We start from the raw sequence: 72,089 nt of genomic DNA, 5'->3' as shown, positions 1-72,089 counted from the left end.
ATTAGCCAACGAGAGACAGACAAACAAAAAGACTCAAACACAACTAACATGCAATACACCATTAAAAACAGAACCAGCTTATTACACCCAATCCACACACTATAAGTATGCATACAGAGTGTCGTGTTAAGAATATTTATTATTCTATTTATTATGTTTATGATTATCTTGTTAAGTTGTGGAAGTCCTATTTTTTAAGGACTTGGTTGTTTAGTTGCTAGTTAATAAGAGAGTCCAAGTTGTCATGGGTCATGATTAGTGGCTGAATGTCATGGTTTAGTCGTGCATTAGTTGTTCCTATTATTTAGCTTAGTTGCTTTGTTATTTTGCTATTTAAGTTGTATACAGTATTCAAATTAATTAAAGAAGAGAAGTTTAAATTCCACAAATACGTTCTTAATTCTTCACTTGTTTCCTTATTTTCAACATCTAGTATCAGAGCCCACACTAGGCTTGACGTTTAAATCTCCAAAGAGTAGCAGCAGCAAGTGTCAAGGATATGTCTAACAGAGCACCTGAAAATTTCGTGCAGCCAGCAATCCCTGGTTTCGATGGTCATTACGATCATTGAAGCACGCTTATGGAGAATTTTCTGAGATCCAAGATTGGGATCTTGTGGAAACAGGCATTGTTGAACCAAAAGGCAAGCTGACACAAGCACAACAAAAGAAAATAGATGATCTGAAGTTGAAGGACCTGAAGGTGAAAAATTACTTGTTTCAAGCCATTGACCGAGCAATTTTGGAGACCATTCTCCAAAAAGATACTTCAAAGCAAATTTGGGACTCATTGAAGGGGAAATGGCTTAGCTAGAGTGAAGCGTGCATAGCTTCAAGCTTTAAGGAGGGATTTTGAGACCCTTCAAATGAAAAATGGAGAGTCTGTGGTAGATTATTATGAAAGAACCATGGGGATTGCTAATAAGATGCGAATTCATGGTGAAGCCATACAAGAGTGGTCATTGTTGAGAAGATCCTACGTTCTCTGGCATCAAATTTTGACTATATTTTCTGCTCAATTGAAGAATCGCATGACATAGATACTATGTCAATTGATGAGCCCCAGAGCTCTTTACTGGTCCATGAACAGAAATTGAACATAGGCACGACAGGAGCAGGCGTGGAAAGCGTCAACTCATACTACTGGGATGACCAGTCATAAGAAAACTACAAGTTCAAGAGGATGAGGTCGTGGCAGAGGTAGAGGACGAGGATATCAAGGCAACCAAGATGGAAATAGACAAAATGGAGCATATGCTGGGATGTATGATGATCAACAATCCTCAAACTCTCATAGTAGAGGAAGAGGACGCCGACAACAAAATGACAAGGCCAACGTTGAGTGTTTCCGCGGCCATAACTTTGGTCACTACCGTTCAAAAGAGACAAAGACAAAGGGGAGCAATCCAATTTTGTTGAGAAAAAGGAAGAAGCCACACTTTTGATGGCATATCATGTCAAAGAGGAGAAGGCAACATCAAACCTTTGGTATCTGGACACAGGCTGCAGCAACCACATGTGTGGTAGTAAGTCATCTTTTTCCCAGATAAATGAAGTATTTCATACAACTGTATCTTTTTATGTTCCTGATTTGAAAACTAATCTGTTGAGTGTTGGTCAATTACAAGAGAAGGGGTATGTGATTACCATCAAGGATGGTTTGTGTTAGATTTATGATCCTGCAAGAGGTGCGATTGCACAGGTGGAGATGACAACTAACAGGTTGTTTCCATTACAAATCAAGAATATCGAAGCTGGTTTGGTGGCCAAGGTGACTGATATAACCATTATTTCGTACATTTATTCTCTTAGATTCTTGCTATGTTCTTGAGTGAGTTTAGTCCATTTTTACTTAGTTTTGTGTTTTACTAGGTTTGAAGAGTAAAGATGGAAAAGCAAGCAAAATGAGCAATTTTGGGATTTAAATATAGTGTGAAATCCTAGGAGAGAATGTGCTGTGCAGAACAGTCAACTTGACAGAATATACTGTACTTCCTCAGAGTGGACCAGATGTTAAGCCTTATATCTTTGGAAAGATACAGATGTTATCTTTCTGTAGAATTTTACGGTTCGTGATTTGGACATGTGTGGAGAGAGTTGTGGTCATTTTAGTACAGACAGTTCGGGCAGAATGTGTTCTGCGGGTTATGCAAAATAATCCATTTGAAGTCCAATCCTTGGAGTTTAATTTGTGTCAATTACATTTGGGAAGTGTCTACAAGGATGTGGAGTTATTTTCTGAAGTTTGATTCTATATTTAGTAGGATTTTGGATGCCAACTCATCAAAGACAATTAAAGCCAAACTAGGAAAGCATAGTTACCAAGTCAAAAGAGGATTTGTTCCTTATTTAAAGAAGACCAGAAAATAGGGTTCTCTTATGCTAGAATCTGAAGGAGAGTCAAAGAGCCGCTGCCATCATCAAGTTCTCAAGCATCGTCATAATCCATAAGTTTTATTTTATGTTTTCTAGTTTTTCAATTATGTTTTCTTTGAACATGAGTAACTAAATTATTCTCTAGGGCGAGGATGATGCCCGAGCATGGATAGTTATGATTTCCAATGCTATTTGATGGATTCTAAGTTTCTTTTAGATGAATGTTTAATCACTATTTTAATTGTTGCTATTTGTTTAAGTTCTTTGATTGATCACGTTAGAGCTTTGCATCTAGTAAATTGGAAGATGAATTTGAATTCAATTAGCTTCTTGTGATTAAGTGTGGTGAATTACATTATTGCTTGACGAAGAACAATGGTCTGCTTGGTTCTCTCGTTTTCTAGAACGTAATGAATTCAACTTGTTAAATTTATGCCTTAACTAGGATAGATTGCAAGATTGGATATATGATCTTTGTCTGAACTAAAAAAGAATCTTACACTTAAGGAAAACTATGGTCTGAGTGCCTGAAAAGGACTTAGATACGGGAATTATCATCTAAAGAATTAAAAGAATCTGTTGAATGCATTGAAATCTAACTTGGATTGCTTGTGGTTGATTCCGAAACCCTAGACCTTCATCATTCTTTTTCAATCTTTAAAAGTTAACGTTTTAATTCTTAATTGCCTTGATTAATTTCTTGTTCGTTTCATAAACTTTCAGAACAACAATCTCTACAAATTTACTTGCGTATCAGTTAGATTTAATTTAGGTGTTCGAATATTAGATTAATTTGGAATCCTCGTGGGAACGATACTTGGACTTGTCAAATGCTATACTACATCAATCTTGTGCACTTGCAAGGACAGACCAGTGACTGATCCAACATGGCTTTGGCACCTACGCTATGGCCATTTAAATTTCAATGGGCTCAAGACACTTTATCAGAAGAAGATGGTGAATGGTCTACCTATGATCACTCCTCCCTCTAAAATATGTGTAGAGTGTGTTGCTGGCAAACAACACTGTGATCAATTTTCTAAAGGCAAGGCATGGAGAGCTAAGAAGCTGCTGGAGTTGATACACTCTGGTTTATGTGGACCCATTAAACCAATATCTATTGGAAAAAAGAAATATTTTATTTCTTTTATTGATGATTTTAGTTGCAAAACATAAGTATAGTTTTCGCAGGAGAAATATGAGGCTTTTAAAGCATTTAAAAGTTTCAAGGCTCATGTGGAAAATGAAGTTGGGAGAGCCGTTAAGACACAACGTACAAATCGTGAAAGAGAGTTTTGTTCAAAAGAATTTGAGGTTTTTTTGTGATGAGAGAGGCATCCGAAGGCAATTGACAGCAGCCTATACACCCTAACAAAATGAGGTGTCAGAGAGAAAAAACATAACCATTCTCAATATGGTGAGAAGCATGTTGGCAAAGGGAGAGTTCCAAAAAAAAATTGGCCTGAAGCAATGAGGTGGAGTATTCATGTATTGAACAGAAGTCCCACTTTTTTTGTTCAAAACATGACACCAGAAGAAGCTTGGAGTGGACGAAGACTGTATGTAGATCACTTCAAAATATTTTGTTGCATTGCATATGCACATGTACCTAATGAGAAGAGGAAGAAATTCGATGACAAGGGCGAAAAGTATGTTTTTCTTAGCGTAAGTGACCATTCCAAAGCCTATAGGTTATTCAATCCAATCACCAAGAAGATTATCATCAGCCGAGATGTAATTTTTGATGAGGAGAACATGTGGAACTGGATTTAAAAAGCCTCAAAGCAGCAGTTATTCTTGTAATTTTTTATGAAGACGAAAGAATAAAGGTTGACTCGTCATCCGTATAGCAAGACCAGTCAAACACGTAGCTGCAACAACTAGAGCAGCAGCAACAGCAGTAAATCATTTCCAGCGAAAATCAGCAAGGGCAAGAATCTAGCTTAAGGTTGAGGAAGATCCAAATTCGAGGGCGAATTTTTGTCAACCCAGAGAGGATGATGCAGTGAGTTTAGCAAATACATACATGGACCATTGGGATCACGTTCATGCATGAGGAAAGTCTTAATAACCTATAAGTGTCTCTTCGTATATGGGAGTTATCTAGGGTCATGAATAAAGTTATAGAGAGTCTTTCATCTTTGTAGTTATAGGGAGGTTTAATGTGAAGTTATCATTAGGAGGGAAGTTGGGATAGGAAACGTTTAGGAGAGTTATGAGGAGTTATCTCATCTTGATTTAGAGGCACCTATAAATAATGCATGAAATTGTAAGAAAGGGAGTTGATGTTTGTTATTGAATGAAGATTGAGATTTTTCTCTCATCTCTTTACTCTTTTTCTGGGTATTCTCAAAATTAACAGATTAGAGTTTAGTTCCAGGTATTCTTAGAATCAACGGAGTTAAGTTCGCTTGAAATTATCTTTTGTTCTTGTTCCGCTGCATCACATATTTATAAACCCCGGATGTGTAAAAGGAATGTACAAGTGGCTTTACACCCCAAAAAATACACTCTCCCATTGTGGATGCTCTTACTTATAAAAAAGAATCATTACCACCAAGTAACTCTTATTCCTACTTCAAAGGCCAAAGTCTTTTCGTTTTTACCAATAAAAAACTCAATGACGTGCATATTAATTCTGTGAAGATACTGGTATTTTTTCATCATTGAACCACTCTTTGGATGTTGATTTAAAAAAAAAAAAAAAAAACAATCACTCTGCGGATAAGTTTCTTGGACTCTCTGATTAAGATGTGTTTCCGGTCTATTTATGACTATTGCTTCTGTTTTGATTTTTACTTTGTGTCAATTGATCTATTGCACTGTGCTCACTTTCAATTTGGGATAAAGGAAAACTACATACCTATGTTTCTTGAATATGTCTGTAATGTTGGATAAATGTGATCTATTGCACTGTGTTTATTGTTGTTGTGATTTGGAATGCTACTACCACAAGAAGGAGGTCGTTGTTTCCTAGGCGACGTTTGCCATGAAATTTTGAAGCACAAGTGTGGGGCAATTTTGTCTTAAGAAGATAGAACTAAGTTTTAGTTGTATTGGTTTTTCTTGAGAACCCAAAGAGGACAATATAGTCAAGTCTAGAACTTGGTTCTATCTTCTTAAGGCCTATCCTCATTTTGAGTTATTTTATGCATTTTGTTGATACCAAATATCAGTAAGGCCCATCCAAAAGAACCCAAAGAGGACAGGCCCAGACTGTTTGAGGAAGTGGTTGGACCCGAGCAAAAAATAGACTACGCCAGCCTTACCGCATGCCTGAGGAGGCCCAATGGAGGTAATGGTAGGCTGCCTATGCCCAACCAAAGCCCACAAGGCCACGACCCAGCACACTAACCCCAGGCAACTCTCCCCAGAGGTCCACGCATGGGAATAATAAGCGCTAGCAGGGGCCCACGTCATATCACACGCATGCCTGATGTCCCCTAAAAAGGAAAGGACACATATCAGTCTGTCACTAGTCACACAATAGACTGGTGTCACGTCATCAACATCTCTTGAGTCCCACATCTGAAAAAGACAATTGAGAGGTCTCATCTCCCTATATAAAAGGGAGTACTTTCTACCTAAAAAATGCAACATGAACTTTCCTCATACTAGAGTACAGTACTTATAGAAAGCCTCATTTGAGGAAGAAAGACTGACTTAGGCTTCAGAGGGTGGTCAGTGAATCCATCACCACCCTCTTTTGTGACTCATTCCTGTTTTTCTTTTAAGGAGATTGGAGCTACCTACGACCACCATACTTGACCACTCCAAAAGCGATAGAGACATACATAAGTGCAACTTCAAGACCACACGTCCATTCTTGGAAGGGTTGAATGAGTTTGACGCACTCTGATTGGTGGTGCGAATTCCACACATCAACAAATTTATGAATTTATTAGCATGATTTAAATTTTGATTTTTTTATAATATAGCACTTAAATTCCTTATATAGAATTCCACCCTCTATATATATATATATATATATAAATATATTTTTTAATATAAGTGATAGTCTAAACTACGAAAGGAAGGTTTCTCACATACATACTATCAAGGCAAGATAATATGGCGCATTGCATTAGTGAAACTTTTGCAATTCTGATTTTCATGATTGCAACAATGATGATTTTTCTAGGACTTGCATGACATGTTCATGTTGAATAATAGAACTAGCACTCAATTGCGATTAGCTTAGTACATGAAAACCAAAAATATAAGTTTTTGAGTAAAATGAGACTTCAGAATTCAGAAAGTAACAAAAGTTCCAAAGCTTTTCAGTCAAATATAGATGAGTAACAATTAAATATTATCTTTTATCCAATAGCTTCATATATAATTCAAACTTTATTTTTTCTTTAGTTGCACGAGGACTGACCAAGATGGTTTATTAACTTATTTGTTAAATCGAAATTAATTAATTAATAAACCGATAAAACGCATGTGCAAACCATTAAAATCTAAAATGAATGAGATTGAATTAATCTACCGTTTAGTTTGGAGTTATCCTACCAAATATGTTCTTCACTCTAAATGCGTTTCACATCATCAATAACACAATAACATTAAACTTATAAAAAGACAAACTTGTTATAGATTCTCCACCATTCTATAACTTGGTTGGCAACAAAGTATATTTTTAACAAATTTAAAAAATGGCAAGGTTCATTGGTTATCAAGCTTCTGCAATCTTGATTTTCGTGATTGCAACAATGATGATTTTGCCAGGACTTGCAACCCCAGTACCCTCCCCATCAAATTTTAAGTTCCTAGAGGAATGCAAATCAAGGCTTCATGCTGGGTGTGGAAAAGAAATATTCGTTACAATAATTAAGGAATGGTCTATTAGTGATAGTTGTTGCATTGAGCTTGTATCAATGGGTCAATCATGCCACACTGCATTAATGAACAAAGCTCTTTCGAGCCCTCTTGCCAAATTAAACAAGTCGGATGCTTTGACCAAGAGTGCAGAAATTTGGAATCAATGTGTTAAGTTCTCAAAATATCTCTCTCATGCAACTTCTCCTTCTTCGGAAGAATAAATAGTCTCTGAATTAATTATGTAATTGATCTTATATAGAAACATGCTTAAGAATAAATGAAATCAAAGTTTTGAGATAGAGGCCTTATATTTGATATACTTATTCTCTTTTTACTACATATCTTGTCTACAACGTTCATCACTCCTCCATCTCATCGCCTAAATTTATTGATTAGTGTTATACATAAGTTTTAATGGATGAAATCACTTTCATATTTATCTTTAATTTAGTTACAAAAAGCAAGGCTCTCCAACAAATAAATGCTTATAGATCATATTTAAATATTGTGATTTTTAGTTCGTAGTGGTTATAGTAAACATTATATTATATATTATGAATTATATTATTTTATGAATCACTTAAACAAGATACATTTCTACTTATAAATATAACATCCAGCAAAAGGTGGCGATGTGGGTTATAGTAGTTGATGGTTGCGAACTTTATCCGCTTTAGTTTTCCTTTTTTAGTATGTTCGTTTTAGTGCCCTTTTGGGCTTAGTTTGTATTGTTGAAGTTTATCTAATGAAAGTCTTCTTTGATAAATAAAAAAAATAAAAAACAAACAAACAAAAACATGAAAATATGAGTTTTGAGTAAAATGACGCTTTACAATTTAGAAAGTAACACAAATTCTGAAGGTTTTAAAAAAGGGAGCTAATTTTTCCACTCCTCTTTTATCCACTTACACTCCCTTTGTTAAAAATTGTATGTTCCCACTCCTCTTTTCTCCACTTACACTCCCTTTTCTGTTATAGTAAAAACTATTTAAAAAAATAAAATGGAGTGTAAGTGGACAAAAGGGGAGTGGGAAAATCACCACCCTTAATAAATAATAGAGGTTTTACAATCAAATATTTTTGTTTATTAAACATCTTGATCTATAATTAAAACTTGAGTTTTCCTTTTGTTGATATGTGATTTTCACACTACTATAATAAGAGTGTGTTAAACCCCTGATCCATCTGAAAATCAAGCATAATCCTTGTATGAGGTTCTAAAAAATGAATAGTTTAGATCACGAGTTTACATTATGGCGTTGTTCCAAATGATTGGTTAGCGCCATATTATCTTACCAATTGGTTTAGCGATTGAGTGCTACTCTATGTGTGCATGTGTGTTATACAATCCCTTTTTTTTAGGGACACCCTTTAGGGTACCTTACGAATTTTTTTCCAAAGATCTAAACCATCTAAATTTTAAGTCTACATTCATAGATCATCATTGCAAAAAATTAGACAAATTGGAAACCATTTTGACATCCAATTGTATCCTACAAAATCAATAACACGGTACTTCAAGAAAGTACTAAAATTTCAATAATATAATTGAGTGGTCGAACAATATCGGATTCAAGTGATTTTTTTATAGATGATCTTTGACTGATTATCTAAAACATAGACGGTTCGGATGAGTACAATACAATACGAAGTGGGCCCTACAAGGGTGCCCCTCAAATAAGCTAATTTGAGGGATCCTTCAACGAAAACTCTCTTTATATATATATATAATAATTACCATTACGTTTCTCAAATTCATTTTCTTTTGTTCTGAGGTTGAACAAATTTGTATGACATGTTCATGTTGAGTAATAGAACACTACTACAAAAAAGCAAAAAGACGACGGTAAATCACCGTCGTGTATTCGGTTTTTCAATGGTCGTGGAATCCACCGTCATCTTTTCCCTCATAAACCACAACGCTAAATCACCGTTGTTGTTACAATATACAACGTCATCAACAAATACAAAACGACGTCTTTGTACTGCAAAAAGATCTAAAAAAGCAGTCGAGGATGAGAATAGACGACCAACTCTCTAAAAAAACCGTCGTTAAAAAGGAAAAATATGACACATATTAACAGAACAAGGCCGCAAGATAGACATACAACGACGAAAATTAAAATAAAACGCCGTTAAATATCATTTTCACGACAATAAACAATATGATGTCTTTAAATACATTAGAAGACGACGTTATTTATACCTACTACGTCGCCTATATAAAAAGAGCCGTCGTACAATAAATTTTCCACTTCGATTTTTTTATAAAAGATGACGTGGAAATAGTTGTCAGTGTCATTATTTACGACGTATGTATTTATAGAGTAGACGTTAAACAACGAAACAACGTCGGTTACAAATATATGAGAGTCGTATTACAAAATTTATACGTCCTATTTTCAGAAACAAACAACGACGATAAATATTAGACGTTGTTAAATACAACAACGTCGAAAACAAATAAAAACAGACGTGTTTAGTCTGCTAAAGTTCTAAAAAATAGTCGAGGATGAGAATAGACGACCAACTCAAACAAATCACCGTCGTTAAAAAGGAAAAATATGACACATATTAAAAGAACAAGGCCGCAAGATGGACATACAACGACGACAACTAAAACACTACGCCGTTAAATATAATTTTCACGACAAGAAAAAATATGACGTCTTTAAATACATGAGAAGACGACGTTATTGAAATCTACTACGTCTCTTATTTACAAACAACCGTCGTGAAATAAATTTTCCACTTCGATTTTTCTAAAAAACATGACGTGAAAATAGTTGTCAGTGTCATTATTTACGACGTATGTATTTATATAGTTGACGTTGAATACGAAACAACGTCGGTGGCATTTATATTGTCGACGTTGTATTTATATGTATTCATTACTCACGACGCACTTATTAATATAGACGACGTTGAACTTCTACACAACGTCGGTTCCAAATAAATGAGAGCCGTATTACAGAACATATAGACGGCGTTGATTATGCTGAGAGCCGTATTACAAATAACGTCGTTTAATTGATATTAGACGGCGGTTATAATGAATTACCGTCGGAATTCATTTCGTTCCTCTTCGTTTATAAAAGAACTTGCGACGTGGAAAATGTATGATGACGTCGTATTTTTTAACGTTCAGATTATATATCTCGTTTTTTAGACGTCGGTATTATGGGATTGGAGTCGTGTTATTTTGAATTACATGGCGGTTCTTAATCCTTCCCCGACGTGATATCCTGAATAATTGCTTCACAATAGCGTCATGGTTCTTCATTGTTACGTTGCTTTAAGACGTCGGTAAATATGCTGAATAACTGATTCACAATAACGTCGTGTTTTATTTGAACGTAGAAAGTGAAGAAATCACATTACAATATATTACAAAATTAATGTCATACACTGCCAATTACATAAGCATCATTCAATCCATATATCTTCACACCCATCTCGAATATTTTGACCGCCTAACTCACCCACCAGTTCATCAAATGTGTCAACATTTGGCATCCCTCTAGTAAATGGCTCACACTCAATTATCACATCACCTAAGACTTCATCACCAATAACATCATTATATTCTCTATTAGGCATTGATAACACTACCGACCAACCACGATGCATCGGGTCGTCAACAAAAAATATTTGTTTGACTTGAGAAGCCAAAACAAATTGGTCATTCCTATGTCCAATTTTACTCAAATCTACAAGGGTAAATCCAAGTTCGTCGACTACAAGACCAGAACTATCTATCCAATCACACCTAAAGACTAGGATTGTAAACTTTTGGTAGTCAAGGTCCCAAATTTCTTGAATGACACCATAGAAACCCATATTTGAGAGAATTGGGTTTTTATCCTTGGCACTAGCAACTTGCATGGTATGTGCAAGTAAATAAACTCCACTATTTTGAGTTGTCCGCACATCATCTTGTGCCTTGATATTGAATTTAATACCTTTAATAAGATAGCTCCTATATAATGGCACTGCCATGTTTGGACCAGCTGCTAGCCACCTTAAATTTTCTGATACGCCATGATTGTCTTCCTCAAGTTCACTTTGAGCCTGCAAATTAATCATATATCTTAATTCAATCTAACATAGAAATAAGAAGAAAATTAAAAGAGAAATATGTTATTCAACAACATATACCTTGAAGCGTAGCCATTGAATGAAAGTGCTATTGTGCTTATCCTGCAGCCACTTTGTTCTCTTTCTAAATTTTGGATAAGCAGTCTTGATGTGGATCATATGTTGCCTACATGACACGAAAAATTCAAGCATTACGGTCCCAAATATAGAAGATAAACATAAGAAATAATTTAAAATGGAAACTTAAAGAATAAAACTCATACGTACTCGATATAAGATAGGACTTCCTCCGTATTCTCCAAGACATATAGATGTGCTTGATTCAACAGGTCCTGATCAACTACGCTCACTGTGCAACCTGATAATGGCTTTGAAAGTCCCATCTTTTGGCTTGAAGGCACTCCAACTGTACTAACATCAGATAAATGCTGAGTACAAAACTCTACCGCTTCTTCAGCTATATACCGCTCAACAATGCAACCTTCGAGACGAGTACGATTCTGAACATACCCCTTCAGCACTTTCATATATCTTTCAAACGGATACATCCACCTAAAATATACTGGCCCACATAGACGAACTTCTCTGACAAGATGTACTACTAGATGAACCAAGATATCAAAGAATGAAGGGGGAAAGTACTTCTCAAGCAAACACAGAGTAACTACTACATCTTCTTCCAACTTATCTAGCTTGGAAACATCAACAGTCTTTGCACATATAGCATTGAAGAATAAGCACAAACGAGTTATTGCATACCTTGCAGGCTTCTCCAAAACAGAACGAATTGCCACAGGGAGCAATTGTTGCATTAAGGTATGACAATCATGTGATTTAAGGCCAAGAAGTCTTGAATCTTGTAAAGATACAAGATTTTTAATATTTGAAGAATAACCTTCAGGGACCTTCATACCATAGAAAGAATTGCAAGCCTCTCTCTTCTCTGCTCTTGACAAATTCCAAGGCCCAGGATGCAAACGAGTACATCTTTCTCCATACTCGGGTTGCAAATCAGTTTTGACCCCCATGTTCAATAAATCTAATCGAGCAGCAATCCCATCTTTATTTTTTCCAGGGATCTCCAGTAATGTACCAATAATACTATCGCAAACATTCTTCTCAATGTGCATAACATCTAGGGCATGCCTCACAGGAAGGTATTTCCAATACTCGAGATCAAAGAATATTGATTTCTTCTTCCAACAAACTCTATCACCATTTTCAACCATATACAGCACTTCTTCTCCGGTTAATGGCTCAGGAGGTATGCCATATTCAGGTTTCCCATTAAAAGCTGCACGTTGCTTCCTATATGGATGATTGATTGGTAACCATTTTCTATGCCCAATGTAACAAATTTTGTTGCCATTTTTCAACCTGTGACTAGGTGTATCATCGCCGCATATTAGACAAGCTTTATATCCTTTAACAACACAACCAGATAAGTTTCCATAGGCGGGGAAATCATTAATTATCCATATTAATGCAGCTCTGAGTGTAAAGTATTCTCCATTATGTGCATCATACACTCCTCTAATCCTATCCCACAAAGATTTTAAATCATCAATCAAAGGCTCCAAGTAGACGTCTATATCATTTCCGGGTTGTTTAGGACCGGAAATCAATAAGGTTAACATCATGAACTTTCGTTTCATGCACAGCCATGGAGGGAGATTATATGTAACTAAGATAACCGGTCAACAACTATATCTGCTACTTAGAGAACTGTGGGGATTGAATCCATCAGATGAAAGAGCCAATCTCAAGTTTCTCGGCTCATTACCAAACTCAGGCCATTTATCATCAAGAAGTTTCCAAGACGGGGAATCCGCCGGATGAGACATCTGACCGTCAATTGATTTTCTAGCAGCATGCCAAGTCAAACTCTTAGCTGTCTCATGTGATTGAAACATCCTTTTAAACCTTGGAATTGGAGGAAAATACCACACCACCTTCGCTGGCACACCCTCTTTCAAGATTGAATCTTTGCCTTCCTTCCACCTTGAGATACCACAAGTAGGACAATTAGTTGAATCCTCATACTCCTTCCTATACAAGATGCAATCATTGGGGCATGCGTGCATTTTCTCATAACTCAGCCCCAATGCACACAAAGTCTTTTTAGCCTCATACATAGAGGTTGGTATTGTATTTCCTTCTAGAAGCAAATCGCCTTGAAGTATCAATAATTCTGTAAAACAGACATCACTCATCCCATGTTTTGCCTTCAAATTATACAACTTCACTAATGCCGATAACTTCGTGTACTTTCTACAACCAGGGTACACTGGTTGATCTCCATCCCCAATCACATTGGCAAACTCATACGGATCGGAACCAAAATCACCAAAATCATTATCATCCATATCAATTTCTTCAGACACAAAACTGTACATACTATGGCCATCATCTTCTTCAACATTTGTACTAGCATTAGTAGTTGCTTCCCAAGGTTCTCCGTGAAATGTCCAATTCTTATAGCTTTGGTCAATTCCATTAAAGTATAAGCGATCCCTTATAATTCCAACCCCAAACAACTTCAAATTAACACATTTAACACATGGACAACGGATATGTGTTGTAGTTAGAAGATTTTCTACAGCAAAGTTCAAAAATGCTTCCACCCCAAACTCATATGCCTTCGATCTTCTATCCGAGTGCATCCATGACTTATCCATCTCCGACACTATAACCTATTATCTATAATAAAGTGAAAATACAGGCAATGACCATCACTATAGCAGATTATACAAAGATCTAATAGCAAGTAATACACAACAGAGACGACAGGTTTTAAACAAAAACAGACGTATTTGGCATATATAGACGACGAATTTTAAACAGACGTCGTCTAATATAAGTAATACAAACGACGGTTTATGAAAAAAGCGTCGTGTATAAGTAATACAACGATGGTTTTTTCATAAACCGTCGTGTAATCGTCGTCGTATGCCTAAAAAGGCGTCGTGTCTCAGTTTATTTTCAAGAACCCAAAACCCATTAAGAACACAACATATATATGAAACCAAGCAAGAAACCAACATATACATGAAACCAAGCATGAAAACAATAAATTCATTCCCAATTCAACATAACATAGGGTGATTAAAAGATCCGACAAAATTAAATCCATTCCCAATTCAACATAACAGATAATGTAATCCATGAACCCATTAAACAGAAAATCCATGAACCCATACCTATAAGCACATTATTAACAGATCACAAAGCATATACCTAAAACCCTTTAACAAAACAACCTAATATCATTCAATAAATTTACAAGGGGAAGATAGGGTTTGTACTTATAGGTTGGACGAGCTCACAGATTCGACGGAGCCTGGAGAGTGCAACTTTTAATTAGAGCAGAAGTGAGAGAGCGAATGTTATGTTGCGCGAAATCTGAAAATTTTAGGGTTCAGAGTTAGAAGTATAAGAATAAGAGCCAAATATAAAAAAATTTAGGGCGCGCGAAAATTTTTAGAGCGCGCGCTCTTTAAAATGTCGAAAGAAAAACCATGGCGAAAGTTCTACAAGAACCGACGTAAATGTAATATTCCACGACGGAAACACTGAACGTAACGCCGTTTATTTTGACGCTTCATTTTTTGGATTAATTTTAAATTTATTTTGAATATTTTGATATAAAGACGACTGAAAAACCACGTCGGGGTTAAGAAATTGAAAACGTTGTAAATTATAATAGACGACTTACATATTAAAATGACGTCGTTTAAAGTGAAAACCATGTCGGATATTTTACTGCACGACGTAACATATGTATTCCACGACTCAACCACCGTCGTTAACAATTAATACCCTAAACCCTTAAAACTAAATTATATAATTTTAAAAATTAAGTTTATAAAAGGGTTTATGGTTTTACAGCCTAATATATACCCTAGACTACCCAAAAATTATACTTTAAAAATAAACCCCAATAAATAACAACCCTAATCTCTAAACCCTAGACTCTAAACCCTAAACCATAAAACTAGAAGTTATTTTATGACTCATCAAAACAATTTTGTTTTGGATGGTCATTTTAAATTTTTGTTATTCAAAATGAATTTTTTCAAGGTTTAGGGGGAAGAAAATATATCAATGACTTCATAGGAGTTGACTTTGCATTTTTCTGATTTATTTTAAATTTATTTTGAATATTTTGATATAAAAATAATAAAATATTCTTATCACAACAACAAACCACGTCGGTGTTAATAAATTGTAGACGTTGTAAATTGTAATAGACGACTAAGTTGTTAAAATGACGTCGTTTAAATGAGAAACCATGGCGGATATTTAACTATCCGACGTAAAATATATATTCCACGACTTAACCGCTGTCGTTACAAAGTACTACCCTGAACCCTTAAGAAATTGAAGACGTTGTAAACCATAAACGACTCAATTGTTCAAAGAACGTCGTCTAAATATCCTTTTACGTCGGATTTGTTTAAAACGAAACAACAAAAAACGACGGTTTTTGACTTTATTAGGTCGTTGGAAAAGTATTACACGTCGGTTAGGCAATTTGTATGTTTATTTTTTTTTTAATTTAAGAAAACCTCAACAAATTTTTACATTATATATTATAGACAAAATTTGTACATTATACATAAACATCAAGTGTTCAATAATTCCTCTATTCCAGGTTAAGGCAAACAAACTCTGCCCATTCATTCCGGACTTCATCAATTGCTTCTTGGGGGTATGGCACTTCCTGTTTTCCCTTGGCATACTGCATAAACAATGACTATTAGGGTTTATAAATAAAAAGAAATTCAATCACAGACGACGATATTTTTCATAACCGACGTACTATATCTATTCAACGACGGTAATTTTACATGACCGTCGTTGATAATACAAAAAACGACGTAAAATGTATGAAGGTAATTTCTTCTTACCTTCTTCTCAAACCCCAAGGAAGGATCCATGATGATGTCCCTCATGAAGCGCATCACATAATACCCGCATTCGACACTGCTGGGTTGCTTTGGTGTGCCTGACAGAGTTTTCCAAATTACTGCCTTACGGCCTGGTCTGGCTATGTGAGAATTATAAATTTTTATAGCACTGTTCACGATGTTTTTGGCCTCTTCATCGACCACACGATTTCCTGGTAGAGGATCCAGAAAATAGACGGTTTCTCTCTTTGCTCTTACAATCAGCAAGATCCAATGACGGCTGCACAAAATTAATATAAAAACGACGGTTATTTACAAAAACGACGGTTATTTACAAAAACGACGTATTATAATATTTCACACGACGAAATAAAGTAGCAATCGACGACATTATACATTTATCACGACGATAAATAACTACCGACGTGGTTAGTAGTTTCAAACGACTCAATAAAATAAAACACCGACGTGGTTAGTTTATACGCTGTCATTTATTGAAAATCATAAAAACAAAATCCTGTTAAGGAGACTAACCCTGGATTGTAAGGCATCAGGAAAATCTGTTCACCGTCAGTCCTCTGAAGTCGAGCTGCTAGTAGGCGTGATCTGTCAGCTATTGTGCCAGAGCTGGCACTAACTGTAGCAGGGTCGATAAAGCCAACCATGCTGCACATATTTGCTCGTTTCAAAACATCGTGTAAGTACCTAAATATATAAAATAATATAAACAAGTCAGCACAAAAAAACACACGACGGTTATGTATAACAAAACGACGTATTATAAAATTTCACACGACGTACTGAAATAGACAACGACGTTATAATATATTTATCACGACGGTACATACTAACGACGTGGTTAGTTAGTTAAGACGACGCAATAAATAAACCAACAACGTATTATTTTAGAATGACAAACCTCATATATACAAAAAAACACACGACGGTTATGTATAACAAAACGACGTATTATAAAATTTCACACGACGTACTGAAATAGCCAACGACGTTATAATATATTTATCATGACGGTACATACTAACGACGTGGTTAGTTAGTTAAGACGACGCAATAAATAAACCAACGACGTATTATTTTAGAATAACAAAACTCATATATACAGCAATGACAGTGGCTCCTATTTCTTCCATGCCTGCAAATTGTGTAATATCTTCAGGCAGGAGGAAGGTATCGCGCTCTAGACCAAACACCTCGACATAACGACAAAGGGATTTTAAAGAAGATGGCTGAGGCACGAGTGTCGTTTCCACATAACGACAAAGGGTTTTTAAAGAAGATGGCGCCTCCATATTTGAATAATCAACAACTTTAATAACCTGTTTAAAGAAATAAAAAAAATGACGTGGTAATTCAATAAAAACGACGGTTTAAGGAATAAAACGTCGTCTGAAAAGAATTTAAACGACGGTGAAGAAACCGTCGTGGTGAATAATTTATTACGTCTTAAAAAAAATTCCGCCGTCTAAGTTGTAAACAAACGACGGTTTAAAGAAAAATATCGACGTCTGGAATTTTGAAAAATAAATAAAAAAGGCAAAGTTATGTGAACATACCTGGTCGTCATCTTCTTTCTCCTTTTCATCTTGTTTTTCTTCTTTCTTCTCTTCATCTATTACGTCAGGAATGACTAACTCCGTCGTCTAAAAACCACAAAGTTTTAAAAATAACGACGTTTAATGGCGTGTAAAACAAGTAAACTAAATACGACGTGGTATTGAAATACAAACGACGGTTTATTTTTAAAATCGTCGTGGTATGTATTTCAAACGACGGTTTTATTAATAATAACGACGTCTAATGGTTTTAAAAAAAACAGAGAATTCAAAGTTCAGATATGTTACCTTTTCTTCCTGATGTTTCCCATTTTTGGCAGTATCATCCTCAAAATGTAGGGATCTCACATCACCTCCAGAGCAGCTTGCTTTGTCAGACATTGGATTTTTGGGACTTTGGCTAATTCTGGGTTTAAGCATGCTTGGATCAAAATTGAGAATTAATTGGGAAAGCTGACTCAGGAAATGCTCCCTCTCAGCCTCTACCAATTGTTTCGTTCTAGCCTCCATCCTTAAAGCTTCTTCCCTTGCCTTAGCTTCCATCTTTTTAGTCTCTTCTTGAAGGAGAACTCTTAAACTGTCCTTCAAACGGTCGTCAAAGCTCACTCTCTGTGGTTTGGGTAAATTGAAATATTGCCTTGGTGAGATCCCAGCACCTACTCCTCTCACTCTGCCTGGATGCTCGGGGCCCAAAGCCATGGTCAGCACATCATTGCTGCCAGATACAGTGACTTTGCCTTCCGAGACTTGTTTTTGTAATTCATCCTAAAACAAAGATATATAAAAAAGTAAGAACAAAAACACACGACGGTTATTTATATACAAACGACGTATTATATAATTTCACACGACGCAATAACATATAAATCGACGTTATTATAATTTATCACGACGGTAGTTATACCGACGTGGTTAGTTTTTAAAAAGACGAAATGAATAAATCACCGACGTCTTATGCTTTATTTACAGATAACAGAGGGATGATTCAATATTCACACCTTTAACGACCTTGTTTAAAACATTTCGACGTAGTAATTCAATACAAACGACGCGAAAATGAACCACCGACATCTTATGCTATAATTACAGAAAACAGAGTAGTGATTCCTATTTAGACCTTTAACGACGTTTTTTAAAAAATTTCGACGTGGTACGACGCAAAATATAACATAAGACGTAATAAGAATTATTCACAGTTTAATAAAAATTTAAAACAGAGTGAGTAGGCTTACAATTAATTTTGCTTTCTCTGCCACCTTTGGATCCGGGATGTTACCATGTTTGTCCTGTCTAGCTCTCTTCCATAAGGTAGATCGATCAATTTCTACCCCAGGCATGGTTTCCTCCAATTGATCCTCCAAACCAGCATATCCTTTTCGAGACAATCGATGATTGTACTCAAGTTTCTCCCTAATCTGTGCATGTTGAGAATGCACAGACTCAAAATCTTTGGATAACCTTGAAGCTACAAAGGCATCCCATTGTGCTTTCTCTATGAATTTATATGTTTCAGGGGGTTGGCTTAATCTCTCCCTGTCATTGGTGTATGGAAGGATATAATGCCTCGTTAGTGTAGACTTGAAATCCTTCCATTTCTTGGCAGCAGAAGCTAACACAGAGTTCTTGCCCCCTTGACCTACCACAAAAGCAATGTCAACTGCTTCCCAAATCTGCTCCTTTATATCCTTGGGGATTTGAGCCCATTTCATATCCACAAGTGGAACTCTGGAGCGTGCCAACACACCAATGTAGAACTGCATCTCACTATGTGCTTGGCCAATTCCTTTCCCCCTTTTATTGTACTCAACAATTGGCCTCAGTTTCTGAAGTTTTCTCTTCACAACACGAGGCATTGTGCTCATACCTCGACCAGACTTTGAATCATCAGAGATTGTTGTCGTGCTGGTTGGTTCTGTCTCAGCAGATGATGAAGCAAACTTCATCTTCTTCGAAGGCTTCACTTGAGGAGGTACCATTCCAAGCTCCTTACCTCCATTTTCTTGGAGCCAGAATCCTTACTTTGGTCTTGGTGAGAAACCATTTTTACAGACAAAACTGCAAGTGAAAATATTTCAGGAAAAGATTAAGAGCACAAACGACGGTTATTAATAAAATACGACGTATGATATGATTTTAAACGACGCAATGAAATAATCTCAGACGTAATAAATGTTTAAAACCAAGGTAATTAAACAATGACGAAATAATTAACTATAAACGACGTGATAATTAACTATAAACGACGAAATATTTATATAACGTCGTGGTATTGATGTTCACACGACGTCAGTAGTAATATACCGTCGTCTATATAAGGATCCGAAACCCTTCTTTCTTTCTCTGTGAATGTTTGATTGCAGATTTGATTTTTCTGAACCATGGTTTTTGTTTTCTAATTTGATAAAATACAAGGCCAAGAAAGAAAGTTTTGGAATCTTATATAGACGACGGTATTTTAATATGACGTCGTGGTATTAACATTCACACGACGTAAAACAATAAGATACTGTCGTCTATATTAGATACCAACCCTACTTTCTTTTTCTTTATATTTTATCAAATTAGGGAAAAACAAAAACCATTGTTCAGAGAAATCAAACCTGCAATTAAACAAGCAAATAAAAAAAAGACTATAATTTTAAAAACAACTTTGTCAATTTTCAGACGATGCTAGAACGACTGACGAACCGTCGTGGTCTACATATTTAACCACGTAAATAAGAAGCTACCGTCGTCTTATTTAGTTGAGGTAGTTGTCTTCAAAGTTGGAAACTTTCCCTCTTTGTCTGTATATTTTATCGAACTTGGAAAGAAGTAAAATGATTTTGGCCAGAAAAAAGGTAAAAAGATTTTTCAAACAAAAAACGTATGAGCATGCAAAACAGCAACCAAAATAGTGAAAATGAAAGCTTACCTTTTGCGTGCAATGAAAGCAAGAGGAAGATTATGTTTAAGTTCAGAGACGACGAAGAAGACGAGAGGAAGACGATGAGATACTCTGACAGTGCTCTGACAAGGAAAAAAGTCTAAAAGTTTTCTCTGGGAGATTGAAATTTTTAATCGGGTTTGGAAACAGCGCATGTGTATGTCAGGTAGACGAAAAGTTGCTTACATATAAAACCATTTCAAAAAAATAATACGGCGGTTACATATAACTACGACGTATGAATTACAAAATACGACGGTACATTTAACTTCGGACGTGGTAAATAAATACGACAGTAGTGTTGTAGGTACCGTCGTAGTAAACTCAAAAATTAAAGTACATAAGTAATAACTCGCGTCATGGTAGATTATTTAACACGTCGTTTTTATTAATGTACCGACGTGGATTTCTGTAATATACGTCGATCATACTGACGTTGATTTTACAATTTAAACGGCGGTTTTTTTGTAAGGACCGCCGTTGGTTTTAAAAATTTATTCTATAAATTTGTCGCTTTCATTCATTTTCGGTTTACATTTAGGGTTCCAAGTTCTTCCTCTCTCAGTCTCTCACGTCTCAAAGACAATAATTTGGATGTCTTTCTCAAAGATAAATTGAGCTTACTCGCATCAAATATATGTCCACAAGAAGAAGCTTGTCAACTAGCCTTCTCACTTCCTTGATCAAGCCTGATAGGACACTTAGTGCTTCTGAATACTCCTTGCTTTCCATCAAAAGAGATGCAAGCCTGGCCTCCACTCGCTGTCGAAGGAAAGTTCGCTTCTCAGGGAAATCTGCTTGATTTTCTTGGCTAAGAAGATCCGTCAGATTTGTGATAGCCTCTTCCTTTATCCGTAGAGCTTCAGAAGAAGAAGATGGGTTTCAAGAATGCGATAAAGAATAGAAATGGCTTCAGATGGCCTCTAAAGCATGAGCAATCGAATCAGTATTTGCTGGGAGATATGATGAAGACATTGTCAATGCTTTGAACTATACAAGTCCTGCAGAAAGATAAATGACCAAACTGTTAAAGAAACTAAAACAACGGCGGTTTTCTGTTCTACCGTCGTCTTTTCTCGTCGTCTATATTAAGGTAAGATGGCGGTAGATTTATAATTACCGACGTAGATTATTTTGTTAAACGTCGTTAAGTGTACTACAACCGACGTGGATTTTATTTTTAAATTATAAATAGAGTTTTTTTTCCCGAATTCTTTCAGTTTTAGTTTTCAATTACAAAGCGTGATAAATAGATTTTTCTTTCCCGAGGAAATTTAAAATGAGGGAAATTAATGTTCTAGAATTTGTAAACTAACACGACGCAATATTACTAACCCGAGGAAATTATAAATAGATTTTGCTTTCCCGAATAAATTTTAAATTAATTCAGTTTGAAACAACGACGGTTTTTTGTTATGCCGTCGTTTTTAACTAACACGACGCAATATTTGTTTTGCGACGTGGAATCTTTTCATTTAACGTCGTTATGTTTAATATAACCGACGTGGATTTGAATTTTTAAATTATGAATAGAATTTTTTTTCCCGTGACCTTTCAATTTATTTTTCAATTACAGTGCGTTATATATAGAGTTTTTTTTTTCGGAGGAAATTTAAAATGAAGGAAATTAATGTTCTGGAATATGTAAAGTTTCTTTTTTGGAGGACAGATTTAAATAAAATAAGAATATAAAAACAACGACTATTTTTTTATTACTGTCGTCGTTTTTCGTCGTCTTAAGTAAGACTAAGACGACGTAATATATTTGTTTAGCGACGTTCATTTGTTTTTTAAACGTCGTTAGGTATAATATAACCGTCGTTGAAATTTGTCTCTCTGATTGCAAATTTGCAACGACGTTAGGTATAATATTTGTAGATACACAAACGCACACACATCATCAACTTCCAAAAAATTGTCTCTCTGATTGCAAATCTGTGTCATCTGTTAAGATTATGATGTGGAACAGAGTTCCATCTGGTAAGATTTCGTAACCCTTGGGATCTCAGACAAATCTGATTATGTCGGCGGTTTTCTATATAAACCGTCGTGGTTATTTCAATTCTTGTCATTAAGTAGATCTACCGACGTAGGATAAGAAAATCAAAGAAAAAAATTGTTAACAAAAATTCTTATTAAGACGACGGTTAAAATTAAAGGTACGACGTATAAAATGAATAAATACGATGTTAAATTTTATTGTACGATTTAAAGATAACGTCGTAGAACTATACGAGAATGACGTCGATATATTTATATTTTCCGTCGTTGTACATTAATTTAATACGGCGATATTTGTATTTTAAAGCCGTGGATTTGTTTGTAATTATACGGCGTCTTATACGAAAACCTCGTCGTGTTATTTTATGAGTAAAAACGGCGGTTTTTATTTAAATCGTCGTCTTTACTTTCTACGTCGGTCGATTCATAACTTCTGCCGTTCTTTGTTGGCATTGATTTTACACTGCGGAAATCGGTTTCAAATAGACGTCGGTTGTTTAATTAGGTACGTCGTTGTTTTTGAACAGCCATTTGAATCTCCATTTTTTAGTTGTCTAAGGTTGTATTACACGACGGTGTTTTTAGAACCGTCGTCTTTTTAAAAACCACGACGGTTTTCACTTAGACCGTCGTTGTTTTCTGGTCGTCTTTTTCACTTTTTGTAGTAGTGGAACTAGCACTCAAATGCGATTTGCTTATGTACAAGAAAACCATAAATATAAGTTTTTGAGTAAAATGAGACGTCACAATTTAGAAAGTAACAAAAGTTCCAAAGGTTTTCAGTCAAATATAAATTATTTACAATTAAATATTATCATTTAGGCAATAACTTCATATATAATTCAAACTTGAGTTTTTCTTTAGTTGCAGAATGACCAACAAAGCCAGTTTATTAACTTATTTTTTAAATTGAAATTAATTAATTAATAAACCGATAAAACGCATGTGCAAACCATTAAAATCTAAAATGAATGAGATTGAATTAATCTACCGTTTAGTTTGGAGTTATCCTACCAAATCTGTTCTTCACTCTAAATGCGTTTCACATCATCAATAACATTAGACTTATAAAAAGACAAACTTGTTATAGATTCTCCACCATTCTATAGCTTCGTTGGCAACAAAGTATATTTTTAAAAAATTTAAAACATGGCAAGGTTCACTGGTTATCTCACTTCTGCAATCTTGATTTTCGTGACTGCAATAATGATGATTTTGCCAGGACTAGCAACCCTAGCACCCTCCCCATCAAATTTTAAGTTCCTAGAGGAATGCAAATCAAGGCTTCATGCCGAGTGTGGAAAAGAAATATTCGTTACAATAATTAAGGAATGGTCTATTAGTGATAGTTGCTGCGTTGAGCTTGTATCAATGGGTCAATCATGCCACATTGCATTGATGAGCAGAGCTCTTTCGGGCCCTCTTGCCAAATTAAACAAGTCGGATACTTTGACCAAGAGTGCAGAAATTTGGAATCAATGTGTTAAGGTCTCAAAATATCTCTCTCATGCAACTCCTCCTTCTTCAGAAGAATAACTAGTCTCTGAGTTAATTATGTAATTGATTTCATATAGAAACATACTTAAGAATAAATGAAATCAGAGTCTTGAGATAGAGGCCTTAAATTTGATATTCTTATTCTCTTTTTACAACAAATCTTGTACATCTACAACGTTCATCAATCCTCCACCTCATCGCTTAAATTTATTGATTAGCGTTATACATATGTTTTAATGGATGACATCACTTTCATATTTATCTTCAAGTTAAGTTACAAAAAGCAAGGCTTTCCAACAAATAAATGCTTATAGATCATATTTAAATATTATGATTGTTAGTTCTTAGGGGTTATAGGAAACACTATATCATATATTATGAATTATATTATTTTATGAATCACTTAAACAAGATACATTTCTACTTATAAATATAATATCCTACAAAAGGAGGCGATGTGGGTTATAGTAGTTGTTGGTTGTGAAGTTTGTCCACTTTAGTTTTGCTTTATTATTTTGTTCATTTCAGTTTCCTTTTGGGCTTAGTTTGTATTGTGAAGTTTATCTAATGAAAGTCTTCTTTCATATTTTAAAAATAAAAATTCATAAAAATATAAGTTTTGAGTAAAATGACGCTTCACAATTTAGAAAGTAACACAAATTCTGAAGGTTTTCATTAAAATATAGAGGTTTGACAATCAAATATTTTCGTTTATCAAACATCTTGATATATAATTAAAACTTGAGTTTTCCTTTTATTGATATGTGATTATCACACCACTAATAAGAGTGCGTCAAACCCTGATCCATCTGAAAATCAAGCATAAGCCTTGTATGAGGTTATAAAAATTGAACAATTCAGATCATGAGTTTACATTGTGGTGTTGTTCCAAACGATTGGTTAGCGCCATATTATCTTACGAATTGGTTTAGAGATTGTGTGCTACTCAATGCGTAGACATTACAAAGGGAATGGAATTCCCTGATTGCTTTATCCAGTTGATCATGGGTTGTATTACATATGTTTCTTACTCCCTATTGATTCAAGGGTGTCCGCTGGGTCTCCTCACTCCTACTCAGGGTCTACGCCAAGGAAATCCCCTGTCATCCTATTTATTCCTTTTAGTGACTGAGGGCTTTTCATCCTCACTTCAGAAAGCCAATCAGGATTCTCGAGTTTTCGGGGTTTCTATTGTTCCTTTCGCACCTTCTCTTAATCACCTATTTTTTGCAAATGACACCCTCTTATTTTGTGATGCTGAATTTACCCAAATAATGGAGTTGAAGCGCCTCTTTAGTCTTTATGAAGCAACGTCGAGGCAGCAAATAAATTTTGCCAAGTTTGCTATCTATTTTAGCCCATCTAACTCTGAATCACCCCAAGCTCAACTCCAAGCTCTTCCGGTATTTCCATGCCATGAATGATATTTGGGTCTTCCTACTATAGTAGGAAAAAATAAAAAACAATATTCCGAGCTATCAAAGATCGCATTTGGAAGAAGATTTCAGGATGAGAAGGTAAACTTATTTCTAAAGCTGGGAATGAGGTGCCTATTAAGGCTGTGTGTCAGGCGATGCCAACCTATTCTATGAGTATCTTTCGTCTACTAGTTGGCTTATGTTCTGAACTTTAGAGTATTTTTGCTCGTTATTGGTGGTAAAAAAGGAATTGAAAAATGTATCCAATGGAAGAACTAGAAGGCTCTAAGCAAGCATAAGACTGAAGGAGGTCTCAGTTTTCAAGCACTTGTCTGTTTTAATCAAGCTTTGCTTGCCAAATAAGGGTGGCGTTTTCTGGAATTCCCCAATTCCCTCATTCCTCGGACTCAATATTTTTCAAATTCTGATTTTCTGCATGCTCAAGGCGGTCTGACACCTTCTTTTACCTAGCAGTCGATATTATGGGGTCGTGAACTCTTCTCTCGTGGTCTTCGATGGCTTATCGGTGATGGCTGACTTGTGAACATCTACATTGATCCGTGGGTATCTTACCATCTTACATTTATTGTTCAATATTCTCCATGTCTCCATGTGGATTCCAAAGTTAGTGCTCTCATTACTTCTATTGGAATGTTTCTGAGATCTACCATTTATTCACTTTCTCTAAAGCTGAACTCATCCTATTTATTCCTCTAAGTTGTGATACTGGTGATCGTCGTATTTGGCATTTTACACGTTGTGGTTGGTATACAGTTAAGAGTCGATATTAGACTGCTTTGGAATTTCAAGCTCAAATGGCCTCTTTGTCTCTGTCCGGGTCTTCCTCCTCCTCCTCTCAACAGTTATGGAAGCATCTATCCTCTATGGAAGCTTAGGGCTTGTTTGGTATTTGATTTTAGCCCAATTTATGAAACTCAAAAACATATTTTAAATCCAAAGGCCCAAAAACTTGTTTGGTAGGCCCATTTCTAAAAAACCAAACCCAAAACAAACTCAAAAAAATTCCTATTATTTAAAAAAAACAAATGCATTTTTCTTGAATTTTTTTTCTCGCATCGTTTGTTGTTGTTGGTTCGCTCGAGCTCACTTCACTGCTGGTTCTCGCTCAAGCTTTAAGCTTCCATAGGAGAAGCTTAAAGCTCTTTTGCTCCCTCTCTCTCCATCTCTCTCTTCGTCCTTCTCTTTCTTTGTCCCTCTCTCTCTCTACCTCTCTCCTCCTCTCTCTCATCATCAGTTCAAACCCTAGAAATTAGGGATTTCCAATATCAAAGGTCACTTTGCCTTTTCTATTCCTTTTGTCTTTTGGTTTCTCGATTTTTTTTGGATAGATGGGTTTTGTTTGTTAGTAATTTGAGTTTCTGCTTAAATTTGATAATGGGTTTCTTTTGTCTGGTAGAGAGAACCACCTTGCTTCTAGATACCAAGGGCTTTCAAGATTGAGAGGTACAAAGACAAAGAAATCTTTGGGGTTGAAGCTGAAATGGGAGATTCTGATGAATCCAAAGATCTCGACCGTCGTAGCATGGTTTAACGACAATCATCTCTCTTTCTCCTTTTACAATCTGTTTGGTTGCTGAGAACATTTAGGAGAAATGAAGAGAAAGAAACATTTCTTAACAACCACTAATCTAATGGAATATTCAATTAGGACAAATGTATTTGTTTGGTTTATAGCTTCATGCAGCCTGTATGATACTCAATTTTATTTTTAAATGGAATATTTAGTATCTTGTTCCTTGATTTTATTTGTCGATATTTATATATTAATTTATTTGTACAAGTAACTTGGACAAATATTACGTGTGGCTTTCTTTACAACAACAAATCTATGTTGCTCTATTGTTGTTTGTGGACTAAAGGACTATTCTTTAATTGTGTCATCATCGTTCAATATGTGATGTTGTTTTTTACATTGATTTCATACATAGTAGAGAGATGTCAAACAAGGACCTTAAAAATGAGCTTGATGATAAAGCTAATTGGCCAAAGCCTATTGAAGAACATTTTATTCATCTGTTATATGAAGAGGCAAAAAAGGCTTGCAAACCAATATCAGAAGCTCATTTCTCATATCTCATATCGGGACGGGTTGGGACCCAAACATGAACATTGTTCAAGCATCTGAAGAAGTTTGGGAATCATATCTCAAGGTATGCATATTGTTGTATAATTTGTCTTGTTTTGGTATCTAATATATGTGCATTTTCTAATCTATCTTGTTTTAATTTTACATAAGAACAAGTTTGCAAGCCGTTTTCGTAGCAAATGATGACCTCATTGTGATTTGCTTGGTGTGATCTTCAACAACAACACTGCCACTAGACAAATGCAATATGCATCTACTAATTTTCCTCCAGATTCTAATGTTAAAAAAGAGCTAGAAAATGATTTTCTTACGACTCGCACACACATAGGTCTTAATAGAGAAATTGGTGCAAGAGGCTTTAGTGAGGGAGATGAAGGAACTAGCAACAAGAACAAGCGTGCTGCTCTATTCCCCCAAAGTGATCTTCCCTCAAGGTCAAAGTCATCTAAAACCACCAAAATGGATGAAGCCATTGAAGCTTTGGCAAAGTCTCTTAATGCCAAGACTGAAGTTTCATTGGCAAGGCTTAAGCGTAAGAGTGAGAAGGAAGTATCCTCTCCATATAGAGAATTGAGCTCCGTTGAGGATTGTATGGAACTATTGGAGGCTGTGGAGTGAACGATGACGCTTATGTGAATTCTTTGGATATGTATACTAATTTGGATTGGAGGAAGATGTTCATGAAGATGTCAGATCCATGGAGAAGAGTGTGGCTCAATAGCCTACTAAAGTGAACGAGAATGAATGAGTCCTAAATTATTTAGATTGAATGATTAATTGAGCTTGACACTTATATATGATTAAGTGAATGAGAGTAAAGTTGTCTATTTTGTTGTTTGACACTTGTTTGATTAATGAAACACATGGTCTTCTTCAGAGTGTTCGACTTTTGAAAGACCAATCAAACTGTCTGACTTTGATTCCCATGTTCTTGTTTTGTGACCTTATTGTTCCATAAACTCAAATTTTATGGCTAGCACAGATCTATTATTGTGAATTTGTGATTAATTTATAGTTAGTGTTTAGTTGCCTAGCTGATTCTGATTCTGCAATTATGAGTTTAGTGAAGAAGTGAATGATACTTTTGATTAAATTTAGTGAAACATTTTTGGTTCAAGGGGATACTAACTTCAATCATTGGTTTAGAGTTACTCTTTTTCTTCTTTTTTTTTGGTTCAAAGGGATACTTTGATTAAATTTAGTGAAATATTTTGTCCTGATTGTTGTTAAGAGATTATTTTTCAGATTGTATAGTTGAGTTAGTGCACTACTGGTCTGCTGGTCTGCTGAAGGATATTTATCTTTGTTTACCATGTTTTTCTTATTCCTTGTTATATTTGTCTTTGTTATAGAGGATGGACTTAAATGAAGTTGACAATCGTCATTCAAGTTTTGAAAGTGATTCATCATCTCATTCAAGTTCTGAAAATGATTCATCATCTGATTTGGATGATTCACCTGGAGAGTTCCTTTTAATTACAAAACTAAATGCATATTACTCGCGTTTACCTAAAGAGCCATGTATGACTTCAGAACTCTCAGGTCGCCAATTTGTTATAGAGTTGTTGAATGGACATCCAGATAGGTTATTTGATTTTGCTATAATGAATAAGAACACATTTACGAACTTGTGTTCAACATTGAAGGGCTTGGATTTCTTACAAGATGATAGATCAATTTGCGTCGAGGGGTCAGTGTGCATGTTTTTGCATACTATTAGGCATACAACTCGTAAATAGGATGATTGCTGAGAAATCTAGACAATTTAACAGAATTCTCAAAGCAATATGTCAACTTGGTACTCCGATAATTCAACCTCCAAATTTGGACGTGACACCACCTAAAATCATGGAGAATCCTAATTACCACCTGTGGTTTAAGATAAATGTGATTAACTTAACTACTTTTTTTTTTCCTAATTATATAGTTAAGTACTGACATGTCATGGTTTAATTGTCACTTGGTAGGATTGTATTGGTGCTATTGATGGAACACATATCAGTGCATGGGCTCCTACATCAAAACAAATTCCATATCGAGGCAGAAAAATTAAGGTGACACAAAATATTATGTGTGCATATTCATTTAACATGTTGTTCATATATGTTTACACGGGATGGGAAGGAACGGCTAATGACTCAAAAGTGTTGATGGATGCAATAAGTTGAGAAGAGAACAACTTCCCATTACCTAAAGAAGGTATGAAATTATTTAAACATATCAACTTACAATATTTTTTTAATAATATATTTAAATGGAGTAAAATACTTATATTAATTGTTCTTAAATAGGAAAATATTATCTTGTTGATTCTGGTTATGCAAATATGCGTGAGTTTCTCGCACCATATCGTGGAGAGCGTTATCACTTGCGTGATTATAGAGGGAGAGGCAGACATCCAAGGGAGGCAATGGAATTATTCTACTATAGGCATTCATCACTACGTAACGGTATTGAAAGATGCTTTGGAGTGCTTAAGGCTCGCTTTCCTATTCTGAAGTTAATGCCAAATTATCCAATCAGGAAATAAAGACGTATTCCTGTTGCTTGTTGTACCATGCATAACTTCATTAGAATGCAATCAAGAAATGACATCATATTTCATCAATATCAAGCCAATGATCTTCAAGTGGTAGATGAAGAACACATCCATTTGCATGAGGACAATGCTAATGAAATGAGTGATGCTAGAGATCACATTGCCGAAGCAATGGATGGATTATATTCAGAATCATTAGTCTTATAATTTATTTAGTCTAGAATGTTTTAATTTAATATGTGTTATTGAAGATTGAAGACCAATTGAGCTTGTCGATCATATATGTATGGTATTAAAATATGGATGTTAAAATAGTATGTTTAATATAATTTGATAATGTTTATCAAAATATCTTAATTATAAAAAATGAAGAAAAAAATTTGTTTTCAAGAATTCAACCAAACAAGTTTTCAAATTTTAAAGATTCAAAAACAGTTTTCAAGTTGTATACCAAACAACTTTTTGAATCTTAAAAAATGGATTTGAGAACTCCTTGTTTTTAAGAAAAATTAATAGTTTTTGAGTTCCCTACTGGGATAGGATACCAAACAAGCCCTTAAAGTTTCACAAAAAATGCAACATTTCCTCTGGCGTCTCGCCCACAATGCTCTCCCTACTCGCGAGGTACTTCTTCAATGGAAAATAGTCCAAGATACTATTTGCTTTTGTTGTATGGATCCGACTAAAATTGTGATGCATGCTCTTCACGATTGCACGGTCAGTTCTTCTGTTTTGCGCCTAATGAGTTGGGCTCCACTTCTCATCACTTTACCCTGTCATGACACTGCAATTTGGTTATTGGCTGTATGGGATATCCTCCCTAGCTCACAACACTCTTTGTTTACTATTACTCTATGGTTCTTATGGAATGCCCGAAATGCAGCTTTGTTTTGGTTCTTCTGTCTTGCCCCCTAATCAAATAGTTTTTAGTGTAAAGAACTATGATGCTGAGTATGAGAAGATTTTATTAATCCTTCATAGGTGGTCTTCTTTGCCAATTCTTGATAAAAAGTGGTAATCTCTCTCTCGTTGTCATTTTAAACTCAATGTTGATGGTGCACTTAGCTTGAGTTTTGGTTTACGTGGGGTCGGTGTAGCGGTCAAAGATTCCTACGGTTGTTTTTGTGGGGCAATAGCGATGCGTGCTCCTAGCGTGCTGTTAGTCCTGGCAATTGAGTTGTATGCTCTCAAAATTGGTATTTCTTTTGCAGTGGATGCTTCTCTCACACCTCTCATTATTGAGTCCAACTCTTCGACCACCATATATCTAATCGTTCAAGAAAATTCCTGTTATGAGGCAGAAGGGGCTCTCATTGAAGATATTCGATAGCTCCTCGCTTCGTTCCCCTCCTACTCGGTCCGCTTTGTTCACCGCACAGCTAACGGAGTGGCAGATCGTCTTGCACTCTTCAATCTTGTTCAAAAGGCCTTGGATTTTTGGTTTTCTGACCCACTTCTTTGGTTACAGGATTGTCTAAATGAGGGCGCTCGTGAGTGTACTATTACTTGACTCTCTTGTAGTCTCGACATGTGTGGTACTCTTTCCTCTTCTGAACTTTTGTCCCATTAATTCCTTATAGAGGTTTTAACAAAATCACTCTATACATACTTTATCCTTGTATACTTTGATTTTCTAATAAAATCTATTATCTTCTGAAGAAAAAATAATAATAATAACCGTAAAAAAATATTTTGAGTATAGAATATACATGAATAGTTGCACTTTAGAAATATAAGTTTTGGGATTGAGCGCCAGTAGCACGCTGATTTGGTATACATGGGCGGCACACAGGTCCTTTCAATCCGAACCGACTTATCCACGGCCCACAAACCATGACCAAATAATGAATTAATTAAAATGCAGTATCTCCCTAACAAAAATATCCCCCGTCCCATTTCTTCCTCTGACATTCCAAAACTGGATCTTAAATAGAAACTCTCAACAACCTTTCATCAAAATCAAACACCACCATGCCTCCCTCCTCTGATCCCTACCGCCGCAACCACAATCATGTAATTCCACAGCCCCGGCCGCCGCCTCCAAAATCCAATCCAAAGCTTCTCTCTCTCATCATCAAAGCCCTGGTTATGACCTCCATAACCTCCCTCTTCTTCCTCTTCGTCGGCCTCGCCGCCATCGTCCTCTTCCTCTTCCTCGCCGCCGGCGCTCTCCACGGCCGCCGAGCCCAGTCACCCCTCCCCTCATCTGGGTTTTCCTCCAGACATCTCAAGGCCCTTACCCAGTTCCGCTTCAGAGCCCAGCCCCAATCCCAAACGACGTCGCCCTCGCCGACGCCGACGGACTGCGTCGTTTGCCTGGACTCGTTTCGCGATGGGCAGTGGTGCAGGAAACTCGCTGCTTGCAACCACGTGTTCCATAGGCGGTGCGTGGACACGTGGCTGTTGAAGGTGTCCGCGTGTCCGATTTGCCGTAGACGTGTGCGGTTAGATTCTGGGGACGCGGACGCGGTGGTTGGTTTGGATGGAGAAGAAGAGGCCAAGTACATGTGGAATTTTAATAGTAACAGTAATGATTTGAGGGTGAGGGTTTGGTAGGACTTGCAATGTAAGTTGTGCATATTTTGTAACATGCTTTAAGTTTAGCCTTTTCCTTAAGTTTTCTCTTTTTCTTTTTACTTTCAGTTTTCTAATGTATAATAGATGACCTGTGTTATTTTCTCTTGTGTTCTGTTTGTTTGCCAAGAAAATTTGATGAAATGGTACATTGGTTTGTTCGATTATGGAGGAATTTGAATGAATCAATGGTAAGATATGTTGTGGATGCCTTGTAATCTTTTGTTTGGAGTCTTGCAGTCCCACATTTCTGACCTAAACTTATCGAAACGTGGTTGATGATGCACGGCTTTGGTTTATGATATTCGCATATTCCAAAGGCTCCAAGTTATGATACCCTTCCTTCTTTTTATGTTTTTGTTTTGTTTTGTTTTTTGTCTCTCTCCCCTCTGCTTCTGCGTGGCTTTTACTTTTCACAAAATGCTGTTGTTTAGAAGTGTGCACGGTTCGGTTTGTCCGGTTATTTTGTCGGATCTGACTAATGAACCGACTAGATTGGTAAGCCAATCTCCAGGACGGGCACGGACCACGCCAAGGCCTCCGTCAAAACAAGTCGGTTCATCGAGAAATCCGGTGGTTCATAGGGCACTAGCTAGAAGGTTGGAGTGTTGGAACGGATGTGTTTTACATTATCTCTAGTGACAATGTAAAATAACCTTGTGGAGCTTTCACATTATTAGTGATAGTTATTAACTAGAGACATTTCTAGTACCATGGTCTAACTAGAGAAGAGGGGGTGTTTCTCACACACACAACTAATGTCATGAAAGTTTTAACCGTGCCTTTGGTCTGCAAGTCAAGGCTCTTTAGAATTCACATTATTAATTGTAAACTATTTGTACATAATTACCTCCAGCTTTTCTTAGGACAATTATATTTCGATTGGTGCCACAATGATAGGACGTCTAACTCTACGTCGTGAATTAGCATTTTGTTCTTCCCAAAGTAATGAGCCGAAAGTGAAGTTATTTTGTTTCCACTTGAGCTCTATTGTGACGTTATAAGATTGTGTCTCATACTTCCTTTCGAACACTAATATCTCTGGTGATACTCTTTTTAACAACAGAACCTAGAGGCTGTCACAGTAACCATGTAAGTGGTTGGTCCTTTTCCAACGTTGGTTACAATCCTTTGAAACTTTTTTGCAACCACAGATGTGGTATCACTATATGTAAAAAAGAATGATGGAAAATTAAAATCCGACGATGGGTTGGAGCAATTATAGATTTTTGATGATGTGACGACGAGTATGATTCAAGGAGCATAATAGATTTACATAATCTTGCACTGTCGCTTTATAAATCAATCCTGGATCAAGTGCTTGATTTGGATTAATGTGACCTAATCCAATGTCAAGAGGGGAAGCATATTCATAGTAGTTCTCATGGGCTTGAATTGGTGATAGAGTATTGTCCAAAACAATAGAAGTGGTAATAATTGCAGACTTAATAGAGCTGTAATGCTCCATTCTGGAAGTGCGGCTTTTAGTAGAGCCGCGAGTCCGGCAACATGAGGCAAGCAATGGATGTTCTCGAAACAACATTATAGTTACTTTTCAAGGGCTTCAAACCTATTTTTGCCGTTACCTCTTCTGGAATGGATGCTCCTAAAATGATTGGAAAACTTGGCGACGGATCTCTTGCGGAGTGAGCGGGCACCATTGGTGCATTTTTTATCTCTTGAATCGTCTCCTTGAATTTCATGCTAACATTGGGTCTGCTAACTTCTTCTGCATAAGCAGTGACAATTGGTGCTTCTTCTTCTCTAATCACAACACAGGGAAACATAAACTTTCTCAATTCTAAAAGTATGATGGGAACACTAGAAACAAGTATTGCTCCCAGCTTATTCGATGTCATAACAGATTCCATTTGACTACGAATTTCCCCACCATTACAAAAGATGATTCCAATAGGAGCTTCATATAGCAAGTCTGAAGAATTGCAAGTTGCCAGAGTCTTATCATACACCAATGGCAAGTTTTCAAACTGTTTGTGCCAAAAATCGTATTTTTGCCTAAAACAGAAGATAATGTTCCATGAACATCAAAATGGCCAAAATATGGCTAGACATGCATTGCTGCAGTCAGTTGGAGTGGGCACAAACTTCAACTTCCAGCTCTCAAATCAAGTTCCATCCTTCATGAAAGTTGTTCATCTCTATGTCTACTGCAATACATCCAAATTTGGGTTTATCCGAACAAATGTGGAGTCCTAAGAGTCCTTCCATCCGTTGCCTCCGGCCCGGGCAGGACAAGACCCAAGCCCAGGGAACCGCTTCCAGTGGGCCACGCTTGCCAAGGCAAGCTGTGGGACCCACGCAACTGGGCCAGTTTGACCTCTAGCCTGGGTTTGCTGACATCAGTGATGACGTCAGCAACAAAAAAATAATTAAAAAATCTAAAAAAAACTATAATTTTCAAAAAATTTTAAAAATAAATACTTAAGCATATTCTTCACTTCCCACACCAAAACTCTATACAAATTCCTCTCTTCATATCTCATGTGAATAGTGATTGCCATGGCAATAGGTGGAAACAGCACAACCTTTTGCAATGGCTGCCACTATTCACGTGAATAGTAACAGCCATTGTCCTTTGCCATGGAAAATGGGTGGAAGTGCTCTAAGAGCTAGAAACACCAGATGCACAGGGCCAGCAAAAAGCTTATAAGGCTAAATTCAGGCCTAATTCCAATACTCTAACGAATTATTTTTCTTCATGAAAGTTTTTCATTAGAATGTCTACTGCAACATCCAAATTTGGAATCATTTTGATAAATGTAGAATCCTCATGACATCAAACATCAGAAGCATACAAGCAACAGCGAAAGCTGAAAACAGTGGTAATTCGGGCCTAATTATGGCCCAATTCGGGCTAGCTTTCAGTCCTCAAATGAACATTTATTCTTCATGAAAGTTATTCATTTGGATGTCTACTACGACATATCCGAATTTGGCATCATTTTCACAGGTATTGAATCTTCAAGGCATTAATCATGGTTTCTGTTCGTAACAGCAGTCTGTAACGACCAGTCAATTGCAACCATGCTAAATTAGATTTTCTATTGCTCAAATGGAATTAAGTTCTTTATGAATGTTGTTCCTACTCATGTGGAGAATAACATATCCGAAATTGGCAACAATTGGATCAATCTAGCATTCTCAGTTTATTATGCATCAAGGCATGTTCGGAGAAGAAAGTTAGTAGCTGCTAATCAAGTTTCACTTCATCAATAGAGGGACTTCATCACAAGTGAGTTGATTCAAAGAAGAATAAAATAATGATGGGGTGGATGGAAACCTTTTAATATTCTTTGTGATGAAGAATTTTAAAATAAAGTCAAAGCTCAACATACACGTGAAAAGGTTGAAAGAAGATAAGAAATAATGCAAGTAGACTTAAAGAATGAATAAGGAAAGAAGTAGATATGGTGGTAAATATCTCTCCATTTATTTTTTCTTTCATTCAGCTACTTTTGGCTGTCACTCACCAATAAGTGGACTAATACTTTGGATTTCTTTAAGTCTAATAGGGACAACTTCTATCATTTCTCATCAAAGCCTCTTAGCAACTTTTTTGGGTTTACTTGTATTTTCTGCAACCCACTCACCAAAATCAATGGCAAGTAGGTACTTCAAATTGGATGCTGGTCCCAACACTTAACCGACCTCATTCTCTATAAATTGAAGGAGAAATCATCAGCAAAGGGAGGACAACTCAACCAACCAAAACCAGACTAAACGTCTATAAACCCAGCTCAAAAGCTTGAAACAGCCTTCCTTTTTTCATTCTCTGAATTCCCAGTTGACAACTCCTGAGGAATTTTCTTTATTTTGCTTTGCCAACTCTTGGTATGATTTTTTTCTTGTACAAGATTGAATATAGAAATATTCAATCTCCATTTTAATTTCATATATCCAGGTTTGAATAGAGAAATCTTCAGGCTGTGTTGTTTATGTATTTCCTTTTTCTTTCAAGTTGTCTGAATAGAGAAATATTTCGTTAAACTTCTATCATTTCCATTGCCATTTTATTTCAGCTTCTTTCAGTTACCATTTTCGCACTAGAAGAATATTAAAGTCTTCTTAATTAAGGCATAGAAAATAACTTGTATTGGGTCAATTCCCCGCCCAATCCACAATCAATTGATTAAAGTCAATATCAGTGCACATTTTCCAGTCTTACCATTTTCAATCTGTTGGAGTTTTTCACTGCCAATAGTAGCAAGCCTTCGGAATCACAACAAGTAAACTCCACAGCCAAACCCCACGCACCTGGCCGGCGGGTTCTTTTCAGGGTAAACACAAACATTGAATCACCAGGAAACATAGACCACCCTGTTATCATTTTGGACTAGTTCGGCCAGTTTCATGGGTTTCTCAATTCTGATGCCCACCCTACTTTGCACTTCCGAATATTCCAATTTTACCATTCGTCTGTCATTACTTTCAAGTGAGGGCCTCCCTGGATAGATATTAGACTCTTAAATTTTAGGGATTCTTCGATCTAAGTTCAAAATCTCTAGCCGTTATAGGATTTAGTCCACACTTTTTTTGCTGTAGATTTGGGTCCATTGACTTTTATTAATTTTTTCTTGTGTCAATTTTACCCTTTGAGGTAAATAAGAAAAGAACATTAATGAAAAATCCAAAATAATGTATTGATTCTTTCCTTCTAAATGGATTTCATATTTTAAATTTTGAATCCTTCTATTGCCGCCATAACACATCTGTACCCAAAAAAAAAAAAACATTTCGTCAAGTAAAATGCTTTAACCATTAACCATTGCAATATTTACCTAATATATAGATAAAATATAATTTAAGTCATGAAAGTAATGACCCATATATTTTATCTTACAATGAAAATTAAGACCCATAGGCAAGCACCAACATAAAACTGTACCTATCCATAAGGTTGATTTGTGAGGATTCAAGCATATGAACAAATAAAAAAAAGTTCATATAAAACAATGAAAGTAGGAGTATTATTGATGATGTCTTCCCAACAAATATTTACCTCATTACTAGGTAAATATGAGATAATATACCTAATTATTAGGTAAATATAAGATCATGTACCTAATTACTAAGTAAATATAAGATAATATACCTAAACATTAGGTAAATATAAGACAATGTACCTCATTACTAGGTAAATATAAGATAATATACCTAATTATTAGATAGATATCAGATAATGTACCTACTTACTAGGTAAATATAAGATAATATACCTAAATACTAGGTAAATAAAGACAGATTACAAACAACCAACATACATGGAATTGTAGTATCTGGTGTAAGCCTTTTTAGACATCCCACTCAACCATATCGCCTTTTGCCAATCGAATAGAAGCCCCGACCAATAAGCCATTCAACCCAAAAGAATTACAACAACAACAAAGACCCAACATTGAACCTTATCGCTTTGCATACCTCACCTTGCAAATTATAAGCAACCTGATAAATACCCAGTTAGAAAATCAATCAAACAAGGATTTTGGTTTCAAATGAAACTCACGATGCCGATTATAGAAGAGTCATAGGGTATGTGATAGCTGACTTCTTGGAGAAGTTGGAGGGATAAATGGAAAAAGAATTTGGCTCCATTGATTTGTTGGTGAAAGTTGCAAAGATTGTGGCTGTGAGAGAGTCCGAATTGGTTTAGGGTAGACAATATCATAATTATTATCATAAAAGTTAATTACCTTATTTAATTTTTAGGGGCATGATGGGAATAATAAAGTAATTTTAAAATGAAAAAAATAATATGTAAATATCAAAAGATAAAAAAGGAATGTAATCATACGTGGCACAAAAGTCAAAAGACTTGTATCAACAATAACTACGAAGATAAAATCCAAATTCTATTTTCGATTTTGTACTTATACCGAATTTTTTATAAATTTTAACGGAAGATTAAACGGAGCTCACCATGGGATGACCTTGATGTGGGAATGAAGATTAAATTAATCGAATTTGAAGGATGGGGACCAGAATGAGGAATTTGGAATCATTCATGATAAAAAGTCATTATCCTAAAGAGACGTATATATAAATCTATCGGAAAAGAAAAAGGGTCGAAAAGGGCGTTTCCGTAAATTCGGCAACTGCACAAGGAACACTCGATAACTTTCCTTAAAACTCCTCACAAACTTCAAAGGGCAGTCGATGAGAAAGTCGCCCGTCGAGAGAGAATGTCGGAAAGAGACGGCGTCTTCTCTCACGATCAACAATCAACTGCTCTCAAAACCCTGCTCGATTCCCTCAAGATTTTCCTGAGAAACAAACTAACCTTCATTTCCATTTTTGCCCTCACGACCCTCCCACTCTCCTTCCTCCTCTTCTCCCTCTCCCTCTCCTCCCACCCGCTCAAGTCCCACATTTTCCACCTCGAGTCCCTCGCCCGCCTCGCCCCGACCCGATTCGAGGCCCGCCAAGTCTGGAAGGAATCCCGCGATGACGCCGTTTCTCTCCTCCGCATCAAGGCCATCTTCTTCCTCCCCAGCTACGCTCTCTCCCTCCTCGCCTCTGTCACCGCCGTCACCGCCACGTCATCGTCTTTCCATGGAAAACGCCCCGATCTCCGTTCCTCCCTTAATGCCGTTAAGCTCACCTGGAGGAGACCTCTGGTCACCTCCATCTGCATCTACGCGCTCTCGATCGCGTACGCTGTCGTGCCGTGGACTCTGTCGATTGTATTCAACTCGTCGTGGTCCAGATTCTTCATCCTCGTTCTCGGGTCGGGTCTCGAGATTTACCTGATGGCGGTTCTGGGCCTCGGGCTCGTCGCGTCGATTTTGGAAGAGAGGTTCGGGTGGGATGCGATCCGGGTCGGGTGGGCGTTGATGGCGGGTAAGAGGTTGTGCGGGTGGGCGTTGTCGGGTTTGTTCGTGTTCTTAACCTGGGTGGTGGCGAGGAAGCTGGAGGAAGTGATGGACGGCCAGGATTTGATGGAGGGATCATCGACGGCGACGCTGACGAGGGTGGTGGTGGGCATAGAGGATAAATTGGGTTGGGTAATTTTGTATGGGTTAGTGGTGCTCTGGGGTTACCTAGTTACCACAGTTTTTTACTGCGAGTGTAGGAAACGCCACGTAATTGGTGGTGGTGAAAATGAGAACATCACGGTTTGAATTTTGTACTTACGTTTTTAGATTTTTTTTTCTTCTTTGAGAAATACATAGTTCTTTTATTTTTATTATTTTTAATTTGTAATAAGAATTGAAAGGGGGCAACCTTTTGTAAATTTGTATTCTTCGTCAAGTTGAAGAAGCAGAGTAGATTGATTACCAAGTTAATGACATTTTAATTATTTTCCTTGATATTTTGCAATTGATTACCAAGTTAGTGACATTTTAAATTATTTTCGTTGAAATATTTTGCATTTAATATAAATGCTGTCCCATATTCATTGTAATTCTTTTGCCACTTAATGATTTCTATCATCAGTGGCCGCAGAGCTAGAAATTTAATTTAGAGGTGATAGGCTTTTATGATAATTAATAGACCAACGAAAAAATATCATGTACCATCATACGTAAGCAAATCATGCATGCCTTTTAATCGTCATTACCATCTTTATTTGCACACTGGGATTACTCTTATTTGGTTTAAGAAACCACTGCATTTTCTTGATGATAAATTGTTTGAGGAATATAACAAGTAGGTTTTTATAAGCACGTGACTAGGGAGACGATGAGCGCTTTATCAAGGGCAAGGTTCCCACTTCTGCTTGCAATTGAGAGAGTTGATTATTTAGTTAGGTTCAACAACTGAACCCTTATCTGTAAATTATGACATAACTCATTTATAAATAAAAATTTATTATTTCCCCTCTATCAATAAAACAATATAACCTTTTCTCCAACAACAACAACAACAACAACTTGAAAGACTACTCAGATAAGGTTGTTGAAAGACAAGTCAAAAGATTATTATTGCTGAAAATTATTTTCTTTTATTTGCACGGAAAGATTGAAAACTATGGAAATACCATATTGTAGTTACAGTCCTGATCTCTTGGACTACAGGGGTCCAAGAGATTTGTGGTCACTCACCGTTGGATGTAAATTCAACGGTTCACTCACTCTTGCACTCCTTTTAAAAAACTTTTTTGAACCACTGGATTAATATCCAACGGTGGGTGACCACAATCTCTTGGACTCCTGTGATCCAAGAGATCGGAACTGATTGTAGTTATCTCCCAACTTGTAAATTATGTGAGATTTATTTATTTATTTAATCTCAACCTCAGCCTCAACTTGGTCTTTCTTTTCTTCGGTGGAGGTGGATTCTTTTCTAGAAGATGTAATTAAAAAAGTATTATAGTCAAAGTGGTACCCGCGGAAGTCTTCTTCGCCTCACACTCGCGGAAGTTGGGTAGTACCTTCGTCTATGGAATCTGACTTAGTCCTGGCCTAGCCTGCATTGCATCGATTCTTTTTGTTTTTCTCCTTTAAAGCTCTCCGCCAATCACTTTCTCAGCAATCTCATTGGTCCTTCTCTCTATGCCACCATTGAAGGAAAGTTATTGTTCTATACAATATGATTGAGAGTGTCAGCATTCGCTAGGGATTAGTGTGCGAGCAAATCTCAACCATTAATCATTGTGACTCTTGAATTGGAGTCAACGATGATTAATTGTCAAGATTGCATTGCATCGTGCGCTTATTTACGATTTGCACTTATGCTCTTCAATATGACTCTTAAAGTTAACAATGATCAATTGTCAAAATTACACTATGCGGATGTTTACGACTGACACTAACATTCTTCTCAATATTATTGGTACTTTGTTTGACTCCATTTGTTTGACTCCATTAACCTTTTTAATTCCTAGTTCGATTCTGTTACCTTGGCTCCTCGGAAGCTGAAGCTGAATAAAGAAAACGAGGAAATGACATGGGACCACAACATAATATACAAAAATGGGCTTTTTGTATAATAAAAAACGTTATATTCTGTGAACTACATTTTTTTGGGTTTAGCTTTTGTCTCGTTATTTTTGTTTGCCTTCTGGACGTCGTTATTCTTGTTGATTAGCCTTTGTTGTTAACTTGTTACCAATTGTTCAGTCACAAAAGGAAAGCAAAAAACAAATACTTTGTAAAGCTAACCCATCTCTGTCGTTAATCTATAGTTTATAGTTTATTCGCTCAATTATCTCCGCTGATCCTTGTAACAGTTAGATTAAGTGATGAGATTAGGAGAGAGAATATGACTTATGGCAAAAAAAAAGGGAGAAAAATTTGCTACATAGCATAGACCTAATGACCTAAAAATGAGGACCTCTCTTTCCACGACACATTTAGGCCTTGTTTGATAACTATTTTAATTTTTAATTTTCAGTTTTAGCTTCTAGTTTTCAATTTTCAATTTTAAAAAATTAAAAACTATTTAAAAGTTGTTTAATAACTTATTTCAATTTTATGTGAAACTTGGAAATGAAATTCTTGCAGGGCTAAGTTGTATCACTTAGTTATATGAAAAGTTGTACTCTTCATAATTCAAGTGTTGTGTCTATATATATATAGTTGAAGAATATGAGTCTCACATCGGATTTTTGACTAAATAAAATATAACATATAATGAATGTTTCTACTATTAATATCACTGCGAGACCTTTTGTGACAAACTTACTAGGCTTTGTTAATAGTGGACCACTGAACCTTCTCTCTAAAATTTAAAATATATCTCTTTGTTCTTGTTTTTTAGACAGTTATATATCTCTTAGAATTTATTCAAGAGTTATGTATTGTTGTGTAGAAGTTCAATTCTAGTTATAAACAACTAGTGTAATGGGGCTATGCTGTTGTATCAAAGCTTAGACAATAAGTTGTTAATATTGTTGAAGAAAACATAAAGTCTCACATCGATACTTAATAAAATAGAAAGTTCTATATAACAAATTGCTCCACTCCTAATAACATCGAGGTTTTCAATATAAAATCCCACACCTGCTAAATATATGGTTAAGTTGCGGACAATATCGATGTTACTAGTAGTGGACCAAGAGTCCGTCCATATGAAATCTTAACAAATATTAGATTCTCTAGTTCTCTATATTCACTGCATTACTTCATTTTCGGCAACATGTGGGAGCAAATATTCCGGTCTCCAATCACAAGATGCCACGTGGATAAGAAGAATATCCCCAAGGTTAATTAATTGAGCCCATTTATTTGGCCAATTAATTAATACTAAAAATAAGGATAATATCTTAAATAAGGGATATTATCTTTATTTAATACGATAATATCACCAATTTAGATATTATCCCAATTTGGAGATATCATCATCAAATTAGGAGATTTGACCCCAATCAAATCCCTAATGAACTCAATCTCTACAATTTGGGGAAAGATAAACTCCTTCCAAATAAGAGTTTACTCTGGTCGTTTTTACATGAATTGAAGAAGAGAAAGAATGAAGTTCAAAGCTTGAAGGAACTTTAAGCGGATATTCTCCCACAAGAATATTTGCACAAAACACAACATAATAATGAATGCGCATACTTCATTTTCTGCAACATAATAATGAAGAAAAATGTGCATTGAGAGAAATAGGGACAAGGAAAAAAGGAGAAAGAGTGGCCAAGGGCAAGGGAATTGGAAGTCAAACATAATGGAAGTGAGAGGAATTTGATAGAAATTGAAATGCATAAGTCCTTGAAGTGTTCCGAATTGAAAACTAGAAGGATAAAATTGACAAAAATCTTTAAACTATGGGGACCAAAATGACAAACCATCAAACTTCAAGAACAAGAAATGACTTTCTTTTTTCCTAAGCCTTTTAATCTCTTTGCATTTCATTAGTTGGTCTTCTGACTTGTATGCTGAACTGAACGAGTTGTTTCGTGATTATTTTTTGTGGTAGTGGTTTGGATGTTGCAGCACAGATAATATTGAAATACCCAAGTCAAGGTCAAGCTCCTTGAGCATGATTCTATCAACGCGTAATGGACGCAGAAGGACAGAGAGGAAGAAGGGTGGAAAAAGGAGGATATATATTTTTAAGCAAACAAAACCACAAATATTTAAGTGCGTGGTTGATATGAAAAGGTTTGACTTGTGCAAGAGATGCCTTGTACTTCCGACAGATTTTAAAAAACAAAGTGTATATCCGTTGAAGACTTGTGAGGGAAAGCAAGTCTCCTCCAGAATATGTGACATGGAAGTAGACCGAGAGCAAAAGAAGCTCCTCTCTGTTTCATGTTCAGTTTTTTATTCCTCTGCATTCCATTGTTTAATCTTAATGCTTGATAAATTATGCAGCTAAAGTTTGTGAGTGTGCATAGATTGAAATCAATATTCCAACAATTTTACGCTGCACGATCTGCTGGACGGCTAAAATTGAAGTTCCGCATCAAATTGGGAGAAAAACGACGTACATACATGATAGTAATGCATTGTCTGCAGTATAAGTAAGAAATTACGGATAAAAATAATCTTGTCAGTTGTATACGTTCCTACAAAGTTCCAGTGTCTCTAGCAATTAGAGTGCACAAGCCCATCTAAATATGTACATTGAAGACAACACGTAGTAGGGCAAAAGGTTAGGGAGAGAAACCTATTTCTTCTACAAGAACGACTCACCTACCATCGCGCAATACACATATATTGATTTCTCTTGTGTTTGGTATCATGAGTCTATTGTAAAAAATATAGTTTTTCTCTTTCCGTAAAGCCTAATACAAAAATCTTTATATTATACATAACATATAAACAAAATGGAAAGCTTTTAAGGTACAATGAAACTGAAGAAAACCAATTGATAGGTAAGTAAAAGCAAAATAAATAATAAATAAGAATGTGAGTTTGGTACGTTGAAGCATGTCAAAAACACTGTCCTAAAGCCTTTGTAGCCTCCCTACATGCAGGTACTGGCAGTCTACAAGACTCCAAGATACAACTCCTTGTACACAAACTCAAGATCCACTATGAGCACGTTCATAGACGGATATAGGTATCTAAGTCACATAACCATTGCCCAAAATAATAATATAAGTAGAGAAAATATATAAAAAGTAGAACATGAGAGAATCAGATTGTGGTGGTGATTGTGGTATGTGATATTTTGATGGTGTATTGTAGTTTTTCAAATGTGAAGGAGAAGTGACTTTTTATAGGCATCTAATAACATGTAACCTTCACCAGATTAAACTAGAAAATTAAGGCATTCAATATAGGAATAAAATAACCCCAAAATAAATAAAATAAAACAACCAAAATAATTAAATAAATAAAACGATTAAATTTTTAAAACCTTTTTAAAATTCCAACATAGTCAAAAATATGTAAATTACATTTATAGAACTTCCGCATTGTGCTTTTGTAAATTATGGAGTTTAGAACCTTCAATCATAGATTGGTCATATGACTTTACCCCCATCTTAAGTTTACATTACGTCACATTTACTTTTCTATATATGTAGCTGGTTAAATCTTGAATTGACTTGTCCTTCTCACTGTTTTTATTTTTATCCCATTCAAACTAATCTCTAGCAGGTCATATGTGGATTTCTCAAGTGAAATGGGACAACGTAAGAAACACATATAATTAATTAATTGCCGGCCGGGCCGGGTCTATTCTTCTACTGAGCATTTGCGTGGATTGGCTGTGTCAAATTTTCTTGGATTTTAGTAAAAGAAGAATAGTCAATGTTTGGCTCCTTCGTGCTGACAAGGCCAAACGTGTGGAGTTTTCAACGGAATGGAGTAGACAAAGTCAGAAAATCATAATAACAAAGTCATAATATAAATAGGCTATGCCTTCGTGATCCTTTACAATGCAAGAAAATATTAAAAGCTTTGAAGAACATCAAATTTTATCTTTCTTCTTCATGATGGGGTCTTTTATGCTTTTGGAATTGGTGGGAACTTTGATGGAATCGCAGAAACTTTTCTTCAGAAATGTTAAGCTCATGTCTTGCATCTTCCTGCTCATAATTTCTCTTAGCTCTATCCTCTTTTTGAGTAATATGCTGTCCATTAAACCATCAATCACTGATTTTACCCTCAAGGCAAACCTTCTAGCCATGAACATCGGCACCCCTGAATTCGCAAACCTTCTGAATACTTTGAAAGGCGACCTCCGATTATTTGTTGGACTAGAGTGGATTTTTGTTTTCATATTCTGTTTTTTCTCTTTGTTCTTTGCAACAGCTTCAATCTTAGCATCGGCAGTAACATATCGTGGAAAAGACATGTCTATCAAGGAACTTCTATCGAGGGCCGTGAAATCACTGAAAAGACCGTTTCTTACTTGGTTTTACATAACCCTTCTTCATCTGGGCTATTGTCTATTTCTCATAACCTTTCTGGTTCCTTTGGTTGTGATTTTCGATCTTACGTTCACTATGCCTTCTTTATTATCTATAATCATATTCCTCCTAGCTCTAGTTTTCGAAGCTTATCTAGCTGTTGTTTGGAATTTAGCACTCGTTGTTTCGGTACTCGAGGAAATGTGTGGAATTGAGGCACTTGGGAAGGCTGGACAGCTCATCAAAGGATTGAAGATGCGCGGATTTTTCCTAAATCTTTTGTTTGGAGCACTCTCTCTTCCTGTGTTCTATGGTGCGCACAAGTTTGGCAAAACAGTCATGTCATCAAATGCTGCCATGATTCCATTGCTCCTCCTGAATTCGATATCCTGCCTGATCGGAATGTTTAAGCTCATGGCATACACAGTCCTCTATCACGATTGCAAGGCAACTCATGGAGAAGAACTTGAAATGCAAGGAGGCACTGAATATACTAAAGTGGCCTTTACCCCACTTATCAGTGCAGATTTACCATGATTAAGGATGTCTGTATTTCTGATATTTTACAGTATTTTGCTTGTTTTGTAACCATTATTTCTGCAGCTCCAGCTAGTTTTTATGTATAAGGTTAATAAAAAAGAGTTGAAACCATCAAAATAGTGCCTTCTCTTCACATACAGGGTTTTAAATGAGAATCTGCTGAGGCTTGGATAGAAGCATTAAATACAATCTCCAGATGAACCGTGGTGTATCAACCATGTTTTCTATATGCAATAAACTAAGAACAACAAGGTAATTAGAACAAGAGAATCCATTCCTTCGAAATCTGATGCAATACTTTTTTGTCTTCTGAAAACAAGAGCAGCAAAGGCTAAAACAAGAGCATCCATTTTTTTAACTTCTAAGCTGGCCATGTAGGGCCTAAAGCATGGACTAGGGGCAATTACTGATGAAGTTTTGGATTACGAAGGGAGCTAGAGAGAATGAAGAGAAGAACGAGAGCAGAAGGAAGGAGAATAATCACTGCAACATTCTGTTCGTTGCAGAATGATGCTTCTTTCATTCATACAGCTCATTTCCTTACATCAGTCATCACAACCATTCAAATACATGAGCCATTGTGATTATGACACATGGCACTTACAAGGCATGTGAGCCATTGAAGATGAGAGCTGATCTAAGACCCTACACTTGGCATATGAGCTCAAGCTATTACAACACAAAGCAGTTACACAAAAGGATAAGAGATAAATCTAACAGGTAAATCATTTACTACTAACAAGAAATTAGTAAGCAATTTACTTTTCAACACTCCCTTCTAAATTGCTAGCTGATTTCACACCAAAGAGATTCTCAAGTAGTTGAATCTGTCCTTGGGAAGAGCCTTGGTAAAGATATCAGCAATCTGTTCTTCACCTTTGCAATAGACCAAATCGATCACACCTTCTTGAATTGCATCTCTAATGAAGTGAAACTTCCTGCCAATGTGCTTGGTTCTTTAGTGGAACACCGGATTCTTAGACATTGCTATAGCTGAAGTGTTGTCACAAAATAGGGCAGTTGCAGCAGCTTGCTCTTCACCAAAGTCCTCTAGCACAAACCTAAGCCAAATGGATTCACTTGGCATATGAGCCATTGAAGATGAGAGCTGATCTAAGACCCTACACTTGGCATATGAGCTCAAGCTATTACAACAGAAAGCAGTTACACAAAAGGACAAGAGATAAATCTAACAGGTAAATCATTTACTCACAAGAAATTAGTAAGCAATTTACTTTTCAACAATTACGGCCTAAAGCGAACACCGCAGGTTTCAACCTCGAATGCGCATTGACAATTAATTGAACAAAATGGATTCACTAATTCTTCATATGAGCATTCTGTCTATTACAGAAGAGGGGAATAAGGTATTTGCAATATTTCTTCTTTCTGCTGAAATTGGTTTTGTATTGTCCTATTTTCTTGGCATAGTAAGCAACATATTAATTGAATTTTTATGGCCAGCAAACTATCCATATATTGAGAAGGAAATTTTGTCGAGTTGACTTTGTACGGGAGTCTTGTTTGGAGCATAAGGTACGTGACGACGACCACAAGGTTTGACAATGTCTACGGCTTTGGATTGTTTGAGTTGAAACATGAAGGCACAAAGGCTCAATTTTTTTAAATCTTTTCTATGACTGTTCAGATAGTTACGGCGGGGAAGCTCACCCAGATGAGAGGAAAAGTACCACTTGTTATGATTTTTACCTTGGTTCAACTTTGTCTTGGACATCTGAGAACATACAACCTTAGCCTTGTCTTCATCATGGTTTATGTGATTTAAAGTATGTGGGAGTTTCTTTTGCTATATTGGAGGACATGACTGAGGAATCTGCTAGAGGCATCAAATCATCCACAAGAACAGTGATCATAGACGAAAAATCTGCAAGTAATTTCGCAAAGAAAACAGTAGAACATGAGATAAGAATCAAACATATATCTATAAAGTTTCCTTTTCTTAGGGACCATGTGAAGCAAAACTAAAACAGTTGAACTCGTGTATTGTCACACTGTCGTAGAGCAACTAGCTAACATCTCCACTAAGCCAGTTTAAGAGAAATGCCTTGGCATAAAAGCGTTTTGATTTGAAAGGCCATTTTTGAAGATTAAAACAAATCAAAGCCTTTGATGATTGTGAATATATATATTATCATTCTTTGTTTACATTCTTCATGTAGTCCCCTATATAAAGCTGCCAAACCATTCTGTTTTGCATAATTCAACCTTCTATGTTCCTTCCTTTTATTTTGTCTTTGAGAAGTATGATAGAAGTGAGTGTTAGTTTCTAAACTTGACGCGAATGTATAATGGAAGAAAATATTGAAGGTTTAAATTTTAAGATTACAGATCTTCTATCGCTAATGTGCTATTGGATTTTGTGGGAATTGTAAGTGATGTCCAGAAACTTTTTTCCAGAAATTTCAAACTCATGTCATCAATCACGCTACTCACAACTTTTCTTAATTCTATCCTCACGATCTTTTACAAAATCTGCATCAAAGTAGCACTCAATGATTTGTCCTCCAACGCAAACTTCCTACAAGTTAATAGTCCCAATAGTCCCACTAGAGGAGAAAAGACTTATCTAGCTGTTGTTTGGAACTTAGCACTTGTTGTTTCAGTACTCGAAGAAATATGTGGGATCGAGGCACTTGGGAAGGCTGAACAGCTTATCAAAGGATCAAAGCAACGCGGATTTTCCCTAAATATTTTGTTTGGAGCACTCTCTCTTTCTGTGTTCTGTGGTGTGCTTATGTCAGAAAATGCAGCCATGATTCCATTGCTCCTCTTGAATTCCATATACTGCCTGATCGAGATGTTTAAGCTAACGACATACACAGTCCTCTACCATGAGTGCAAGGAGACTCATGGAGAAGAGCTTGAAATGCAAGGAGGCACTAAATATACTAAAGTGGCTTTTACCCCACTTATCAGTGCAGATGCACCATGATGAAGGATGTCTGTATTTCTAATATTTTAAAGTTCTTGCTTGTATTGTAATCATATTTTCTGCAGCTCTAGCTAATTTATATATATAAAGTTAATAATTTTATTGCCTGCTAAATTCTAATAATTTACATATACAACATCTGTTATTTAGGCCTGAAACACTTCGGGGTACAAGGATAGGAATAAGTCACCTTGGTGCTATATTGGCAAGTAAAAAATGAGTTGAAACCGTCAAAATAATGCCTTCTCATCAGGCTCTTGAATAGAAGGAGTCAGTCCAGTAATTGCAATCCTTAGCACGGTTAATGTTTTTTTTCCTTATTAATTGTACCCTCCAACTCTGTTCTAACAGATGAACCATGATGTATCAACCGTGATGGTACAAACCTATCATGTATCAACCGTGTTTCCTACGTACGATAAACCATGAAGCAAGGTAATTAGAACAAGAGAAACTGTTCCTTTGAATCTGATGCAATACTTTTTTGTCTTCTTAAAACAAGAGCAGCAAGGTTAAACAATAGCATCCATTTCTTTTGAGCGTCTAAGCTGGCCTTGTATGGATTAGGGGCTTGTACGGACAATTACCTCCAACAAAACGGATTCACATTCTGTCTACCTATGGAAGAGGGTGAATTTCTAATATTTCATCTTCATGTTGATGATCTGCTACACAAAGTAAATAGTGAAGAAGTGTTTGCATAATTCAAGCAACCATGTGAAATGATTTCGATATGGCTGAAAATTGACTGGTATTGTCCTATTAGAAATGCATGAAAGAGATCTTCGGAAACATCAAGATCATGGACAATAGTTTAATATTGTCAACACCACTGTTTGCTCTGCGCAACAAACAAATCTGTAGAACATGACATAAGAATCAAACATATATATATATCGACACAAAGTTTCCTCTTTTCAGGGACCATGTGAAGCAAAATTAAAACGATTGGCAAACCATAGAGCAAGTGGCTAACATCTCCGCTAAGCCAATTTAAAAGAAATGCTTCGGCATAAAACCGTTTTGATTTGAGGGGCAACGTTCGAAAGATAAAACCAAATCAAAAGCTTTGATGATTGTGACGTGTTATTATTATTTTTCCACAAAGTTGTACATTGTTTTCACCATCCCCTTGTATTCACCACCATTTAATTTTTTTCCATTCTTCATTAGTCTCTCCTATATAAAGCTGCGAAACCATTCTGTTGTGCATCAAGTTCTGGAAATTAAATCTTCTCTGCTCCTTCCTTTTGAAAGTTTCTTTGAGAGTGTGATAGAAGTGAGTGTTAGTTTTCAAACTTGACACAAACCTACAATGGTGGGAAATATTGGTTTGAAGAATATACATCTTCCATTCCTAATGGGGTTTCATATGCTTCTGGATTTTCTGAGAATGGTAAGGGACGTCTCGAAACTTTTTCCCAAAAATTTGAAGCTCATGTCTTCCATCACGCTGCTTATAATTTTTCTTGATTCTATCCTCATGGTTTTTTTAAAAATCTGCATCAAAGTACTTTCCACCAAAGCAAAGAGTCTACAAGTTAATAATACCACCACTAGCGCCGAATTGACCAACATTCTGTTTACTATGACAGATTACCTCCGGTTATATGCTGGACTAGCGTTTATTTTCATTTGTGCGTTCTCTTTTATCTCGTTATTCTTCATAACAGCTTCAATCATAGGATCAGCAGTAACATACTGCAGAAAAGACTTATCTACCAAGGAACTTCTATTACGGGCAGTGAAATCGATGAAGAGAACGGTTGTCAGTTGGTTATACATAAGGCTGCTTGATCTAGGCTATGGTCTTCTAGTAGCACTTCTGCTTCTTTTACTAGTGCTGATTTTCAATATTACATTCACTATCCTGGCTTTCTCTATGATCTTATTGGTTGTAGCTCTATTTTTCCGAACTTATCTAGATGTTGTCTGGAATTTAGCCCTCGTTGTTTCGGTACTGGAAGATATATGTGGCATTGAGGCTCTTGGAAAAGCTGCACGCCTTGTCAAGGGATCAAAGCTACGTGGATTTTTTCTGAATCTTTTTGTAGCATTCTCCATGTCTATGTTCAATGGTTTGGTGACGATTGGGACTGTAGCCTTTCCAGAGAATGCAAGAATGATTCCATCTCTCTTCTCATATTCTATAACCTGCCTGATCACAATGTTTTTATACATGTCATACACAGTCCTCTACTATGAGTGCAAGAAGACTCATGGAGAAGAGGTTGAAAGGAAACTAAGCACGGAATATACTAAAGTGGCCTTTACTGAGTCCACTCCACTTCTCAGTGCAGATGCACCATGATGAAGGGATGTCTATTTTTCAATATTTTACGGTCTTTTACTTGTATTGTACCCAAATAATTCCCTTGAAGGAAAATATTTCCAATAATAATCAAATTGTGAAATGATTTCGGATTTGACTAATTTTTTTGTAATGGTGTTTTTTGAATGATGACTTGAAAGTTGAATGGTTCGGATCATACGATGACATTCTAGAGTGGGCCAAACGAGCAGTTAGCATCATATTAACTTACTAACAGACTAGCGCTTAAGGGCTCTCGTATATATATATATATAGTAAGTAATTTCAGATGTATGCCATATATCTGTTGTTTAGGCCTGTAAAAGTTTTAGATGCAAAGAATAAGTCACCTAGGCTCCAATTGGCACTCATTGGTGACCAGAGCAAAGGCATGAGAATATATGTTGAGGCTTGACGAAGTACTCTCTGCAACTTTTTTATATGACGAACTATCATGAACCGTGCCGATACAAACATATAATTCAATTAACCTTGTAGATGGCAAGGGGTTTTTGCAACATTGAAAAGTGAAAACTAATGTTATAGGATATTTTACCGTTCTACCTGATGATCATACCAAATCACCTCTAGCCCTTGGGTCCAATATTTGATGTTCATACGACCTTCACAAAGCATCATGGGCTTTTGGGCCTTCGACATACCATTGTTGGGTTGTAGCCATCTAAGCTGGCTTTGATAGTTGGGCTTTTAGTCAACTGACCATGAAATTGGCTCCTTGACTGTAGAAATTAGTTTGTGCTATCTTGCACTCCAATTTAAAAGTTTTTCTTTTTCGCAAGCACCCCAAGTTTTTATTTTGAGGGATTTTCGCACCCCCAATTTAGAAGTTTCGCAAGGAGAAAGTTAAGGGGTAAAAGTGAAAATTACTCTTTAAAAAACTTAATTGCGAATATAAATTTTCTTTTTTGGTCAAATTGTGAATATCAAAACCGAAATCGGTAGAGAAGAAAAGAACACGTAAGAAAGAGCTGAAGATGTCGTCCACATCTCTGCTACCTATCAATGGAGGCCACCTTCTCTTCACTCAAGGCTCATCCTTTCCCAATTACCATCCTTCTGCAACTCTCTACAAGTAAGTCCCATCCTTTATCTTCCCAAACCATTTCCCTTTTCACTCCAAGTCTCAGATTTTCTTCACCTCTCTGCTCTTTGCCGAGTTCTTGTAAAAGAAAATATGAAATTCTTTTGTTTGAAGGATTAAACGCACCAACCCATTTCTATATTTGCTCTAGTATGTTGAATAATCTGCTCGTTTCTTTAATTTCTATTCACTTTATGTTTGGCTGTTGAGAAAATGAAAAAACGAAAGAGAAGAACTTTAATCTGTGTGGAGCTTGCAATCCTTAATCTCAAATACCCATTTTACCATTTACGCTAGCACGTAGATTTATGTATTATTTGGTGTTTTTTTTTTTTTTGCTACTGGATAATGTTTCTTTTTCTTCTACTTGTTTGCTGAAGAAATCGTTGGGAAAAGAACAAAAAGAAAATGAAAATGAAAATTTTAAACTTTCATCAGCCACATATTCGGGCGTCAAAGAACTTAATTATATGAAGAAAACGGACATTCTGTCTTCCTTTTCTTTTTCATGACATCAAATAATGGTAGTTTTTTTTTTTTTTTTCCTGTTTAAGGATTTTTATTAGTCCCAGACTGTACTATCTTTTCCTGTGATTTAAGTTTATCACATTTAGAAAAATTGGGCGGACTTGCAAGAGTGTGGTGTTTAGTGCAAATGCATTAATCCGAGTGTTTGAGTGGTTTTCTGAGTTTAATAGTTGTGCACTTTAGAGATGCGTTAGTCCAAGTGTTTTCCTGTTTTTACAGCCTTCTTTGTTAACAATAATATGAGAAAGAGAGAGAGACGGAGAGGGAGTGATAACGAGGGAGGGAGGACTCATGAAGTTGAAAGATTACACTTTGCAGGCTCTTTTGGTTCTTTTTGGGGGAGTTTTTGAATCTTTTTTTAGCATTTTTAGTGGTGAAAGAGTGTCAAAGAAAAGCAAAGAAATTTCTATGCATAATGCAGTTAATGACTTTTGACTTCACTTGATGTGGCTTGGGACGAGCACTATATTCTGTAGTGATATATGAATCCCCAATGAAGAATGTGAATATGAACACAAATTGGATAGAGTATAAGATGGTCTTCTCCATCACTGGATGCCCATCTGTCCTAGAACTCTCAGTCAGTGTAGTTATCGGTTCACTGATGGTTCTTATATGATTGAGGATTTTAAGGCTAAATTTCTTAGCTTGTTTCTCACTTACAATATTTTAGAATTCTATTTTATTTTATTTTATTTTATTTTATTTTATACAGGTGGGGATGGAAAAGACAACAAGGTGGAAATGTAGTTGCTTACAGAGCCAATGGCCATGCTCTTCAAATTTTGGCCAATCCTAATGTATGCATCAACTCAAGGATTCCACATGTATAACACCAATATATTTGGTTTGAATATGGTCAAAGATTATTTAGGTATGTAGTTGGTGGTTTAATCAATGAGTGTTGAGATAGCAGGATGTCTAGATTCTAGATATCATAGTTAATTGCTTGGTTACTTAATTATGCATGAAGCCATCAGTTTGTCAAACTTTAATATCAAGTAGTGCAGACAAAAGCCCCAGCAGGAAAATATTTGCTCAGAAGGTAATATTGATTGCATCTGGGTTGGGGTTTAAGACTTTAAGTGCAATTCCATCTTTCACAGTTGTACTGGTGCCTGATGCAGATACTTAAATTCCTCTTCTCCTTTGAGTGTTCTAATTTGTTCAAAAAGTAATCTCTAGAAATTAAATTAAAGTGCAATCATCAAGATAACCAAAGTACCTTGTGTTGGCTGCATTTCACCAATTCTTCGTTCATTCATCAGGAATACACAATGTGCTTGCTATACCTCCTTAAAAGTTGAGCAGGTTCCAACAAGGATGTTCATTCTTGTTCAATACAATTGGTAATTCATCTCCTGAATATAAGTAATCAATTTCTGTTTAGTGGCTCAAGCTGCAAATAAGGATGTTGAGTTGATACAAGTTAGTCTGTCTATGCCTTACTATATAATAGCTTAGTATTTTCAGAATCTTAGCAAAATTCACATCCAAAGTCATTTAGAAGTCAATCAAGTTGCATCTTTCAATTTTCCTTTGATGTGCAGTTGACAACCTTATCGATTTCTTTTTTTGTCAATGGTTGACCTTACCACATGATCCAATTGAAGCTAAGTGGGGAAAAATTGGTTTTTTGTGTTACATTTTTTCTTTCTATTAGTAATTAACGTGCACCCCAAGAAAAAGGAAATTTATGCTTTTTTTTTTTTTTGTCTTTTTCTTCTGATGCATGATTTGTGTTTTGTTTTGCTACAGGTCTCTTCAAGGAAAAGAGACTCAAGTAATGAAGTGATCATGGTTGATCCTTTGGAAGCCAAGCGGTTGGCTGCCAAGCAAATGGAAGAAATCAAAGCAAAAGAGAAGTACAAGGTTAAAGAATTGCATGCTTTGTTAAGATAACGAGTATGAAAATGACTTGTCTGACAAACTTCAGTATCCTCAGTTATTAGTTGACAAATTGCTGCTTTTACTTTGATTGGAACTAATATTAAAACAGCTCTGAGTTGAATTTCTTACCCATATTCTTCATGTATCTTTGTAAGTACTTCAGTCTTCTCTAGCCTAGGTAATATTGATTTCTTTTAAAACAAGACTTAGTTCCTTTTCGACAAAAACAAAAAAAAAGTTGGTTCCTTGATGAGGCCCCAATCCTTGTTTTCGTTCTTGTTTATTTTCCTTTTATATCACAAAATGCAAGATAACTGGGGTCAGTTGATGTCACAATTCAGTCTTACTTATTACCCATCATACATAAAAGTTATTCTTTTTTTTTCTGAAAGTAATGTTGTGATTACAGAGAAAACGTCAAATAGAAGCAATTAATGGTGCATGGGCAATGATTGGTCTTACAGCGGGCTTGGTTATTGAAGCTCAAACTGGAAAAGGCATTCTGGACCAGGTTAAGCTACTTTACTGGCTTCTCTGTGCACATCTACATTGTGATTTCACACGCACACACCAGTTCATTGGTTGATAACTTAGCCTCTGCCTGCTCACCGGACATTGTCTATTGTGTGATTTGATTGAAATCTTTTCTCTTCAGTTGGTTGGCTACTGGAATGCAATTGTCAACATCTTCATGCCACAGTGATCATTTGAGTGTATGGTTGAAGAATTGCAGATTCATTCTTGTATCATTTGATCTTTTAAATAAGGGTTGCATCTTGTAATATATTTATGCACCATATATGTTGTAATTGCACCACAGGCTCTGTGCTGCTAATCGGTTTCTAATTCACTGCGGCATTCTTTTCACTTGAACTACATTGGTGTAGAAGAATTCAAGATTTTTATACTGAAATAGTGGAGATTGTTGTTATGGTTTTTATGCATTTTATACAATCAAAATGTGAAGATATAACATTGTAATACTGGGTAAATGTCTAGGTCAGAAGGAATATTTGAGAGGACGCATGTTTTTCAGTGGAAATGCAAGTTTTTTATAAAGAAGAATAATTAATTATAGGGGGCGTAGGCGTTTTAGATTTTTCACGTTCCAAATGTCCCACGTTAAAATAAGAGAATGCTCCCAATGTGTCCATCTTGTAACCCTTTTCCAGTTTTTAGAAAGATTGAATCAGGCAACCAAAATGGATCGTAAGCAATTAAATTAATGACGCCGGCAACCCAATCTAATTTTTTAACATTCAGGAATAAGTGTTTTTTTTTTCTAAGACAAGAAAATTATTTAGAGAATTCATGTTGAATTCCTAAATTCCGAAAATCGTACATAAATATACAAGACATAGCAAAGGGATGACCAAATGTAAGGTCGAGTTTGAGAATGGCTATAACATCTACTGCAAAATTAGCTTCACGAAATATGTGCTGGACTTGTTGAACTTGAGCCTCTTGAAAAAGATGTTTGATACCCTGAAAGAGAAAATGATGTGCCAAACTATGATCTTTCCTTCAACGATCAAATTTGCAAAACCAAGTCAGCTTCACGAAAAATATTCTTATATTTTCATTTTACCAATGCAATTTCCAGATGTACCTTCAATTTTGTTTAACACTTTAAAACTTCAAATTACTTTTTTTTAAGTACAAGCGATACTCTAAATTACATGGGATGGAGTTCCTCGCGCACACACAATCACGGTGTCATGGGAGTTCAAACCTGAAACCACTAGTCTCCAAGTCAAAGCCATTTTCAATTGGCACAAATAAATTTTCGGGTCTTTCCAATACGACCCAATAAGCGACTCGAAATCCGCATGAAAAATTAGCAGGGCAACCCAGTCAATTAAAATTTTATGTCATTTTCGAGTCAACCTGCCATGACCCATTTAATAAATTGGTGAGTTTCGAATCAACCCACTAAAATACCTATGTAACCTGTTTATTAAACGGGTCTTGTCATGAATTGTGTCAACCTATGTAATATCCACCGCCCGCCAACCTATTTCTTTGTTTCTTCTTCATTTTCTTCTTTTTTCTCTTCTTCTTTTTTTTTAATAAATAATTTATTGATCTTTCTCAATTTCATACATACATAGAGGCAAAATGTAATCACTGTTTTTATATAATAAAAATAAAAAATTTGCAAACTGCAATTACTTAATTAAATTATCAAAAATCAAATTTTTTTAATGACCTTGTGAATTTGAGATGTGAATCTTTGTTGGTTTTTTGTATTTGTTTTTACTTATTGCCGAATACTCCAGTATGCAAATGATTCTTGTATGTGCCATTCAAGTTATTCTTTCTTTTTATTCGTTTTTGATTTTTGCACAATACCAATTATGCAAGTTATTCTGAAAAAATAAAAAAACATAACAAACTTTTTTTTTTTGGTCTACATTTTTAGCTTGCTAGTTACTAGTTGCTACGACTTTTTAACCCCAAAAAAAAATTTACTAGTTGCTATCACTTTATTTTTTAACATGTTTAACACGATCCGAAATCAAAAGGTTTATTAAATAGGTTGAGTTTGAGTTTAGCATTTCGACACGTTTATTATAGACCCAGTTGGCAACTTCAACTTGCTTTTTTGCCATTAATAATTGAGAATAAATTTGGAAATTGCATTGAAGTTTATGTGAATAAAAGAACAAAATATAAAGGGGTGCATAATGGATAAGGCTTAGACAAATGTTAGGTAAATGGCGAAGTCAACATGCTACATCATGATTTAAGCCTATGGGCCTCACTAGGTGGTAGCTTTCATGTTTAAGGCAATTGGTCCTGGCCCTCCTGGATATAGAATACAAAACCCAACTGTGTCCCCTTAAATTGCCTTAGCCAAACTAGGGTTTCCAAGAAAGTTAGGGTTCAAGTTATAAATGCTGTGTCTGGTAAGAAAGAAGAAAGTATTTATGCTAGAGAAGATAAATTGCAAGTTGTAAAATGTTGTTTTATGCAATTTAGTATGTCCAAAAAAATTGAAATGCCATGACCTAACACAAGGAATTGTGAAAATGTGTATAAAAGTTCTATATTATTTTCCCAAAAACAAAAAAGAACACTTGTGTTAATTGCTCTTTTGGGACTCTTTCTTTGGGTGCATTGCAAGGCTTCATAAAACATCAACCACTTTTCACCCATCCAAAACTAATTGCTTTAACTGCAATCACGATTGGTTGAAAACTCAAAATTAATCGATTAAGTTGGCAAGACTTGAATTAGGGTTTAAGGGGCAAAATCTCTTTTTCTTCCATTTGTTTAGTGCACTACTGTATTATCCATTGCAAACTTGAAGTAATTTTCCCCGTTGCAAAGCTGAGACCAGTCGTCTCAAGTTCGAACTCTCATGACACTTTAATAGTGTGTGTGAGAAAATAACCAATCTCCCAACATCGCTTGTGTAAAAAAAAAAAAAAAAAAACCTTTTCGAAGTAATTGACTTTTATTAGTGGCCTGCAGAGTACCTAACTTGCCAGAGACAACCAACAGGAAGATAAATACTACTTATTCTTGTAATAGTTGCAACAAAACCTACAGTTGGTCATTATGTAGCCACATATTTCAAATCAAACCCTAAGAAATATAGACTGCAGACTTCGTGTCATTACTTGGCAATTACGTCAAAGTAATATTCTTGGTAAAAGAATAGAATATATAGTTAAATCCCTAGGTCAGCTTCCTAGAAAAATTAGTGCATTGCTCAATCAAACTCAACAAAGATAGGATTAGAATTTAAGCAAGTCTATGTAAATTAAGAAGAAAAGGTAAATTTTATGCAGAAATAGTCCAATCCATACGAACACTTTGATTGGCTGCTTAGCATCTTCCCCATGGCTTAATCCCATTTCTGTGATAAAGCCAATTGGCTGCTTGGCATCTTCCCCTTTGATTGTTCCATATATTTGATGATTGGTTGGTGTAATTGACCAAGAGTTCACCACAACTTTATACTACTGGATATTTAATCAAATGAAGGCAATAATAAATAGGATGAAATTTCTCATAAATTACCTTTATATATATATATATATAAAATAGGTATAAAATAGGATTAATTCACTCAACCACGTAAGCCTCTTTGACATGATTTATGAATGCAATCTTCCTTTCGTTTGTCAAAAAGAAAAAATAAAGTAAGCCCCTTCATCCATATAAATTTGGTCACTAATTAATTAGCCCCAAAAAATGAGCATTGAGAAGATATTAATATAAAGGGCAAACCTCTTCCTACTCCTTTCCACTGCTGCTTAATTTGGTAATGAGTGGCAGTGGAAGGCAATGACCTTATTGATGGCATGGCCTTTCAAGAACACAAGATGGGAAATTAGAAAATAAAGTCTTAAACATTTTTTCCATGCCCCTTTGTCACATCAACACCTTAATTTTAGGCCAATCGTCAACCCTAAAAAATATATATATCAATCAACCACAAGAGAAAGTGGATAATATGCTAAATTGAGATGATTGGTGCCCACTTGAAAAATTACAGAATGAAACAAAGTAGAAGTTGTTGCCTTTGTTCAATCCGTAGGTCAAAAATAGAAGCAGTTTCCTAGGAAGGAGGCATAGAACAATAACCTCCCAATTGGATATGGATGGATAGACCTTTTCTTTGGTGAGGAATATGGATAGACCTATACAAGATAATTAATATGAAAATGAACAAGTTAGTGGGAAGAAATAATGGACCCATTCAAATCTGTCAAATAACAACTCTAAATCTCCAACCAAGAATTTGTTGGGAAGTTTAGAATGGAATTGCTTTTCATCTCTCTATCCCATCTCTAAAGGAAATCTTGGTGGGATTCTAGCTATCCATAAAAGTTTGATTTGTAAATTGACTACTATAGCTTAGCTAGCTAGAACCAATTAGGTGAAACCAAGTCATCACCCAATCGCACAACAACTAATCACACACAACATGTGGGTTTCGTATTGTGATTGAACTTTTATGTTGACCAAAATTTGTGTCCTTGTTTAATACGTGCAGTGCTCAAGGTGCCTTTTAGACTTGGCATCTCGTGTTGTATTTCAATGATTTATTGAAAGATTATTTTTATAAAAAATTATTTAAATTCAAAATTACTTGATCCCTCAATTAAAGGATTTTGTTAATCACAATTAGATATATTAGTAGTTTTCAATTTGTTTAATTTTTTACAAGAGTAATCTATGAATAAAAATCTAAAATAAAAATATTAAAAATATTAAAATAAACTTTGTAATTAATTTTATTTAAAAAATTATTTAAATAAATTTATTTGAGAAATTCCACGCAATTTCAGAGCTTCTCAAATTGGACGCGAGCAAGGAGAAAATTGAGTTGGGGGCAGCTTTGACGACAGGCTGATACCATCATTGTGCGCCAGTATACAAAAGATGACCTTCCAATGAGAATATGCCATTGAAGACACAAAGAAGAAGGATAATGACATGACATATTGGCTAGCTAGGTTGCCTCTGCGCAATGGAATTTGTAACGGTCGACCATATATGCTGATAAAAGTCAAATATATATGCTGCACACATGCTTCTGTCTTGGATAGATCTCTGCAGGGTTTTGAAAAATGTTTCAGCTAGGGCAGACATGAAATGAAGTGTTTGGGCAGTAATAATTCACAGTTAGCTAGGAGTCTAGGACAGCTAACAAAAACTTCAAGAATTTGCTGTTACTTGTGCATTATGTCAGTCAGTGGACCATTTGAAAAATAATTGTTACTACACCTTAGCTGTCTCCTTTTAAGTTGTAGAATTTGGCAAAATCAGGTAGGCTCATAGAACTTGGTTGTAGATCATGTCAGCCCCATGAAACTAACATGATGTCATTTCTCTACAATTATTGGCTATCTACCATGGCACCAGACAAGTGTTCCATAAAAAGTCATTTGTTCAAAACCTCTCCAATCTCCCAATTCTAATCATTTTGTTCAAAACTTCCAACTCTCTCATCCTTGATTTATCACATATTTTACATCTCAATTAATGTGACAGTATTTCATTTATTATTACGTCAGATTACTTCGAAAAACGGAATTCATTTATCGCAATTGTTCAAAATATGTGATGAAATTGCATCTTTAATATCTATATTTCACACAATTATTTATTTTTACATATATCAATATATCTAAAACCGATTACACGTGAGAAAGAGTGTTAACTCGATATAAATTGTAAATGATTTCTCTAATTTAAAGTTGAAGAACTATAGTTGCTGCTGGCTAATACCCTGATCTAATATAATGATGGAGTAGTTATCCAATGCGCGATTGCAAGCAACTGATTTTGACTGGTCTTTAAGGAATATTTATATCAACTTTTTGTCATTTCATGTCTCTTGTTGAGATATTAACTTTTATGTAAGCTCCAAATAAAAGCCCCACGAGAAGGTTGGAACTTGGAACAAGGCAGATGATGGAGAGCTTATCTTTATCCTTCTCTTTTGGTTTTAATGTTCAGGATAAGCATGTAATTTGGACAAAAGTACGCGGCGCAACTTGGAATGATGAAAAGCACACCAAGATTGATGTACCTACAAAACACTTTGTTAATCAAGAAATGTCTATGCTCATAAAGACAATGTGCCACGTAAGGTCTAAAAATATTAATTCATGATCGGGTTTCCAGCGTATTTCACTATCTGAAGTTTTTGAATGGAGGTATCCGGAAGAAAGAATTTAAATTTGACAACAACACTAAATTTGTTTAAAATACGAAAAGATATTTAGAATGAATTTGAAAGGACCGTATACAAACAAACTATTTGTATTTCATTTATTTTTCCTTCTTTATTTTTTATTTAGTCTTGACATGATCATAAATATTATAATATCTTACGTAAACAATTTAACCATATAATATCATCTACAATCCTAGATTTAAAATCACTCCATCTAAATAGCACGCTTCTCCCTTCGAAATTTCAGTGCCGTGCTTTTTTCTTTATCTTGCTTTAGTTTAATATTATATATTGAGAGGATCAACATGAGCTTTTGAAGAAAAACCTAAAAATATGAAGTCTGTGTCAGCTGCCTCGTCCAAGAAATCAAGGATAGCCGAAAGAAAACCAGCACCAAGGCTAGTAGGAACAACACTCCAGTCCAAAAAAGACAAAGATGGGATAATATTCCCATGTTTGAAAATATTCAAATTGGTGAAAAGTTGTTGAATTATCTAATCGTTGATATTGTATATGATCCTGTCACAAACTTTTCTGATTGGGTTAGAAAAGTGACTTGTTTGGCAGGCATTATCCCAGAGCCTCAACTTAAATGCCATTATTAAATAAGAAAGTTTGCTAAGCTAAAAACAAATCTCTTTGGTGAGCCTTTCGATCATGAATATCTCCCAACATTTTAAATGAAACAAATATTAATGCAACAAAAATGATTTAGAGTTTTTTCATTTAATAATATAAATAATATTCTATTTTAATCTAATTTAAATTATAAAAAAGAGAATTCAAATTCGAGTGCAGGTGCATTCGCTCTAACCAACTTGACTAAACTCATGTCTACAAAACGTTGTGATGAAGATAAAGGACCTTATGTGCTTGATGAAGTGACAGTCATTGAGCTCATGCCTATACAAATACTTTCTCATAAGTTGTATTAATCAACAAAACATTATATCATCGTTTAAAATAGAAGACAAGCGTAATCATATTTCATCCAAACATTAATTGGGAACAAGATAAAGCAAACCTTACCAACGCATATGCTGCACGATTATAACTATGCGCCTATAGGTCCCGATTGGTTCACGAAACGAATTTGAGGGGAAATCATTTCCCATGTCATTTCCTAGGGGATGGGAAACGGAAGATTTATTTCCCACGTTTGGTAATGCTGGGAAAGTAACTAGGAAATATCACTTTATTTCATTTCTTATGTTTGTTTTGAGTAGGAATAGAAAACAAAGTTTGTGTAAATTTTAAATTATACTCATATTAAATCAAATAAAAAAAGAATGCATTTAATGATATATTGTAATTCTAAATTGTTAATAGAGATAAAATAGTCATGAAAAATGTTTATTTAATATTGGCTCATTTTCCTAAACTTTCTCATAATGAGGGAAAACAAAACCCAAGTTGGGAGAATGGCTTCACTTTCCCCCTATTTTCTTATGGGCCAGACAACGATTTTTCATACCTGAACTTACCAAACATGAAAAAGCAATTAATTTTCTATTCTTAAATCTCATTTCCTTTAAACCAAACGGGGCATACTGTCACACACTTTCGGTGAACTGATTTAAAAGAGAACGAATGTCCTCAAACAACACACCACCTTTATGAGCCAAATTGAAGTATAGTTGTTATAGTAAGGTACCCTCCTCCCCTAGAATACGCGGTGCCTTCAACCTTAAGACAATGATAATGCCAAACTAAAGCCACGACACACCGGTTTTAGGTAATGAGGATCAATAGTGCTCTATTGAAAACAATATCCTAAGGGTTTTATGGTCTTCAATTTGCATTACTCTGAATCCAAATGGTCAAATCTATCCATTTAGATTTAACTTATTATTATTATTATTATTATTATTATTATTTAATAAAAAAAGTCATGATTAGGAAGTTGGAAATGCTAAATTAATTTACTAGTTAATTTATGATCAGTGAGAAAGATATATTTAAACAAAAATTTCATAATCACTAATCAATTACAGAAATAACAATAAAATAGAATCTAAATAATCTAATGAAAAAGGACAAAAAGGGATTTGACAGTAGTTTCTCTAATTAGCTTTGACTTCACTTTGTTTCTTATATTGACCAAAACTTTGTTTCTATAAATTATGTATTTGAAAATTATTATTATCAATATAATATAGTTGATTTCTGATGAGCGACTAGTGAGAAATATATATTCAAATTTTTAAGTCAATAATAAAATATCTCTAACAATGATAAAATTTGGAAATAGCAATCAAATGAAGAAAAAAAACCTAATTAATCTGATGCAAAAAAAAAAAAAAAAGAATTTGGCAATCGTTCTCTTATTTATCTATTCTATCATGTTTATTTTAATTTTTGGTATTATTTATTGTATTAATTTCAACATAGTTAATTTCAAATCAATGTGGCCCTCATTCAGTCACATTATCCAAATTGGATGTGAATGTCAGTATATTACACTAATGTTGGATGTTAAAAAAAACAATATAGAAAAGCATTCAAAACTCTTTATTTATCAGGCTTAAACAAATTGAAAACAACATCCTAAAAAGAAAACAAATTAATGAAAATTAAAACTTTATAGCAGGCCTAATTATTAGTTAGGGCTTGCGTTGCAAATAAACACTTCCACGAATTAATGATAACACTATTTTGATATCTCAATTAATAACATTATGATATATATAATAAGACTTTTACGTGATATAGTATTTTAATTAAAAATAATAAAATAGTGTTATCCCAATTGTAACTAATTGCACCACCAACATTCCATACGCTCGAGTGCATTGATTGTGATCAGGTTTATCCGGTGATCCACTTAATCCACACCGTCCAAAACATTTCCTTTTACGTCCCCATACATAACGCATTCACTTTCGTTCTTATCCTTAAAAATCACTAATTTACTTGCTCTGTCTCTCTCTCTCTCTCTCTCTCTCTCCTCTCTCTAGAGAAAACAAGAGCTCGTTTTAGAATTTATGGAATTAGAATCAACATCATCTTTCGTTTCCTTAACTCCAAGATTCATCTTCGTCTGCAACACCCACATATAAACTGAACACACCCAAATCAAAAATCACAACACCATTGTTAAATTCTTTTTCTAAAACAAAAAACAGAGGGAAAAAAAAAAGCTTTCTTGGGTGCCATTGTTTCCGAGTATGCTATCGAGATCCTGCTTTGATTTATTGAATTTGGATCCCATCGAAGATTTCTGGACCGCCACTCGGATCCCAAAACTCATGACAGTCCCCCGAGTCATATCGGAGTTCGAAACCGACGACAACCACCAAAACGACGACGTCCCGGCCGATTCCCCTGTTCCGCACCAGCGGAGAATCATCGTCGCCAACCAGCTGCCCATTCGCGCCTCCCGCGACGCGAAAACCAGTAAGTGGTCTTTTGAATTGGACCATGACAGCCTGGTGCTGCAACTCAGAGACGGCTTCAAGCCCGACGTGGAGGTCTTGTACGTCGGCTGCTTGAAGGCCGAGATCGACCCATCGGAGCAAGACGAAGTGGCGAGCTTGCTTCTCCACGAGTTTCGGTGCGTCCCCACCTTCTTATCTATGGACGTGCAGAACAAGTTTTATCATGGGTTTTGTAAGCATTATCTCTGGCCTCTGTTTCACTACATGCTGCCCATGACGCCGAGCCACGGTGCACGGTTCGACCGTGCACTCTGGCAGGCGTACGTGTCGGCAAACAAGGCCTTTGCCGATAGAATCATAGAGGTATTGAACCCAGATGAGGATTTCGTCTGGATCCACGATTATCATCTGATGGTGTTGCCTACTTTCTTGAGGAAGAGGTATTATCGTGTTAAGCTTGGTTTCTTTCTGCATAGTCCCTTTCCTTCTTCGGAGATTTACAGGACGATACCGGTACGCGAAGAGATTCTTCGGGCCTTGTTGAACTGTGATCTGATTGGTTTCCATATATTTGATTATGCAAGGCATTTTCTGTCATGTTGTAGCAGAATGTTGGGTCTTCATTATGAGTTCAAAAGGGGCTACATGGGTTTGGAATATTATGGAAGAACTGTGAGTATTAAGATGCTGCCTGTTGGGATTCATATGGGTCAGCTTCAATCCGTTTTGTCGCTTGAGGATACTGCCAGGAAGGTGAAGCAACTCAAGGAGGAATTTGAGGGGAAGACTGTGATTTTAGGGGTGGATGATTTGGACTTGTTTAAGGGGATTAGTTTGAAGTTTCTGGCAATGAGGCAGCTTCTGGAGGAGCATCAGAATTTGAGGGGGAAAGTGGTTTTTGTGCAGATAACAAACCCGGCGCGAAGTCGGGGTAAGGATGTGCAGGATGTGCTGAATGAGACCAGTGCTATTGCAAAAGAAATCAATCAGAGGTATGGCGAACCGGGGTACCAGCCGATCATTGTCATCAATGGCCCGCTTACGACGCAAGAGAAGGCTGCATACTATGCCATTTCGGAGTGCTGTTTGGTAAATGCTGTGAGGGATGGGATGAATTTGGTGCCTTACAAGTATACTGTTTGTAGGCAGGGCAGCCCTGTTTTGGACAGGGCATTGGGGATTGATGAAGCAGATAGGCCTAAAACGAGTGTCATCATCGTGTCTGAATTCATTGGCTGTTCTCCATCTCTCAGTGGTGCAATCCGCGTCAATCCATGGAACATCGATGCTGTTTCTGACGCAATAAACTTGGCCACCACAATGCCGGAGGCAGAGAAACAGTTTCGCCACGACAAGCATTACAAGTATATTAGCTCTCATGATGTTGCGTATTGGGCGCGAAGCTTCGATCAAGACCTTGAGAGAGCTTGTAGAGAGCATTACCGCAGGCGGTGCTGGGGTATTGGTTTGGGTTTGGGATTCAGAGTTGTTGCTTTGGGACCTAACTTCAGGAAGCTTTCTGTGGATCACATTGCCCATGCTTACAAAAATGCAAATAGCCGGTTGATTTTATTGGACTATGATGGCACTATGACGCCTCAGGCTTCGGTGGACAAAGCCCCCAGCGGTGAAGTTATTTCAGTTTTGAATTGCTTATGCAACGATCCGAAAAATGTGGTTTTCATTGTGAGCGGCAGAGAGAAGGATTCTCTCAGCAAGTGGTTTTCTCTTTGTGAGAAATTGGGGTTGTCAGCAGAACATGGCTACTTCACTAGGTGAAATTTGTTTCTTTGCTCATTACATATATGGCCACCTTTTGTGTTGTCTCTTAATTGATTATTTCTGTTTTTGCAGGTGGGCTAAGGATTCTCCTTGGGAGACTTGTACCTTAGCAATGGACTTCGGTTGGAAAAACATTGTACTGCCTGTTATGGAGCCATACACAGAAGCAACTGATGGCTCTTTCATAGAGCAGAAAGAAAGTGCATTGGTCTGGCATCATCAAGATGCCGATCCTCATTTTGGCTCTTCCCAGGCCAAGGAGCTTCTTGATCATCTAGAGAGTGTGCTAATCAATGAACCTGTAGTGGTTAAAAGGGGCCAACACATTGTCGAAGTGAAACCGCAGGTATGCATCGTATTAAACATTTCGATACATCCAGCCATCAGTAGTTTAGGAATTAGGAGATGAAAATTTCATTTTGTTAGTCGAAAATGTTGATGAAGGGTCATTTCAATTCGTTTTTATTTTGCTGTGGTACTTACGAATTCATTTTAATTTGTAATGGACGTCTGTGTGATTTCAGGGTGTGAGCAAAGGCATAGTTGTGCAGAATCTCATCTCGAAGATGCAAAGTAGGGGGAAGCCACCGGATTTTCTATTGTGCATCGGGGATGACCGGTCAGATGAAGACATGTTTAAGAGTATTGTGCATTCATCTTCCAATCCCTCCGTGCCAGCCATAGCAGAAGTTTTTGCCTGCACTGTTGGTCAAAAACCAAGCATGGCAAAATACTATCTTGATGACACAGTTGATGTGATCAAGTTAGTTCAGGGCCTTGCTGCAGCTTCATCAACTCAGCCAAAGTTTGCACAGGTTCAGAAATCATTTGAAGGGTTCATCTAAAAGTTACGGGTAGAAATTAGGTTGCTCATGTGCTGTGATCGCATCAGTACTTAGGTTTAAATGGGCCTCGACATTTTGTTATAATGGTATAGAGCTAACGATACAACCAACTTTGTACAAATGATACTTGTACAGATCTGTGTGAAAAGCCCAGTCTTTGCAACTTTTGAATATGATGGTTCTGTTCTTTTCCTTAACATAAATTTATGCGATTGTTGTTAATCGAACTCTAAAATTAATTGAATACACTATATGATTTAAGTACACTCTATAAAATTAACTAAATACACCTTATTTAACTACCAAAAATACTTCTCATACACCTTAATACACTTTATCACAATTCAATATATTAAATTTACATTTGTTTTAAATGTAATTTAAAATTCGTTTCCTATGCCAAGTCAGATGTTTGTGTGCTTCCACTCGATTGTCATAGTTCACTATGCTAAAATTTTGCTTTTGCAACGGATCAAATCCCTTTCCTAATAGGCTCCCTGATACGGTCATAATTTCACATTATTTTATATCATTTTTACTTAGTTTTGTGAATTAATTTGGACTAAAGATGCTGATTTTAGTTATTTTCTGAATTTTCGGCTTATGAGCCACGAAATGTATAAATTCACCAAATATTCCTCATAGTAGAGTTTGACATGATTCCACTTAGAGATGGAAGATAGCATCTTGAAGTTTGTCCATGAATATTTTCATAATTTTTGAAGACTGCTAAGGTGCCCATTTTTAATTAGACAACTCAGCCTAAACTAATTCCCGGAGAATACTGAGTCAGCAGGGGTATTTTTGCCATAACTCACTCATACAACATCGGATTAAGGCACATGACATATGGCTGAAAAGAAGACATCCAGAGCTTTCCAAAGAGTGGTCGTGCGTAATTTTCGGAGGTCAGAAAGGTGTTCAAATTGCATTCGCAAAGAGGATCACGTGCAGTTTCTTGGAAGTTTTAGGAAACTGTTGTAAAGTATAAAGTAATGGAGCCCACTTACTATTTGTTTGTAGACTTTGGTGCATGATTATATTGTAGATTCACAGGTGGATTGTAGATTCACAGGTGGATTGTAGATTCACGGGTGTTATCCACCCTTTCCCTATAAAAGGCTTCTCTCTTATGCAAAGAGAGACCATGATCTATGAGGAATAGAATAGAGGGAAACGGAAAGAAACAAAGAGAAGAGAAAGGGAGAAATGGAAAGAAACAAAGAAGAGGAAAGAGAGAAGAGAGAAAAGGAAAGAGAATAGGAAAGAAAGAAGGGGAAAGAGAAAAGAGGAAAGAGAGAAAAGGAAAGAGACAAGAGGAAGAGAAGGAAGAAAGAGGAAAGAGAGAGCAGAGAGAAATTCTCCTAAAGAGAAAATTCAGTGAGCCACACATATTGTAAACATTAAAGTTGTAGCCCTATTATTTTACATAGTGGAAAAGTTACTACTGCTGCTCTCCGGGGACGTAGGCATAGCCGAACCTCGTTAAATACTGTGTCTCATCTACTTTACGTGCAGCTCAATATTCGCACATATTCCAGGTTATTTTATAACACGTTATCAGCACGAGAAGCTCTCAGGTATAATTTTTGTGCTGCACTATTATTTATACTACTAACCATTATGTTGATGTAAAGAAGAAAAGCCAACATAATTTGTCTAGCTTTCAAACTAATGAATCATGGTGTTGATAAGATTCCAACGAAGAAAAAAAAGGGGGGGTTGGAAAAGCTTCCTACAGTAATTTTCACTTTCTTATATTTTTAGTGGTGGTTTTTATTCCTACATTTATTTTATTTATGGTATGGTGTAGGTTTATTACCCATACGACAATATTTAAAGGGTGGTGCAGGTTTATCGTCCACGCCTTTGCTTATTTATTTTATTTATGGTATGGTGTAGGTTTATTACCCATACGACAATATTTAAAGGGTGGTGCGGGTTTATCGTCCACGCCTTTGCTTATTTATTTTATTTATGGTATGGTGTAGATTTATTACCCATACGGTAATATTTAAAGGGTAGTGCGGGTTTATCGTCCACGCCTTTGCTTTTATTTAAATGTATGGAGCAGAATTAGTACCCATACAAGCACGTTTACTTTACAAATTTAATTTACCGCACATTTAATTTTATTTAAGGTATGGTGCGGGATTAACGTCCATACAGCAAGCAATTTAATTTATGCATTTAATTTACCGCACATTTACATTTATTTAAAAGGGTGGTGCGGGTTTATCGTCCACGCCTTTACTTTTATTTAAATGTATGGAGCAGAATTAATGCCCATACAAGCACCTTAACTTTATGAATTTAATTTCCCGCACATTTACATTTATTTAAAGTGTGGTGCGGGTTTATCGTCCATACCAGTAATTTATTTACCAGCAATTTATTTTATGGACTAAATGTGCTGTATGATGAGTTTTTTTTATAGTATATAGATCAGGACCAGAAGTTCCTTGATCCTCATCATACAATTACATCAGGACTTGAAGATCCTTGATGATGATGTTAATATAAGAGCTGACAGTCTCTCCGGTACTATATTTGTAAACATATGATTGGACTTGAGGGTCCTTGATCCCTGACATGTAAATAAGGACCTGGGGTTCCTTAATGATGTAACAGTACCGTATTGGTTCATAATGCCGTACACATTGATGATAACTGTACTGGCAGATGAATAGATACGTATTCATGACTTGATGAATAGTACTATTCATATGAATAGTGACGTATGCATAAATATTAACCATTTTGGGTAAACCGTCACTATATACAAAAGGGAACCTGCAGTTCCTTAAACTCATGGATGAGCAATTAAATGAGATGCCAGAAGTTCTTCAAAATATGGACAATTATGTAAGGGCTTAAAGTCCCGAAATATGTACAGAAAATTATAAAAATGTCCATACCATGAGAATATGTGGCTTTGACCTGAAGTTCAAAATTTAACAGTGTTGAGAACCTGAAGTTCCAACAATTAAATGGACAACCCTTGAGGTATTATTGCAAATTGTGGTATGCCACATATTTCTTTGGCATAAGAAGATGATGAATTTAAAGTTCGATTTTGTTATAATCGACACCTCAAGGAAGAAATATATTTTGTGAATTCCGGTTGTTAAGAATACACCGCGAAATGGATAATATCAATATAAACCTCAAATAATGAATTGAGGCTCCCCACATATTTTGTTATATCTGGGCCGGAAGCCCATGGATCCAAATATATGAGAGATCCTGAACTTGAAGTTGTGGGTATATAGTAGTTAATGCTCTTCACTACTATATTGCGATATTATCATGGCTTTTACTCAATTCACGTTTCATGTCCATTTGAAAAGGGCAAATAAATTTTGAGTTTGTGCCCAGGCCAAAAGTTCCGAGCTACCATGCAATTTGGGAGAGACAATGTGGTTATTTGAACCTATAAGGCACAAGGTTCCAAACCGTCATTTTGAAAAGACGTAAAAACCACAGGTGCAAGTTTAAGAATGTGCGCAATTATTATTACAGGAACATACAACAGATAGATTTTTTCCACCTGCAATGAAGGTGCAGGCCCTGTAAAATCTATAAAATTACATTATGTTCTGGAAGCCTCTGAAGGAAGAGTACGGCGCCTCTTAAGCTTGGCCATGAGCTTCTCGTGGTCTCCCAAAATTCTTTCATTGGAGACCTGCAGCATGTCTAGCCTTCTCAGTGTATCAACAGAGTACGAACTCACCAGTTTCAACAAGGAATTATTCTCTCCTTTAAGTTTCTCAACCTCCTGTTGAGACTCATGAAGCATTCTTTGAAGAGACGAATTTTCAGTTGTCAGCTTCTCAACCTCGTTTGCTCTAGCACGCAAACGATCAGCCATGTTAGAAACAGAAGCAGCACTCTGAATGCTAAAAACCATTGAGTCATCAATAGCCTCTTCCTCAGACCTCCCTGTTAACAGCA

General features: G+C 36.0%; 6 protein-coding genes across 6 annotated transcripts; all 6 read left to right on the top strand.

Annotated features, from left to right (window-relative positions):
- LOC18790945 (RING-H2 finger protein ATL56) lies at positions 32,090-33,058 on the top strand. The gene has a single exon (XM_007223439.2). The coding sequence runs from the start codon at positions 32,241-32,243 to the stop codon at positions 32,823-32,825; it is 585 nt and encodes a 194-aa protein (XP_007223501.1). The 5' UTR covers positions 32,090-32,240; the 3' UTR covers positions 32,826-33,058.
- On the top strand, positions 38,956-40,224 carry LOC18790496. Its single transcript, XM_020557682.1, has one exon. It carries the CDS (start codon positions 39,044-39,046, stop codon positions 39,980-39,982), a length of 939 nt encoding a protein of 312 aa, XP_020413271.1. The 5' UTR covers positions 38,956-39,043; the 3' UTR covers positions 39,983-40,224.
- LOC18791906 lies at positions 45,612-46,826 on the top strand. The gene has a single exon (XM_007224025.2). The coding sequence runs from the start codon at positions 45,637-45,639 to the stop codon at positions 46,645-46,647; it is 1,011 nt and encodes a 336-aa protein (XP_007224087.2). The 5' UTR covers positions 45,612-45,636; the 3' UTR covers positions 46,648-46,826.
- Positions 48,472-51,914, top strand: LOC18792349. The gene is made up of 3 exons (XM_007224013.2): positions 48,472-48,541; positions 48,993-49,601; positions 51,277-51,914. Exons 1-3 carry the CDS (start codon positions 48,472-48,474, stop codon positions 51,912-51,914), a joined length of 1,317 nt encoding a protein of 438 aa, XP_007224075.2.
- On the top strand, positions 52,848-56,372 carry LOC18793352. The gene is made up of 5 exons (XM_007225931.2): positions 52,848-53,007; positions 54,260-54,344; positions 55,303-55,416; positions 55,844-55,945; positions 56,090-56,372. Exons 1-5 carry the CDS (start codon positions 52,910-52,912, stop codon positions 56,135-56,137), a joined length of 447 nt encoding a protein of 148 aa, XP_007225993.1. The 5' UTR covers positions 52,848-52,909; the 3' UTR covers positions 56,138-56,372.
- Positions 64,992-68,338, top strand: LOC18791614 (probable alpha,alpha-trehalose-phosphate synthase [UDP-forming] 9). The gene is made up of 3 exons (XM_007226947.2): positions 64,992-67,283; positions 67,363-67,636; positions 67,815-68,338. Exons 1-3 carry the CDS (start codon positions 65,299-65,301, stop codon positions 68,133-68,135), a joined length of 2,580 nt encoding a protein of 859 aa, XP_007227009.1. The 5' UTR covers positions 64,992-65,298; the 3' UTR covers positions 68,136-68,338.

This window comes from Prunus persica, chromosome G1 (genome assembly GCF_000346465.2).
Source record: "Prunus persica cultivar Lovell chromosome G1, Prunus_persica_NCBIv2, whole genome shotgun sequence".
Taxonomy (NCBI): domain Eukaryota; kingdom Viridiplantae; phylum Streptophyta; class Magnoliopsida; order Rosales; family Rosaceae; genus Prunus; species Prunus persica.
Note: the sequence above shows the minus strand (reverse complement) of the source record. Positions and strands in the feature narration are given on the sequence as shown.

Excerpts from the sequence above, each read along its gene's own strand:
- LOC18790945 (XM_007223439.2), top strand. The coding sequence starts at position 32,241 with ATGCCTCCCTCCTCTGATCCCTACCGCCGCAACCACAATCATGTAATT.
- LOC18792349 (XM_007224013.2), top strand. The coding sequence starts at position 48,472 with ATGACTGAGGAATCTGCTAGAGGCATCAAATCATCCACAAGAACAGTG. Across the intron at positions 48,542-48,992 it reads CATAGACGAAAAATCTGCAA|ATTACAGATCTTCTATCGCT; the intron begins GTAATTTCGCAA and ends TTAAATTTTAAG. Across the intron at positions 49,602-51,276 it reads TATCAGTGCAGATGCACCAT|CTTCAATCATAGGATCAGCA; the intron begins GATGAAGGATGT and ends TCTTCATAACAG.
- LOC18790496 (XM_020557682.1), top strand. The coding sequence starts at position 39,044 with ATGTCGGAAAGAGACGGCGTCTTCTCTCACGATCAACAATCAACTGCT.
- LOC18791906 (XM_007224025.2), top strand. The coding sequence starts at position 45,637 with ATGCAAGAAAATATTAAAAGCTTTGAAGAACATCAAATTTTATCTTTC.
- LOC18791614 (XM_007226947.2), top strand. The coding sequence starts at position 65,299 with ATGCTATCGAGATCCTGCTTTGATTTATTGAATTTGGATCCCATCGAA. Across the intron at positions 67,284-67,362 it reads GAACATGGCTACTTCACTAG|GTGGGCTAAGGATTCTCCTT; the intron begins GTGAAATTTGTT and ends CTGTTTTTGCAG. Across the intron at positions 67,637-67,814 it reads TTGTCGAAGTGAAACCGCAG|GGTGTGAGCAAAGGCATAGT; the intron begins GTATGCATCGTA and ends GTGTGATTTCAG.
- LOC18793352 (XM_007225931.2), top strand. The coding sequence starts at position 52,910 with ATGTCGTCCACATCTCTGCTACCTATCAATGGAGGCCACCTTCTCTTC. Across the intron at positions 55,417-55,843 it reads AAGCAAAAGAGAAGTACAAG|AGAAAACGTCAAATAGAAGC; the intron begins GTTAAAGAATTG and ends TTGTGATTACAG. Across the intron at positions 55,946-56,089 it reads GAAAAGGCATTCTGGACCAG|TTGGTTGGCTACTGGAATGC; the intron begins GTTAAGCTACTT and ends TTTTCTCTTCAG.